The sequence below is a fragment of the Zea mays genome, chromosome 6 (assembly GCF_902167145.1).
Source record: "Zea mays cultivar B73 chromosome 6, Zm-B73-REFERENCE-NAM-5.0, whole genome shotgun sequence".
Classification (NCBI taxonomy): domain Eukaryota; kingdom Viridiplantae; phylum Streptophyta; class Magnoliopsida; order Poales; family Poaceae; genus Zea; species Zea mays.
Window position 1 is genome coordinate 49,492,124 of NC_050101.1, and position 72,089 is coordinate 49,564,212.

Sequence of the window (72,089 nt, forward strand, 5' to 3'; positions counted from 1 at the left end):
TGGTCCAATCGGCCTGACCTGACGCTGCTCATGAATGGGTGAGCGGGGTCGCTTTGCTGGCCGGTCACTGGGGCCGGCCTTCTTTTTTACGTATTTAGACAATAATTGATCAAAAGTTGGGCCGGCTTTACCAACCGACCAGCTGCTTTGAATGTATTTGTTTTCCACGTACCTATCTCTTGTCGTCGTGGTTTGAAAGTACGTGGACGTTGTGAATCCTGAGTATGGCCGGACCGTCCACCGGAGCTCTCCGGACCGTCCGGTGGGGTCCCGGACCGTCCGCGCCTACGTGCCGGACCGTCCGGGATACGCAGCACGGGCTCCTGCATCTGTCTCCCTGTCTGCGCTTGCCCCCCAGTACTGGAGGCTGTGATGGTCACCTTAAGGGTCTCCCCTCCATCGGGGGTCTTCTCGGCCACAACTTTCCTGCAAGAAACTTTACGATCCCCATCGGCCTCTTTAGCATTGCCGATGATTGTCTCTTTGCCTTTGTCTTTATCGGTTGTGTTTGGTCGAACTAGGACTTTCTTGCCCTCGAAGTCAATCATGTTCATCGGAAAGGGCTCTGTATCCACCTGCATTTCCTGAAATTTCAATCGTCCTTCGTTAATGGCCGATTGAATCTGTCGACGGAATACATTACAATCATTAGTGGCATGAGAAAATGAGTTATGCCACTTGCAATATGCACGACGTTTTAGCTCGTCGGCGGATGGAACAGTGTGATTTATTTTAATGTTGCCATTTTTAAGTAATTCATCAAATATTCTATCACACTTACCAACATTAAATGTAAACTTAACCTCCTCTTGCCGTTTCTTTTGAACCGGCTGTAAGGAGGCACAAGCCGAAGATTTGGCCTGCTTTGGCCAAACCATTTCAGCAGCATACACCTCTGCTGATTCGTCTTCTGAGCTACTTTGGTCGCATTCTACTACATGTACGTTGTGACGAGTTGTTTTAGTAGTTTCTTTGCTTCGGCTTTCACAAGCCAAAGCTCTCTGGTGTAATTGTGCTAGTGTAAAGAACTGGATGCCTTCTAATCTTTCTTTTAAATAATATCGCAGACCATTAAAGGCTAATCCTACTAGCTGTTTCTCTGCTAAATGAATTTGAAAGCATCGGTTTCTTGTATCTCGGAATCTCCGGATGTAATCATTAACCGATTCATCTTTTGTCTGTCGCAACGACACTAAATCTACCAAATCCAACTCATAGTCACCGGAGAAAAAATGATCATGAAATTTTTGTTCTAGATCCCCCCCATGATGAAATGGAATTAGGAGGTAAAGTGGCATACCATGCAAACGCGGTTCCTGTTAGCGATAATGAAAATAAACGTACGCGAAATGCCTCTGTGTCGGCCAATTCTCCCAATTGTGCTAAGAACTGGCCTATATGTTCGCGTGTGTTTTTCCCTTGATCACCCGAAAATTTTGCGAATTCGGGTATCCTGGTTCCCTGTGGGTATGGGTGGTGATCAAATCGGCTGTCATAAGGTTTCCAATATGATTGCCCCCCAGGGACCATGCTTACTCCGAGCTTATCTCGGAACGCCCCGGCTATTTCTTCCCTTACTATATCAATGGCAGCCGGTGCGAGACCACCGGCTCTCTAGTCAAACATAGGTGGGGTTGGCTGGATATTAGCATGTTGTCTTTCCCCCCATTGGTTTGAGTTACGTGATGCATTTTCATTTGCCCTATATGGGTCATAGGTTTGATCGTTTCTTTCCGGCCTCCTGGGTGGGGCCGGAAAGCTTTCCTGGGCTCTGGATCTTGAATTAATGAGTTGATGCATTGTATAGTGTGATGGGAAGTGTTGCTGGGACGGGCGAGGATTCATGTAATAATCATCCTCAAAAGACTCATGCGCGGACTGTCCGGATACGTACCCGGACCGTCCGTGGTTATATGCGGACCGTCCGTCGTTGTATGCGGACCGTCCGACTGGGTATTTTGGGTTCTGTGTCGTGTGTGGTGGCTCGGGCGCATATCTAGGTAACTCATTAAAAATAGGCCCGACTGTTGCTGGCCCGGACGGTCCGCGCTCACGTGCGGACGGTCCGGGCATGTGCAGATCGGCTGGTTTGCTGCCGATTTGCGGTTGCTTAGAGTATGTGTCCATCGGCATCCCATACAGGGGTTGTGACTGGTCGTGACAACCTGTAGCCGATGTGTTACACGCGTTATCTCCTAACTCAACCTCGTGCGAAGGAAAATTTGCGTTACTAGATTTATCAAATGCACGTACTAGTCTCTTAAGATCGCTTTGCATACCCCCTATGGTGTTCTGCATTTGTTCACGCTGATCTTCTACATAATTTCTAAGAGATTGCAGATCGTTGGTATTACTTACATTGGGGATATCTGGCGTGGGTTGGAGCGAAGCCGGATCCGTCGCCCGATGTCGGACGACCTTGTTGTTCCTGTCCACTTTGAAGTTGGCCAAGAACTTTGCTTTCGCCTCCTGGATCATCCGCTCCTTGTGCTCCTCAAACTGGAGCTGCTCGTCAGCCGGCAAGGTTTCCCAAGTCGGCTCTATGATGTTGCTTGAAGAAATATCAGAGCTATCCCTTGAACCGGCCATTGAGGGCCGATTTGATAAGCTTAGATATGTCTTCCCCAGCGGAGTCGCCAAAAAGTATGTTGACGCTTTTTCGGAGCGCCAAACACTCAACAAGAACCGTGGCGGTGCCCTCTGCACAGGGGCGGACGGTCCGCGCGCAGGGGCCGGACGGTCCGCGGCCTGGTGCGAGGCGCGGTGGTGCTCTCTGCGCAAGGGCGGACTGTCCGCGGCCTGGGGCCGGACGGTCCGCGGCCTAGTGCGCGGCTGGGACTTCTGCCTGACGGCCGGACGGTCCGCGCCCTGGGGCCGAACGGTCCGCACGTACGCAGGGACGGTGGAAGATCGCCGACGGCACCTGGATCTCGCTCCCGGGAGGGACCCCGTCGGGGAGTAGAGATCCTAGGTGGTGTCTAGGCTCGGGCAGGCCGACCTAGACTCCTCTAATCGACGTAGAGTCGAGGAGAGGCGGAGAATTTGGGGATTGGGAGGCTAAACCTAAACTAGACTAGAACTACTCCTAGGATAAAATGCGAATAAAAGTTGTATTGATTCGATTGTTGATGATACAAATCGGCCGTAGACCTCTCTATTTATAGAGGAGGGGGGCTGGACCCTTTACACAACTGATTCCGAGCTAATTCCGCGAATATAGCTAACAACCGTAGCACAAAACTCGGAACCCTAATCTGTTCTGCGCACGCGCGGACCGTCCGGCCCACAGGCGCGGACTGTCCGGACCGCGGACCGTCCGGCCTCAGGGCCGGACCGTCCGCCGCTCTTTTTTGGTTCGAACACTTAGTATTGCAGGGCTTCAGACTGGCATTGCAAAAAGAAAGTCACTTCTGCACTGAGAAAATCTTATATTGTAAAGATGATTCAGGGCTTCAGACTGGCATTGCGGACTTTGCCAGTCTAATAACAACAGAAAAAGGACACTAGAGTAACACCGTGTGGATACAATCAGGCAAGAAGACCTTCTGCTCATCAAGGCATCTGTATATACAGAGCAATCAATTTTAGTTTAATGAAAGACAAAGCTGCATCTAGAAGAAAATAATACAGTGAGTAAAACTCAACAATAGAAATTTGTGTATGAACTAACTTCAGATAGTTAATGAATCCTAAACAACAGTCAAGAAGGTAGCCGCCAAAAAATAGAAAAACGGAACCTTCCATTGCCCGATCAATTCAGATGTATCACTTGCTGAGCAGGCAGAAGCGACACCTAATGTTCGTTATGATTTATATCTAATTTTTTCTGTGGTCTCAGTTGGAAAAAGTAATACTTTTCAGTTAAACACTTGGACAAAAAGATATTGCAAAGTAGCCACTAGGATGAATAAAACATTCGGTAAATGAAATAAAAGTTGTATGTCCTAACACATCAATTCTTGTGTCACTTTTCTTGGTCACATCAATTCTTTTCAAAGATTCAGCTTGCACGTCGATTTATTCCTTCTGTTGTAATGTTTAATAGATAGAATGAACTCTGTAATATCATATGATATGTCCCTTTCCACGTTGATTTGTTCCTTCTAGGCCAGACCCTAACGAAAAAAAGCAGAGAAGAATCTGGTTCAATAATGGTCAAATTCAAAAGGACACAATAACATTACAATCCGCCATGACACGGTACATTAACAACAGAAGCTCCAGTTGCAAACATCTTCCTAAGCTTCTTTCAAGCATCAATCACCTTTACACGTAAAGGTTCAAGATAAGACATATAATCAAAATCATTGTACAAAAACAAATGTTATCCAAAACTTCAAGGAGGGTTCAATTCGATATAAAAAAGAGGCTTATTCTAGTGCTCTAAGCCATTTCACTCATAAAAAATTCTTTTCAAAAAGCAATTAATTCTTGTGCCTTGAGAATCAACGCAAAATAAGTTAGGAATGTGGACCTTCGTCTTGAGATTAACATCTCTTTAGAGCGTTAATACGGAGAGTGAAAGTCTTTAGGTAGAAATATAAACAGAAATGATGTGTAATGGAATAACACAACATTATGGTGTATAGGAACCCATCTTCTTCCACTTAGCATTTTTATTTCATCTTCCATTACACTAGATAAATTTACATGCTTTGGTCGAAGGTTAGCTTCATTCGCTAGTGGAAATGTTTTTAAAATACACTTACCGAAGCAACATAATAAAGAGTAATCTTCGCCACAGAAGGTCCCAAACAACCACGTTAACGAAATTCATTATATTATAAATAATGAACAGGGGATTGAAATCTCGTGCGATTGCAACTAGTTCATAGACCTCTCCTGCTCGTCCGTCCTCCCTCCTCCAGCACAAAGGGATCTGATCTCCTGATGAGGAAGATGAGACGTTGACCTTGGCGCGTTCTCCAGGGGCTACCACAAGGTGCTCGATGCATCCAGTTCGTCCTCGTGCTCCAGTTCATCGATGCATCCAGTTCGTCCGCCAAGTCGCGCAGATGGGAGAGGAGGCAGGGGCCGGATTGTACCAACTGCTGGGCCAACCCTAATTAGATATATAGGCCTAAATTTTTTTTAGCAACCGACTATCGAATGTCCAGCTGTATTTACAGCGACCCACTATAAATCATTACAGTTATATAGCTTTTAGCGACTAATAGACCGTGACTATAAACGTCTTTAACGACCAACCTTCAGTACCTAATATTTAACAACCAACATTTCGTACTTAACAAGGGTTGCTAGAACTCAACTGTCGCGTAGTGAAAACATGCTAGTGAAATTAGCTAGCTAACAAATAGCTATATACTATAATCATGTTTGGAAGCGACCTAGTTTTTTAGAAAACTAGTTTTTATCTTTTAGTTAGGAGAGATTAGCTTCTTGATTTTTAAGAAATTGACAATCCAATTTTTATAAACTAAGATATAAATTAGTATATTTGGAATCATCTTAATTTTTATAAACTGGTTTCTTAAAAATAAGGTGCTTCCAAATATACCCTAATTTGTTAATAGTAGCTAATTACTAAACTATTTGCTATATTATTTAAATATCTTCAATTAATTTTAGTAATTAACTATTAACTCTAGTACATTCAGATATCTAATTCTCACGCTGGCCATCGAAACGTCTCCCTTTCATCGTAATGTTGTAGCAACGTCCATCGAATCGAAGTGTCTCTCTCAACCAATATGCTCTTTTGAAAATAGCCTGAATAAAAACCTTGTTTTTTTCTCTCAAAAAACAATGTCATTACGAGTACATCAAAATCTGCTTTTTATCCTCCCTCCCTCCCAATGCCCGTGAGCCAGCCTCGAAGCATGTGATCAGGTCGGGTTAACCCAAAAGCAATATGAATAATGTTCCGAATAGTTTTAGCATGGCAACAATAAAAAATACTTTATTGTTTCATTACGATCAAAAAACAACACTTTTGGCTACTGCTAGGGTTTCTCTTAGCTAAATTTTCTTTTGTTAGAGCATATCTAAGATACTAGTCAAATGACTCATCAAATCAAATTTTAACTACTAAACAACAAAATAACTCTTAAACAGATTAGCTATCCGACTATTCAAATTGGCTCCCTCACTAGCTAAGCTGGCCACCTCACTAGCCAAACTAGATAGACAGTCTGTTGGATTATGATTCTACATATAGAGTGTAATATTTATAAAATCAAAATGGAGAGTTAAATAGAGAGCTAAAAATAAAAATTCTCTTGAGATAAGACCTATTTATAGGTACCGAAGGAAGATTTTTTATCTTGAAAGGAACCTTCAACTTCAAAATAAATTTAGCAGTGAGAAGGCTATTCAGATTTATCATGTATGCATACATTGACCATATAGAAAATTGACCATGATTATATAGGCCCCAGTTAAAAACATCCATCAACATTAGCTATTTTAGCTACCACTTCCTTCGTTCTTTTTTATTTATCGTATTGTCGGCGTTCCGAGACCGGGGGTCCCTTGGGCCGACGAGTGAGTGTCGCCGCGTGCCCCAGCCCAGATGGGTCGAGCGCGAGGGCGAGCGCGAAGGGGGGAGAAGCGAGGCAGCCGGAGACCGGCGTGAGAGAGGTGGGAATCCCGCGGCCTTCGTGTTCGTCCTGCGCCCAGGTCGGGTGCGCTTGCAATAGGGGGTTACAAGCGTCCACGCGGGAGAGGGAAGCGAGCGGCCCCAAGAGAGCGCCTGTCTCGTCCTCGTCCCCGCGCGGCCAACCCTCCCTAAGAGGGCCCTGGTCCTTCCTTTTATAGGCGTAAGGAGAGGATCCAGGTGTACAATGGGGGGTGTAGCAGAGTGCTACGTGTCTAGCGGGGGAGAGCTAGCGCCCTAAGTACATGTCGATGTGGCAGCCGGAGAGGTTTTGGCACCCAGCTGGTGTGATGTCGTGGCCGTCGGAGGAGCGATGGAGCCTGGCGGAGGGACAGCTGTCGGAGCGGTTGGGTCCTTGCTGACGTCCTCTTGCTTCCGTAAGGGGGCTGAGAGCCGCCGTCGTCACAGAGCATGCGGGGCGCCATCATTGCCTATCTGGCGGAGCTAGCCAGATGGGACACCGGTCTTGTTCCCTGCGGCCCGAGTCAGCTCGGGGTAGGGTGATGATGGCGCTTCCTGTTGACGTGGCTGGCCTGCGCCCTAGGTTGGGCGATGCGGAGGCTCCTCCGAAGCTGAGGTCGAGTCTGTCTTCCATGGCCGAGGCCGAGGCCGAGCCCCTCGGTCGGGCGAGGCGGAGGTCGTCGGCAAAGGCCAGGGCGGAGTCCGAGCCCTGGGGTCGGGCGAAGCGGAGTTCGTCGTCTTCTGGGGCTGAGCCCGAGTCCGGGCCCGGGGTCGGGCGGAGCGGAGTTCGTCGTCTTCCGGGGCTTAGCCCGAGTCCGAGCCCTGGGTCGGGCGGAGCGGAGTTCGCCGTCTTCCGGGACTTTGCCCGAGTCCGAGCCCTGGGTCGGGCGGAGCGGAGTTCGCCGTCTTCCGGGACTTAGCCCGAGTCCGAGCCCTGGGTCGGGCGGAGCGGAGTTCGTCGTCTTCCGGGACTTAGCCCGAGTCCGAGCCCTGGGTCGGGCGGAGCGGAGTTCGCCGTCTTCCGGGACTTAGCCCGAGTCCGAGCCCTGGGTCGGGCGGAGCGGAGTTCGCCGTCTTCTGGGACTTAGCCCGAGTCCGAGCCCTAGGTCGGGCGAAGCAGAGCTTCCTATGGTGCCTTTGGCAGGGCCTGACTGCGTGTCAGTCTCACTCTGTCAAGTGGTACTGCAGTCGGAGTGGCGCAGGCGGCGCTGTCCTTCTGTCAGGCCGGTCAGTGGAGCGGCGAAGTGACGGCGGTCACTTCGGCTCTGCCGGGGGGCGCGCGTCAGGATAAAGGTGTCAGGCCACCTTTGCATTAAATGCTCCTGCGATTTGGTCGGTCGGTGCGGCGATTTAGTCAGGGTTGCTTCTTAGCGAAGGCAGGGCCTCGGGCGAGCCGGAAACATGTTCGCCGTCGGAGGGGGGGCCTCGGGCGAGATGGAAATCCTCCGGGGTCGGCTGCCCTTGTCCGAGGCTAGGCTCGGGCGAGGCTTGATCGAGTCGCTCGAATGGACTGATCCCTGACTTAATCGCACCCATCAGGCCTTTGCAGCTTTATGCTGATGGGGGTTACCAGCTGAGAATTAGGAGTCTCGAGGGTACCCCTAATTATGGTCCCCGACAGTAGCCCCCGAGCCTCGAAGGGAGTGTTAGCACTCGCTTGGAGGCTTTCGTCGCACTTTTTTGCAAGGGGACCAGCCTTTCTCGGTTGCATTTTGTTCCGGTGGGTGCGCGCGAACGCACCCGCCGGGTGTAGCCCTCGAGGCCTCGGAGGAGTGGTTTCACTCCTTCGAGGTCTTAATGCCTCGCGTAATGCTTCGGCTGGTCTGGTTGTTCCCTCATGCGAGCTGGTCGTAGCCCGGGTGTACGGTCGGGTCCCAAGTTCTCGGGCTGGTATGTTGACGCTGTCAACGGTTCGGCCGGAGCCGGGTTTGCGAGAGCTGCCCCCGAGCCTCTGCACAGGGCGAGAGGGCGATCAGGGACAGACTCGGCTTTTTTACATACGCCCATGCGTCGCCTTTCCGCAAGGAGGAGGGGGGAGAGCGCCATGTTGCCCTCGATGGGCGCCGAACATGGTGTCTCCGGTGAGCTGCAAGCGGGTAATCCGAGTGGACGTCCGTGCCCCGTTCGTTAGGGGTCGGCCAGGGGCCCAGAGGCACGCCCAAAAGTACCTACGGGTGATCTGCCGGACCCGGTCCCCTGGCGACGGGGTCCGAGGGATCGATGCCTCCCTCTGATGGGATTCCGTTACAAGATCGCTCCCGCTGGTCTCGGAAATGTCCTAGGGTACCTCGGGAGCGCAGCCCGAGCCTTGGTTATGTATCGAACGTACCCATGGTCATCCCTCGCTCGGCGTCTGAGGCGGCTGTGAACCCTTCGGGGGCCAGCCTTCGAACCCCTGATCGGTAATGGGCGCGGAGCCCGAGTAGCCTGAGGCGGCCGTGGAACCCTTCGGGGGGCCGGCCTTCGAACCTCTGACCAGTAGTGGGTGTAGGGCCCACGCGATCTGAGGCGGCTGTCGAACCCTTCGGGGGGGTAGCCTTCGAACCTCTGATCAGTAGGGAGGCTCGGAGCCTGGTTCCTTCACGGGGAAGGATCCTTTTCGGGGTATCCCCCTTTCCCGGTCCCTGTTGCAAGAGAGAGAAAGAGGAAAAAAGGAAAAGGATACGAAATCGAACGACGCGGCGTACCTTTTTTGGCGCGGTTATTACGGCGAAGGCGAAGCGTCGCCCGCTTCTCCTGCCAGAGGCGCCGCCTGTCCCGCCGCAGAGTTAATGCGACGGGGCGAGTGGTTAGCGGGGCGGCCGTTGCGCGTGCGCGAGCTGTTCGAGGAACGGATCACGGGCGCGTTGTCTTCACGCCGTGAGAGGGGGTTCTCTTGCTGCCCCCGGATGGGACGTGAGCTTGGCTGACGACGTGACCGCTGCTCCCGCCCGCCTGCCACCGTCATTACTGCCGGCCCACTTTTGGCCGCATTGACCGCCGCGCCAGGCTGGCGCTGCCTGGTCGTGCGCTGGGTCGCCTCGAGTCGCAGTATTAGTTCCGCAATCGAGGAGGCGCGGTGGTGGCGCAAGTGGCGGTGCAGTTGCTTGCGTGAAGCATCCGGCTCTCCGGTTGTGTGACGCGTGGGCCTGGGCCTCCATGCTGGGCGTGTCGGGAGTCGGAGAAGCGCGTCCACTTGGCACGGTTGCATGCCTCCTGCATGGCTGCCCGCCCCTTTCGCCCGTTGGTCTGGGCAAAAGTGGAGGGTCACTTGTAACCGCTGGGCGGTCGTGTGCACCGCGCGCGGCGGTTTGGCTTCTTCTGCTCTGAGCCGGCTTGCATGACATGCGGGACCCAGCCCCCGCGCCGCAGGGAAGGGCCTTGGAGCGTGTTGGAGAAGACTTAGCTCGTGACGGCTGGGGACGCAAGTAGGGATAGTCGCCTTTAAAAGGAGGGTGACCCCCTTGGAAGTAGACCATTTCTTCGCGCTCCCTCATGCATCGTGTCTTTCCACCTTCCAAGCCCCCGGATGGGGGATACCCGCCGTCTTTCCGCCTCATCGTTGGAGGAACGCAACTCCGTGGGAGTTGGTACCTTTCAGCCATCGTTCGGCTTCAAGGATTTTCATCATGCAGCCCGGCTGCACCCCTCCGCCGGCGGTCATCCAAGATGGTGACCTCCAGCTTGATGGTGGGGGAAAGCGAGCCGGGCTGCGGCCTCTGCCCCTCCCTCAGCCTCAAGGATTTTCATCACCAGGGCTGGGGAGGGGAGTGTGCCGAGTTGGGGTCGGCCCCTGCGTGGGCGGTGGCCCGCTCCTTCACTCAGTTATCAGAGGGAAGGGCGGTCGTCGTCCGTGGCGCCGGCAGCTGCACCGTGCCTGGCTCTCGGACGCGAGTGGCTTCGGAGCCGCTCGCGGCGCCGGCGTCTGCCACGGCAGCTGGAAGAGGTTATTCCGCCGACGAGATAGCCAGGGCTGCCCACGGACCGACCTCCAACTCTACGGCCTTCTACCCGTCCTTGCCTCACAAGTTTGGGCACGGACGGGGGCCTCCTGGCAGCAGCACCCACCCTGAGGTCAGTGCTGCCGCTGTTCGGCCCCCCGGAGCAGAAGTCGTCGTCGTTGCTGCTGCTGGAGCAGGCCACGGCGCGCCGTTCGTCGGTCTTCTGTTGCTCCGCAGGCCCTCCCCCATGGAGTGGGGTTGTTCGTACCTGCGGAGGGGGAACCGGAGTTCCGTTTGTAATGGCACTTTGAATGCCAGTGTTTTTTGTTCATTATGGCTGTCGAGGCCTGAACATGTATGTAATTTTGGCACGGAGCCGTGTTTTTTCCTCATTTTCGAGCACTAAGACTCGCCTGTTGGTTGCCTGAACCGCTTCACCAAGCGTGAGTCGCCCCGTGTCTAGGTGACGAGTGAGGCATCCGTATCCCGGAGGCGTAGGAGTCCCTCGGCTCGGTCGGCCTTGTTGTCTGAGGCTTCTCTAGCTTAGTTAAAGGGACCCCTCGGCCGCTCTTCGATGAGCCGAGGCCAGGGGTAGCGATATCAGCATGAACAGGGGCAGAGTTGGCTCGAAAATGAAACCTGGTTGGTCGGAGCCTAGCCGGGTCGTCCGTTGGCGGGACCGATGCTGGAGTTGACCAGCCGAAGCCTCGGGTCGGGCTGGCGCCCTCTGAGGACGGCTGGCCGAGGCCCTGGGGCGACCGGCTGAGCCGCCTGCTCGGGCCGGATTCCTGGAGAAGACCCTGACAGCGATTGCCCGGGCGTGGCGATGACGTCGTCCTTTAGAGCAGAGATCCTCGGACCGCGTCGCCGTCCGAGGCTAGGTCGGACCTCGCCGAAGGTGTCGTCGATGCCGAGGGTGTTACTGCCCCCTTCCACCGTCGAGACCCAAGTCTGCAGGATCAGAGTGTCTTGTAGTGTGTGCCTTCTGCGGCCGCCGAGGCCAGAACACACACCCTCGCTGTGTTGTAAAGCTGCGTCTCTTTTCCTCTTGTTTCGAGTATCTGGACTTTTTTGTCGGTAACAGGGATGTTTGTGCGAGCGAGAGTTGCTTCTCGCGGAAGGTGATGAGTGAGGTATCTGTATCCCGGAGGCGTGGGAGTCCCTCGGCTCGGTCGGCCTTGCCGCTTACGCGCACTTTCACCCGTCCATGAGGCTCTGTCACCGACTCAGTCGAGAAGGCTCGAAGGATCGCTTCGGCAGAAGAGCTTCCGAACGTGAAGACTTGTTCGGTCCGCGGAATCACTTTATCCGAACGCGAGTTACTTATCGCAGAAGGTGATGAGTGAGGTATCCGTATCCCGGAGGCGTAGGAGTCCCTCGGCTCGGTCAGCCTTGGCTGCTTACGTGTACTCCGTCGTTTTCATGATCCACTTTTCGAAGTAGTCAAAAAGCACGAAAGATATTCTGGCAGAAGAGATCTTTTTTCGAGGAAAATTTCAACGCAGAGGGGGTTCCCCCCCCCCTTTTAGCCCCCGAGGGAGGGTCGGGCTTTGCCGAGGCGAGGCCGACCCTTCCTTGATGACTAAACTTTGCGTGTATGCGAGGTATATGAACAACTTGAAAACATCTTAAGGGTAGAAGCGACGTAGCTGTTGGATGTTCCAAGCGTTGCCGTAGACCTCGCCTTGACTGTTGGCCAGCTTGTACGTTCCGGGCTTCAGAACCTTGGCGATGACGAACGGTCCCTCCCAGGGGGGCGTGAGCTTGTGCCTCCCTCGGGCGTCTTGTCGCAGCTGAAGCACCAGGTCGCCCACCTGGAGGTCTCGGGGCCGGACCCCTCGGGCGTGGTAGCGTCGCAGGGACTGCTGGTACCGCGCCGAGTGTAGTAAGGCCTTGTCCCGAGCCTCTTCCAGCTGGTCCAGCGAGTCTTCTCGGCTAGCTTGGTTGCTTTGATCGCTGTAGGCCCTCGTCCTCGGGGAGCCGTATTCCAGGTCTGTGGGCAAGACGGCCTCGGCCCCGTAGACTAGGAAGAACGGCATGAAGCCCGTGGCTCGGCTCGGTGTTGTCCTCAGGCTCCAGACCACCGAGGGGAGTTCCTTCATCCATCGCTTGCCGAACTTGTTGAGGTCGTTGTAAATCCGAGGCTTGAGCCCTTGTAGAATCATGTCGTTGGCACGCTCTACTTGCCCATTTGACATGGGATGAGCCACGGCGGCCCAGTCCACCCGGATGTGGTGATCCTCGCAGAAGTCCAAGAACTTTCTGCCGGTGAACTGGGTGCCGTTGTCGGTGATGATGGAGTTCGGGACCCCGAAGCGATGGATGATGTTGGTGAAGAACGCCACCGCCTGCTCGGACCTGATGCTATTCAGAGGTCGGACCTCGATCCACTTGGAGAATTTGTCGATGGCGACCAGCAGGTGCGTGTAGCCCCCGGGCGCCTTCTGCAAGGGGCCGACGAGGTCCAGACCCCACACAGCAAAGGGCCAGGTGATGGGTATCGTCTGCAGAGCCTGAGCGGGCAGGTGGGTCTGCTTCGCATAGAATTGACACCCTTCGCAGGTGCGGACAATTCTAGTGGCGTCAGCCACCGCCGTTGGCCAGTAGAAGCCTTGTCGGAAAGCATTCCCGACAAGGGCTCGAGGCGCTGCGTGATGGCCGCAAGCCCCCGAGTGTATCTCTCGCAGGAGTTCCTGACCTTTGGTGACGGAGATGCACCGCTGGAGGATGCCTGAGGGGCTGCAGTGGTAGAGCTCCTTCTCATCGCCCAGCAAGACGAACGACTTGGCGCGTCGCGCCACCCGCCGAGCCTCGGCTCGGTCGAGGGGTAGCTCTCCTTGGTGGAGATATTGCAGGTACGGGGTCTGCCAGTTTCGACCAGGCGTGGCCCCGCTTCGCTCCTCCTCGATGCGCAGTGCCTCATCCTCGGAGGCCGAGGGTACCTCGGGCTGAACCGAGGGCGCCTCCGGCCGAGCTGAGGGTGCCTCGGGCTGCGCCGAGGGTACCTCGGGCTAGGCCGAGGGTACCTCGGACTGGGCCGAGGGCGCCCCAGGCTCAGGCGTGTCGTCGATCTTGATGGAGGGTTGATGCAGATCCCGGGAGAAGACGTCCGGGGGAACCGTTGTTCGCCCCGAGGCTATTTTAGCCAGCTCGTCCGCAGTCTCGTTGTAGCGCCGAGCGATGTGGTTAAGCTCGAGCCCGTAGAACTTGTCTTCCAGGCGCCGAACCTCATCGCAGTAGGCCTCCATCTTCGGGTCGCGGCAGTGGGAGTTCTTCATGACTTGGTCGATGACGAGCTGCGAGTAACCGCGGGCGTCGAGGCGCCGGACCCCTAGCTCGATGGCGATCCGCAACCCGTTGACCAGAGCCTCATACTCAGCCACATTGTTGGACGCCGGGAAATGGAGGCGTAGCACATAGCGTAGGTGTTTCCTGAGGGGCGAGATGAAGAGTAGGCCCACACCGGCTCCCGTCTTCATCAGCGACCCGTCGAAAAACATGGTCCAGAGCTCCGGTTGGATCGGAGCCGTCGGTAGCTGGGTGTCGACCCATTCGGCTACGAAGTCCGCCAAGACCTGGGACTTGATGGCCTTCCGAGGGGCAAATGAGATTGTCTCGCCCATGATTTCCACCGCCCACTTTGCGATCCTACCCGAGGCCTCTCGGCACTGGATGATCTCCCCCAGGGGGAAGGATGACACCACAGTTACCGGATGAGACTCGAAGTAGTGTCGCAGCTTCCGCCGCGTCAGGATCACTGTGATGAGGACATCACTATGAGTACGACTACACCAGCAGCACCTCCACATCAAGCGCCACTTCCTTCATTAGCTGGGCCAATCACTCGGGCCTGTGCCAGAGATCTTAACTTCGTCATGCTACTGAAGAATGAGGGCCCAGAAGAATAGACGACCAGCCCAACTGCGGCCCATAGTGGACGACCTAGGGTTGGCCGCCCTAGGGGCTGCGCCCCCTCTATTTATGCAGGAGCTGCGCCTCCTTTATTTTCGAGTTTTGTTTTACGTTAGCTTTAGCTACTCTCGAACACGCGCAAATCTGCACTGTCTTCGTGTATTCAGAACTCCACCCTCGAGTAATAGATTAGATTGCTCGCATCTTTTTCTTGTTCGTTCTTCGATTGCGCACAGGAAACGATCTTCGTGATCAGGCTGATCTCGCATCAGCAAGGTCGGTAACCACAGGGAGTTGGTTCAGCGATTGCATTGGCGCCTCGGGCTTGCTCGTCGTAGTCGGATCGCAAGGGTCATCTTCCGCCAAATCGGAATTATCTCTACTCGCCGAAAGATCGGGCACCTCAGCTACATCAATTGGTATCAGATTTCCAGGTTGATCGGTGAGTTTATCGAGCGTTTTTTTTCCTACAGTCCACAAAACCACATAAAAATTCAGGTTAGATCTTATCCCAGCACCCTTTTGAGCCTCGCACTTTCTTTCAATAATCTGCATTGTTGAATTTGTGTGCTTTCGCGTTTCCTTGTTGCTGGTTGCATTGTGTTCTTCCACCATTCAAACCCTAGCGCCGCCACCATCTCCCGTTTGATCACGCCACAAACTGAGTCAACATCGTCTCCTTGTTTTTCTCCTTCGGTTACGTCAAAAAGAAAACAGAAAAAAACAAACCGAGTCAACGGCCGTTTCCTTGTTTTTCTCCTTCGGTTACGAAAAAAAAACAGAAAAAAAACAAACCGAGTCAACAACCGCTTCCTTGTTTTTCTCCTTCGGTTACTCAAAAAAAAACAGAAACAAAAAAAAGAAAACGAAGGAGAAAGGATACGGTTGTTTCATCCCGGTCGTTTTTAACACATAACTTGAGGTACCTTCCGTAAAACGGGCATAACTTTTCGCTCGGGTGTCCAAAAAATCTGAAATTTTTACAGGAGCTTGTCGACACCATTCTGAGTCCGGCCAAACACACCTACGGTCTGTTTGGGGTTCGACAAAATTGTCAAAAAAATTCAGGAAAATAAAGAAAAAAATTTGTCAAAGTTCTCGCACGCTTTTCAGAGAACTTCCTGATTTTCTATAGACCACATCTGATTTCTGTTTTAGGTGAAACTTCGTGTAGCTCCTATTTTGTTGCTTCTTGTGCTGAGAAAAATATCAAAAAAATCATACAAAAAAGAAAAACAAAATCACTTGTGATTCCTACTAGTGCCTTTTTGGCATCACTAGTACAATATTTACGGTACTGCCATTCTGCTAGTTCCATCCGTCCTTTACACTTGTGGCCAGCAATATAGTTTTGTGTTTTGCACTATAATTCAACTTTGCATTATTGTTTGATCGTGCTAATCCTTGACTTGAGTGCAGCCTACCCAAAACTCCACATATTTCTACGACGAGAAGGTTTCTGTTTCTCCAGGCAATCACTCATCCAATCTTTCACCGGTTCCACCTGTTGGTTGCAGTTCACCACTGTGGCTTGGTAAGAACGGATAAGAACTTGATAACAGCACTAGTGTGAGCGCCTTGTGAGCAGTACACCCCTGTTTTTGTCGTTGGTTTTTTCTCCTTTTGGTGTTTTGGTGTTTGCGCTAACTATGGCAGGAGCACACGACATGGTGGATGCCCAGTTGCAGGAAGTACGGGGACAAGTTGATGGACTTGCTGCTGACATTAGGACGATGCATGAACGGCTTGATTCAACGATCACTTCGACGACCGAGCGTTTCAACCAACTTGACCTTGCTCAAACGGCGACTCGCACCACACTCGACACCATCCTGGCACGCCTTGATGCATTGACCACAAAGATGGAGCAGGAATACGACAGTGACACTGAGCTGGACGATGGAGATCGCCGTGGTCGTGCACGTCGTGTGGTTCGACATCCCCCTAATGACTTATTTTCTAAGATTAAATTTAAAATTCCATCTTTTAATGGTAAATATGATCCTGCTGCATATCTTGATTGGGAATTGGAGGTAGAACAGAAATTTTCATGCCATGATATTCCTGCTAATAGCCAAGTGAAGGCTGCCATTAGTGAATTTACTGATTTTGCTTTAATTTGGTGGCGTGAGTATAAACAAAAACTTCCCATTAACAGTGTCATTACTTGGACCCAGTTAAAAACTCCCATGCGCCACAGATTTGTTCCTTCCTATTATGCTCGTGATTTGCTTAACAAAATGCAGCGTTTTCAACAAGGTTCACTATCTGTTGAGGAATATTACCAGGAGTTACAAAAGGGTATGCTTCGTTGTGGTTTGGTTGAGTCAGATGACGCTGCTATGGCGCGTTTTCGTGGTGGTTTGAACAGGGAAATTCAGGATATACTTGATTATAAGGATTATTTTGATATAACCACATTGTTTGAATATGCTTGCAAAGCTGAACGTGAAGTGCAGGGACGACGATCAAAGACATATACTAAATCTTTTGCAGGCCGGGGTCCAACACACAGCTCAACTCCTTCCAGCCCTGCACCTTCTATGCCTAGCACTACATCGCGCACAGGGACGACCAAGCCAGTGGCGCCCCCTGCCAAAGGCGCCGCTTCTTCCACAGGACGTACACGGGATATTCAGTGCCATCGTTGCAGAGGGTTTGGGCACATGATTCGGGACTGCCCAAACAAGCGTACCTTGCTTATACGTGACAATGGTGAGTACTCTTCAGCCAGTGATTCTGAGGAAACTGGTCATGCTATGATTGCCACTAACCATGCAGAAAATGAGGAAGTCCACGTTGATCCCATCGACGCCGATAGGTATGAGAGTCTTGTTGTGCAGCGTGTTCTCAGCACACAGGTTGCCCAGGCCGAAAAAAATCAGCGACACACTCTATTCCATACCAAGGGCGTCGTGCACGAACGGTCGATTCGCATCATCATCGATAGTGGCAGCTGCAACAATTTGGCAAGTACAGCGTTGGTAGAGAAATTATCCTTGCCCACTCGCACACATCCACATCAGTATCACATTCAATGGCTTAATGATGGTGGTAAAATAAAGGTAACACGTTCGGTACGTGTCCCCTTTTCGCTGGGTTCTTATTCTGATTATGCTGATTGCGATGTTATTCCTATGGAAGCATGCTCTTTGTTATTGGGTCGACCTTGGCAATATGATACTGATAGTTTACATCATGGTCGTTCAAATCATTATTCTTTCATGTTTAAAGGCCAGAAAATAATTATACATCCAATGACCCCTGACCAAATTTTGAAAGATGATCTTACTAGGGCTGCTAAAACTGCACAACAAGTCAAATCGACATCAGCCGCACCTATTAAATCTGAAATCAAGTTGCACTCTCCTGTTTACTTGCTACACGTGCTGATTTTGATGATCTCCATGAAGCTCATATGCCCTGTTATGCACTTGTATGCTCGCGCATGCTTGTTCTGCTTGATGATGCACCGTCTTTGGATATACCCCCTGCTGTTGTTAACCTTTTGCAGGAGTATGCTGATGTTTATCCTACGGACTTACCACCGGGTCTTCCTCCCCTCCGTGGCATTGAGCATCAGATCGATCTCATCCCCAGCGTTTCTCTTCCGAACCGCGCCCCGTACCGTACAAATCCAGAGGAGACGAAGGAGATCCAGCGCCAGGTGCAGACGCTGCTTGATAAGGGTTACATTCGTGAGTCTCTTAGCCCTTGCTCGGTTCCTGTTTTACTCGTTCCAAAGAAAGATGGGTCATGGCGAATGTGCATAGATTGTCGTGCTATTAATAACATCACAGTTCGTTATCGATATCCTATTCCACGCCTTGATGATATGTTAGATGAGCTTAGTGGTACCGTTATTTTCTCTAAGGTTGATTTGCGTAGCGGTTACCATCAGATTAGAATGAAACTCGGTGATGAATGGAAAACGGCTTTTAAAACGAAATTTGGTTTATATGAATGGTTGGTTATGCCATTTGGATTGACTAATGCTCCCAGCACCTTTATGCGTTTAATGAACGAAGTTCTACGGGCCTTCATAGGTTTGTTTGTTGTTGTTTATTTCGATGATATCCTTATTTACAGCAAGTCTATAGAGGAGCATTTAGAACATTTGCGTGCTGTTTTTGATGCTTTGCGTGCTGCTCGCTTGTTTGGTAACATGGAAAAGTGCACATTTTGCACGCAACGTGTCTCGTTTCTTGGTTATGTGGTTACTCCACAGGGCATTGAGGTGGATAGCAGCAAGATTGCTGCCATTCGGGAGTGGCCTACACCAATGACGGTCACACAAATTCGGAGCTTTCTTGGACTTGCCGGTTTGTACCGCAGATTTGTTCGTGATTTTAGCTCCATTGCAGCGCCTCTACATGAGCTTACAAAGAAAGATGTGTCGTTTGCTTGGAGTGATTCGCAGGAGGTAGCGTTCAGCACTTTGAAAGATAAGTTAACCCAAGCTCCCCTATTGCAATTGCCTGATTTTAATAAAGTTTTTGAGCTTGAATGCGATGCTAGCGGTATTGGGCTAGGTGCTGTTTTGTTACAAGAAGGAAAACCAGTTGCTTATTTTAGTGAAAAATTAAGCGGTGCTAGTCTGAAATATTCTACTTATGATAAGGAGCTTTACGCTTTAGTGCACACTTTGCATACATGGCAGCACTATCTTTGGCATCGTGAGTTCATAATTCATTCTGATCATGAGGCTTTAAAACATATTCGTACCCAAACAAATCTGAACCGTCGTCATGCTAAATGGGTCGAATTCATTGAGTCCTTTCCTTACATTATTAAACACAAGAACGGGAAGGACAATGTTATTGCTGATGCTTTGTCTCGTCGCTATACCATGCTGTCACAATTAGATTTTAAAATCTTTGGTTTGGACACTGTGAAGGATCAATATGTTGACGATGCTGATTTTAAAGATGCTTTCGGCCATTGTATTAATGGGATACCATGGGGCAAATTTCACATACAGGATGGGTTCCTGTTTCGCGCTAACAAGCTGTGTGTTCCAGCTAGTTCGGTTCGTCTTTTGTTGTTACAGGAGGCGCATGGAGGCGGTCTCATGGGGCATTTTGGCGTCTACAAAACGCATGAGGTGTTGGCTGCCCACTTCTTTTGGCCTCGGATGCGCGCTGATGTTGAGCGCCTTGTTGCACGCTGCACTACTTGTCAGAAAGCTAAGTCACGGTTGAACAACCATGGTTTGTATATGCCTTTGCCTGTCCCTTCTTCTCCTTGGCTTGATATCTCTATGGACTTTGTTTTGGGCTTGCCTAGAACTAAGAAGGGAAGGGATAGTATTTTTGTGGTTGTTGATAGATTCTCTAAAATGGCTCACTTTATACCTTGTCATAAAACTGATGATGCTAGCATTGTTGCTGAATTGTTCTTTAGAGAAATTATTCGTTTACTTGGTATTCCAAAAACAATAGTCTCTGATCGCGATGCTAAGTTTCTAAGCCATTTTTGGAGATCTCTTTGGAATAAATTGGGAACTAAATTGTTGTTTAGCACTACTTGTCACCCTCAGACTGATGGACAAACTGAGGTAGTAAATAGAACTTTATCTACCATGCTTAGGGCTGTTTTAGACAAGAATTTGAGATGTTGGGAGGATTGCTTGCCTCATGTTGAATTTGCTTACAATCATGCCACACATTCTTCTACAAAGATGTGCCCTTTCCAGATTGTTTATGGTTACATCCCTAGGGCACCTATTGATTTGATTTCACTTAATGCTGCGAACGCCCCACATATAGATGTTGTTGCACATGTTGAACAAATGATTACCATACATGAACAAACGAAACAGAACATTGCTGCTACTAATGCAAAAAATCAGGTTGCTGGTAGTAAAGGAAGAAAACATGTTACTTTTGAGCCAGGTGATATGGTTTGGTTGCACTTGAGAAAGGATCGGTTTCCTACTTTGCGCCGTTCTAAATTAATGCCTCGTGCTGCTGGTCCTTTTAAGGTGCTAACAAAGATTAATGATAATGCTTATATCCTTGACCTGCCTGTGGAATTTGGTGTTTCCACTAGTTTTAATGTTGCAGATTTGAAACCATATATGGCCGAGGATGAGGAGTTGTCGTCGAGGACGACTTCACTTCAAGAAGGCGAGGATGATGAGGACATCACTATGAGTACGACTACACCAGCAGCACCTCCACATCAAGCGCCACTTCCTTCATTAGCTGGGCCAATCACTCGGGCCCGTGCCAGAGATCTTAACTTCGTCATGCTACTGAAGAATGAGGGCCCAGAAGAATAGACGACCAGCCCAACTGCGGCCCATAGTGGATGACCTAGGGTTGGCCGCCCTAGGGGCTGCGCCCCCTCTATTTATGCAGGAGCTGCGCCTCCTTTATTTTCGAGTTTTGTTTTACGTTAGCTTTAGCTACTCTCGAACACGCGCAAATCTGCGCTGTCTTCGTGTATTCAGAACTCCACCCTCGAGTAATAGATTAGATTGCTTGCATATTTTTCTTGTTCGTTCTTCGATTGCGCACAGGAAACGATCTTCGTGATCAGGCCGATCTCGCATCAGCAAGGTCGGTAACCACAAGGAGTTGGTTCAGCGATTGCATTGGCGCCTCGGGCTTGCTCGTCGTAGTCGGACCGCAAGGGTCATCTTCCGCCAAATCGGAATTATCTCTACTCGCCGAAAGATCGGGCACCTCAGCTACATCACACTGCGTACAACAGCTTCTGAACTTGTGGGTTGCGGATCTTGGTTTCGGACAGTACTTCGCTGACGAAGTAAACTGGCCTCTGAACGGGCAATGCATGCCCCTCTTCTTGCCTCTCGACCACAATCGCGGCGCTAACCACCTGAGTGGTCGCGGCGACGTAGACCAAGAGGGCTTCTCCGGCAGCTGGAGGCACCAAGATAGGCGCCTTTGTGAGGAGCGCCTTCAGGTTCCCGAGAGCTTCCTCGGCCTCAGGGGTCCAAGTGAAGCACTCGGCCTTCCTTAAGAGGCGGTACAGAGGCAGACCTCTTTCGCCGAGGCGTGAGATGAAGCGGCTCAGAGCCGCGAGACATCCCATGACCCTCTGTACGCCTTTTAAGTCCTTGATGGGCCCCATGCTGGTGATGGCTGCGATCTTCTCTGGGTTGGCTTCGATGCCCCGCTCGGAGACGATGAACCCCAAGAGCATGCCTCGGGGCACCCCGAAGACACACTTCTCGGGATTGAGCTTGACGCCTTTCGCCTTGAGGCATCGGAATGTCACTTCAAGGTCGGAAAGGAGGTCGGAAGCCTTCCTCGTCTTGACTACGATGTCATCGACGTAGGCCTCGACCGTGCGGCCAATGTGTTCGCCGAACACATGGTTCATGCACCGCTGGTACGTCGCACCCGCATTCCTCAAGCCAAACGGCATGGTGACATAGCAGTACATGCCGAAGGGCGTGATGAAAGAAGTCGCGAGCTGGTCGGACTCTTTCATCCTGATTTGATGATACCCTGAGTAGGCATCGAGGAAAGACAGGGTTTCGCACCCAGCAGTGGAATCCACGATTTGATCGATGCGAGGCAGAGGGTAGGGAACCTTCGGACATGCTTTGTTGAGACCAGTGTAGTCTACACACATCTGCCATTTCCCCCCTTTCTTTCTCACAAGCACGGGGTTGGCAAGCCATTCGGGATGGAATACCTCTCTGATGAACCCTGCTGCCATTAGCTTGTGGATCTCCTCGCCTATCACTCTGCGCTTCTCCTCGTCGAATCGGCGCAGAGGCTGCTTGACGGGTCGGGCTCCGGCCCGAATATCCAGCGAGTGCTCGGCGACATCCCTTGGTATGCCGGGCATGTCTGAGGGACTCCACGCGAAGACGTCGGCGTTCGCGCGGAGAAAGTCGACGAGCACTGCTTCCTATTTGGGGTCGAGCCCGGAGCCGATCTGGATCTGCTTGGAGGCGTCGCCGCTGGGGTCGAGGGGGACGGCCTTGACCGTCTCCACTGGCTCGAAGTTGCCGGCATGGCGCTTCACGTCTGGCACCTCTTTGGAGAGGCTTTCCAGGTCGGCGATGAGGGCCTCGGCGTACTCCATGCACTCCACGTCGCATTCGAACGCGTGCTTGTACGTGGGGCCGACGGTGATGACCCCGTTGGGGCCCGGCATCTTGAGCTTCAGGTAGGTGTAGTTGGGGACGGCCATGAACTTCGCGTAGCATGGCCTTCCCAGTACCACGTGGTAGGTTCCTCGGAACCCGACCACCTCGAACGTCAGGGTCTCCCTTTGGAAGTTGGAGGGCGTTCCGAAGCAGACGGGAAGGTCGAGTCGTCCGAGGGGCTGGACGCGCTTCCCGGGAATGATCCCGTGGAAGGGCGCAGCGCCTGCTCGGACGGAGGACAGATCGACGCGCAGGAGCCCGAGGGTCTCGGCATAGATGATGTTGAGGCTGCTGCCTCCGTCCATAAGGACTTTGGTGAGCCTGACGTCGCCGATGACGGGGTCGACGACGAGCGGGTATTTCCCCGGGCTCGGCACGTGGTTGGGATGGTCGGATCGGTTGAAGGTGATGGGCTTGTCGGACCAGTCTAGGTAGACTGGCACCGCCACCTTCACCGAGCAGACCTCCCGGCGCTCTTGCTTGCGATGCCGAGCCGAGGCATTCGCCGCATGCCCAAGGTAGCTCATGAAGCAGTCGCGGACCTCGGGGAACTCTCCTGCTTGGTGATCTTCCTTCTTGTCGTCGTCGCGGGCCCTGCCACCCTCCGCGGGTGGCCCGGCCCTGTGGAAGTGGCGCCGAAGCATGACGCACTCCTCAAGGGTGTGCTTGACGGGCCCCTGATGATAGGGGCACGGCTCCTTGAGCATCTTGTCGAAGAGGTTGGCACCTCCGGGGGGTTTCCGAGGGTTCTTGTACTCGGCGGCGGCGACAAGGTCCGTGTCGGCGGCGTCGCGTTTCGCTTGCGACTTCTTCTTGCCTTTCTTCTTGGCACCGGCTGAGTTGACGCCTCGGGAGCATCTTCCGATGGGGCGGCCCTGGGGCTGCTTGTCCTTTCGGAAGATAGCCTCGACCGCCTCCTGGCCGGAGGCGAACTTGGTGGCGATGTCCATCAGCTCGCTCGCCCTGGTGGGGGTCTTGCGACCCAACTTGCTCACCAGGTCGCAGCAGGTGGTGCCGGCGAGGAACGCGCCGATGACATCCGAGTCGGTGATGTTGGGCAGCTCGGTGCGCTGCTTCGAGAATCACCGGATGTAGTCCCGGAGGGACTCTCCCGGCTGCTGTCGGCAGCTTCGGAGGTCCCAGGAATTCCCGGGGCGCACGTATGTGCCCTGGAAATTGCCGGCGAAGGCTTGGACTAGGTCGTCCCAGTTGGAGATCTGCCCCGGAGGCAGGTGCTCCAACCAGGCGCGAGCGGTGTCGGAGAGGAACAGGGGGAGGTTGCGGATGATGAGGTTGTCGTCGTCCGTTCCACCTAGTTGGCAGGCTAGACGGTAGTCCGCGAGCCACAGTTCCGGTCTCGTCTCCCCCGAGTACTTTGCGATAGTAGTCGGGGGTCGGAACCGGGTCGGGAACGGTGCCCATCGGATGGCCCGGCTGAAGGCCTGCAGACCGGGCGGTTCGGGCGAGGGACTCCGATCCTCCCCGCTGTCGTAGCGTCCCCCACGCCTAGGGTGGTAGCCTCGGCGCACCCTCTCGTCGAGGTGGGCCCGACGGTCGCGGTGATGGTGCTCGTTGCCGAGGCGACCCGGCGCCGTAGGCGCGGTGTTGCGCGTGCGCCCGGTGTAGACCGAGGCTTCCCGCATGAATCGGGAAGTCGCGGCATGAGGTTCCGAGGGGTATCCCTGCCTTCGGGAGGCAGAGCTCTCGGCCCGTCGGACCGTGGTGCCTTCCAGAAGATTCTTGAGCTCCCCCTGGATTCGCCGACCCTCGGTGGTGGATGGCTCCGGCATCGCGCGGAGGAGCATCGCTACTGCAGCCAGGTTCTGGCCGACCCCACTAGATGCGGGTGGTGGCCTGACCCTGGCGTCGTCGGCGACGCGGTGCTGGAAACCCTGGGGCAGATGACATATTTCTCCGGCCGGGGGTTGGCCCGCCCATGCCTGCCCGACGTCCCGGCGGATCGGCTCAAGCGCTCCTGTTCCCTCATCGAGCCTGGCCTGCACCCCGCGGATCTGCTCGAGCTGTGGGTCATGGCCCCCCGCCTGAACGGGGACCACAGCTAGCTCCCGTGGGATGTCAACGCGGGGCACCGGCCTAGGGAGATCACCGTCCTCCGGCATGCCGAGATGATTGCCTTCGGAGGGACCCCCTAGATCGACGTGGAAACATTCGCGGCTTGGGCCGCAGTCCTCGTCATCGAGGCTGCGGCTACCGTCGGAACAGTCGGAGAGGCAGTAGTCACATGCGGTCATGAAGCCCCGCATGGCACTGGGGTTGCCAAGTCTAGAGAAATCCCAACAGATGCTGGGCTCGTCGTCTTCCTCGGACCCAGAGGGCCCGTAGGTCGAGACGTCCGTCAGCCGGTCCCAAGGCGACCGCATGCAAAACCCCAGAGGGTTTGAACTCGCCTCTACGAGAGCGTCCGCCAGAGCGAGGTCGCTAGGCGGGTTGAGGCTGAATCCAAATGACGTAGGATGGGAATCGGTCGGTACCTCTTGGTCGACGAGCGGTGATGAAGTCACGTCGGGGACTGACTGCACCGTCGTCTCAGGTACGAGGGTGACGTCCAGCAAGCTCTCCACGAGCGCGCTGGCGTCGTCCGCTTGTTCGGGATTGGCGTGTCGCGGGGAGACGACGCTCGTCTTCGTCTCAGGCGCGAAGTCGATACCCGGTGTGCCCCTCGTTGGGGTGCCGGCGCTGTCGACTCGCTCGACAGCCAACGAGGCGCCGCCTCCTGCTTGGCCTTGGTTGCCCTGCCTTCCCCTCCGTCGGCGGGGAAGAAGGCGGGACGAGCTCGAATGTTGTTCTTCCACCACGCGGGGAAGACGTCATCGATTCCGCCGCCGGCGGGCGGGCTGTCGGCCGCCATTGTCGTTGTCGCGCGGCGGTGGAAGGAGTATCATGTCGTAGCTGCAGTCGAAGGACATGAACTCAAGACTCCCGAAATGGAGCACCGTCCCGGGTCGGAGAGGTTGCTGGAGACTGCCCATCTGGAGCTTGACGGGAAGCTGTTCGTCAACACGCAACAGGCCCCTACCTGGCGCGCCAACTGTCGGCGTTCCGAGACCGGGGGGTCCCTTGGGCCGACGAGTGAGTGTCGCTGCGTGCCCCAGCCCAGATGTGTCGAGCGCGAGGGCGAGCGCGAAGGGGGGAGAAGCGAGGCGGCCGGAGACCAGCGTGAGAGAGGTGGGAATCCCGCGGCCTTCGTGTTCGTCCCGCGCCCAGGTCGGGTGCGCTTGCAGTAGGGGGTTACAAGCATCCATGCGGGAGAGGGAAGCGAGCGGCCCCAAGAGAGCGCCTGTCTCGTCCTCGTCCCCGCGCGGCCAACCCTCCCTAAGAGGGCCCTGGTCCTTCCTTTTATAGGCGTAAGGAGAGGATCCAGGTGTACAATGGGGGGTGTAGCAGAGTGCTACGTGTCTAGCGGGGGAGAGCTAGCGCCCTAAGTACATGCCGATGTGGCAACCGGAGAGGTTTTGGCACCCAGCTGGTGTGATGTCGTGGCCGTCAGAGGAGCGATGGAGCCTGGCGGAGGGACAGCTGTCGGAGCGGTTGGGTCCTTGCTAACGTCCTCTTGCTTCCGTAAGGGGGCTGAGAGCCGCCATCGTCACAGAGCATGCGGGGCGCCATCATTGCCTATCTGGCGGAGCTAGCCAGATGGGACACCGGTCTTGTTCCCTGCGGCCCGAGTCAGCTCGGGGTAGGGTGATGATGGCGCTTCCTGTTGACGTGGCTGGCCTGCGCCCTAGGTTGGGCGATGCGGAGGCTCCTCCGAAGCCGAGGTCGTGTCTGTCTTCCATGGCCGAGGCCCTCGGTCGGGCGAGGCGGAGGTCGTCGGCAGAGGCCAGGGCAGAGTCCGAGCCCTGGGGTCAGGCGAAGCGGAGTTCGTCGTCTTCTGGGGCTGAGCCCGAGTCCGGGCCCTGGGTCGGGCGGAGCGGAGTTCGCCGTCTTCCGGGACTTAGCCTGAGTCCGAGCCCTGGGTCGGGCGAAGCGAAGCTTCCTATGGTGCCTTTGGCAGGGCCTGACTGCGTGTCAGTCTCACTCTATCAAGTGGTACTGCAGTCGGAGTGGCGCAGGCGGCGCTGTCCTTCTGTCAGGCCGGTCAGTGGAGCGGCGAAGTGACGACGGTCACTTCGGCTCTGCCGGGGGGCGCGCGTCAGGATAAAGGTGTCAGGCCACCTTTGCATTAAATGCTCCTGCGATTTGGTCGGTCGGTGCGGCGATTTAGTCAGGGTTGCTTCTTAGCGAAGGCAGGGCCTCGGGCGAGCCGGAAACATGTTCGCCGTCGGAGGGGGGGCCTCGGGCGAGACGGAAATCCTCCGGGGTCGGCTGCCCTTGTCCGAGGCTAGGCTTGGGCGAGGCGTGATCGAGTCGCTCGAATGGACTGATCCCTGACTTAATCGCACCCATCAGGCCTTTGCAGCTTTATGCTGACGGGGGTTACCAGCTGAGAATTAGGAGTCTCGAGGGTACCCCTAATTATGGTCCCCGACACGTATTTTAGTTAAAAAATAACTAGCGGACGATAAATATTCAAGAACGTATGTAGTACTAGCTTAAGCCAAACGTTAATTTATCCTCTGTTAATGCTACTCTGTTAATGCTCTGTGAAGAAAGACATTTTTAGTACACTAAAGGACGAAGTGATCTCTTACAGCTTACGCTTCGGATTAAAGCCGGTTGTTTGGACTGCTGCAGCTATAATCTATAAAGATAAAAACACTGTAGAAACAATATGCATCATCAAGCGCTTTTACCATCCACCAAGTTGGAGTGTATGGAAATGGTATCCTAACTAAGCTTTCTCCTCTAGTTAGTTTTACCATTTACAATACATTGTTGTTCAGTGCAAAGTCAACATTATACTCCCTCTATCCCAAATTAAGTTCGTTTTATTTTTCTAATGGATTTGTGCGATATTTAGTATGTGTTCTATATATATGTCTAGATTCATCATTATCCAGTTGAATATATACAACTTGCGTGCACTAAATAAACATCAGTTTCACTAAGAATGAGAAATTTGCATACATTCCATGCTGAAGTGTATTTTTTACCACCAAGTTAGTAAATGGCATGTTGTGGGGGTATGGTCCCACATGTCATGTGACTCATATTGAGAGGTGGTACGAAGATATCCCATCAAAATGCATCTTACATGGGTAATGCACATTGGGATCCGGGAATGTGGCTGTGTGTAGTGTAGTACTACTAAACCTTAATTATTTGATTAGATTAGATGTCATGTCATTACATTACTTGTGTTGCAATTAGTACAGAACTACTTCACTGTCATATCATCATTCAACTAATTGTGTCAATATGCACTCAATATGTCGGCACCACCATCAACTCTAAATGACCAATTATGATAGCATTCTATCAAGCAACTGTTCAATGGATGGGAGTAGTTTGTGCACTGGGCAGCAGAAAACAAATCATGCCAATGTTTATATTAATTATGTGAAAAAACCTGAAAAAAGGCTAACATAAGAAATATTTCCTTGTTGCCTAGTTTATGCTTGCAAACATTCGCCTTTTTTATGCAGGGAGACAAAATGCATCATGAGTAAGATTCATTGCAAGCTCCAGTAAGGAGAAGTTATTTGATATCCACTGTTGAGATCACGAGATGTTCTGTTGTGGTATACTATGCAGACATGCTTCTATGTCAAGTTTGGCAAGGAGTACTATACACTCCAGTTGGTGAAAGTTTCTTGCTCTGCATTTCCAACCTAGAATCCTGTAATCTGTTAACCTGTCTCCCAACTTGATCTTCTCAAAAGCAGCACCACCTCGTCAGATAGCTAATTAAGCATTTGTTAATCCTTCTATGTTTCAACAAAATTATCCAATCACTAACTCCTGCTGCTAGCTAGTAGTACATGGCACTACCATTTCTTCTTTTCCCTTTCCAAATTCACATACTAAGAAGAGGCCGCTAGATCTTAGAGCATATCCCAGAGTTTTTCGAAAGCTCACTCTAAATTATTATATAGAGAATTATTTGTATAAAAATCATTTTCTATATATTTGAACTCTCTAAGAGTTTTTCGATATCTTATTTATAATCTACGTAGTCTAGTCGTTATTGTTTTCTATCCATTCTATCTTTGGCTAGCAAAAAATCAAGATTGTTATATTTAGATAACTAATTAAAAAATATATTTTATGATATTTTTTAATTAAAATCTCTATTTGTAGGCGATTAGATGGGATTCAGAGAGTCTCTTGGAGTTGATATTATCATTATTAGACTGACATCATGCCAAATACTAACAGTACAAATATGCAACAGTTTTCCAGAAGAAAGAAGCATATGTGTCTGCCTGTCACTCTGTCAGCGAGCGAGGAAGACCATCCATCCAGATCTGAGCAACAGTAATCAAACCCATGACCTAGTGCCCGTCGCAGGAATAAAATTCCATTTACAGGAGGAGCAAGTCGATCATAGCAACACCATAAAAAACGAATTGTTCCCCAAGACTAGCTGGCTACTTGTAAGAAGTCACAAGCCAGGCCAGCAGATACGGTCAAGCAAGCACTTAGAAAACAAGTTAAAGCCCAGTGAAGAGTCCAAAGCATGAGCACAAACAAGATGGGCGTGGGCATGGCCATGTGGGGAGATGAGTACAGACATCACCGCCGGGTGAGCCGGAGTGCCCGAAAAGAGAAAGAAAGCAGCAGGAACAGGGTGCCCTGTTCCAATCTCGCGAGATAAACTTTAACAGCTATTTTTTAGCTACTTTTAGCCATTTATAATCTAAACATGAGAGCTAATGGTGATAATTGAAACTAAACTTTAGCACTTCAATTCATATAGCTAAAGTTTAGCACGAAGCTAAAGTTTAGCTCATGAGATTGAAACGGGGCCTAATGGAAGAGGGGCCGTAGAGAGAGAGAGAGAGAGAGAGAGAGACGAGACGAGAGGGAAAGAACAAACAGGGGGAGCCCATCCGCCGTGATCAACAGCACAGAAGGTGAGAAAGCGAGAGAGGGAAGAGCCGAGCTGGCAAGCCCATTGATTCCATCCATCCTCGGTGCACGCCAGCCGGCGGCCTCCCAGTTTCCGGCGGCGCTCCGGCCGGCGGCGCTCCGGCCGGAGGCCGGGTGGATCCCATCTTGTAGGGAGTGCGGAAGCCGTCAGGGGCAGGAGAGCTCTTCCTGCCTTCGGCGCGTGGAGAGCTGACGCTTGGTCTCCACCAGGAGCTTGTGGTACGCGAATCTTTCTTGTTCCTGCGCAAAGTTTGGTTCTTTTCGCTGTTTTTCTGCGCATCCTACTAGTCAGTTGGTGCCGGCAGGCTCCTCGCATTTCTGGAAGAATCTACTTAGTAAATTTTCCGGATTTCTAGTCCCGGCGGTTCTGGTGTTGACGTTCCTTGGCAATTTGAGTAGGAAAGTTGCATATTGCAGCCACGCTGATACCGATTTGGTTTGCAACGTTGGGACGAAAGTTGCCTGAATTAAGTTCGGGTCTGCATTTCTCGGTCTTCACGACTGATTTTAGCTGTGATGGTACGCGAACCTTTCTCGTTCATGCGCAAAGTTTGGTTCTTTTTGGTGTTTTCTGCGCATCCTAGTCAGTTGGTGCTGGTAGGCTCCTTCTCGCATTTCTGGAAGAATCTAGTTTGTAGTTTTTCCGGATTTCTAGTCCCTGCGGTTTTGGTGTTGATGTTTCTTGGCAATTTGAGTAGGAAAGTTGCATACTGCAGCCACCCCTGATACCGATTTTGTTTGGTAACATTGGGACGAAAGTTGCCTGAATGCAGTTCGGGTCTGCATTTCTCGGTCTTCACCACTGATTTTAGCTGTGATGGTAATGTGCTGCTAAGCTACTTGGCTGAGGAATGTTTTCTCTGTTTGCAACATCTTGTTTTCTAGCTTGCACCAGGTGGTGTGAATTTACATGTCAATAGACGATGCCATCAGAAGTGCTCACACAGATAACCAGTGTGAAGCTGACGGTTGGCATGTTGCTACTCGCCCACACCCTCATGATTTTATTAGGCTGTCGTTGGTGTGTAGATTATGGTTCTCCTGGGGGTAATAAAAGGATGTAGTGGAGTATTTCAAGTTGCCAGCATAAATTCATCTGTTGGCATACGTTGTATGGTCATCTAAATTTTTATATACAAAAATGTGAAGAAGGAAAAAAAACTTGTCTGATGCCCATCAAGTCTGCTTACAAGGAGTGACTTCATTTAAATATCAGAGAAGCTATTTTCATCACGGTATAGGTGAAAAATTTAGCAGACTTATCCCTTTTACAAAAATCTTGTCCGCTTGTAGTTATGGTTTCTGTCCAGTAACTAGTGGTAATAGTTATACTTTCGGTGTTTTTTATTTGGCCAGTTTCGATGGAGTCATAGGCACTACCAGATTTATCTAATCAAAATGTAGAATTTAAATGTGGTCTGTTCATAATATGTTCTGGTATTGAATGGTGTGAGCCTGATCAACTCCTATCCAGAAGACCAGAATAATTGTTAATTGATTCTAAATCGATCTTTCAGTTTATATTTGATAATGGTTTTGGATTTCCCCCCTAAATATTGCTGGGAAAACTTGTTATCCTTATTTACACCCAATATAGTGCTGTAATCATCAAGTGCACATACCTTTCTGCCCTTTTTCTCTTGCATAAAGTTTTACCTGTTCTCTAATTTGCTCTTCTGCAGTGTTTTTATGCATATCTGTTAAATATGTGTATGTATTTGTCATGTCCACTTTGTTCTAGCACCTTTATCATCAACTCGGCATTGTTGCACTACATCACTGGCAGTTGTGATTCTGTTTCCACATTGGTACTATTCTCCTAACTTTATGGTTGCATTGTGATCAGATGCAACAATATGCTCATGAAGGGGCCATCTTCAGATGTTCTCAGAGCAAGCATTTCTAGCGCCCCAAGTACATCTAGCCATGGTTCTGCACAAGATGAATGTGATTCATTAGGGGATGTGTATGTATGGGGTGAGGTTGTCTGCGATACTTCAGTACGAACTGGTTCTGATACTGTTATTAGTTCAACTGGCAGGATTGACATTCTCCTCCCGAAGCCATTGGAGTCCAATTTAGTTCTTGATGTGTATCATGTAGATTGTGGGGTTAAGCATGCTGCATTGGTCATGAAAAATGGTGAGGTTTTTACATGGGGTGAAGATTCTGGAGGCCGCCTTGGCCATGGAACACGAGAAGATTGTGTTCGTCCACGTCTGGTTGAGTCTTTGACAGTTTCCAATGTAGATTTTGTTGCCTGTGGTGAATTTCATACATGTGCTGTTACAACAACGGGTGAGCTTTATACATGGGGAGATGGAACTTACAATGTTGGCCTTCTCGGACATGGCAATGATGTAGGACACTGGATACCTAAGAGGATTTCTGGAGCACTGGAAGGTCTTCAAGTTGCTTATGTTTCATGTGGGACCTGGCATACAGCCTTGATAACATCCATGGGCCAGTTATTTACCTTTGGGGACGGTTCATTTGGTGTATTAGGTCACGGAGATCTGAAAAGTGTTTCTTACCCAAGGGAGGTAGAGTCACTATCAGGGTTGAAAACAATTGCTGTGGCATGTGGTGTGTGGCACACTGCAGCTATAGTGGAGGTTATTGTCACTCGGTCCAGTTCAAGTGTAAAGCTATCTGCTGGAAAGCTGTTCACATGGGGAGATGGTGACAAGCATCGACTTGGTCATGGTGACAAAGAAACTCGACTTAAGCCGACTTGCGTGGCTACACTTATTGATCATGATTTTTATAGGGTGGCATGTGGGCACAGCCTTACTGTAGCCTTGACAACTTCTGGACAAGTATTGAGCATGGGTAATGCTGTTTATGGTCAGCTTGGAAATCCTCATTCAGATGGAAGGATACCATGTTTAGTTGAAGACAAGATTGTGGGTGAACAAGTTCTCCAAATTGCCTGTGGATCCTACCACGTCGCAGTTTTGACAAATAGGAGTGAAGTTTTTACATGGGGGAAGGGAGCTAATGGAAGATTGGGCCATGGAGATACAGAGGATCGGAAGGTGCCTACACTGGTTGAAGCCTTGAAAGATAGAGCTGTTAGGTACATAGCCTGTGGTGCAAACTTCACTGCTGCTATTTGTCAATATAAATGGGTTTCTGGAGCTGACCAATCACAGTGCTCCTCATGTCGACAACCATTTGGGTTTACACGAAAGAGGCGCAACTGCTATAATTGTGGACTTGTCCATTGTAATTCCTGCACCTCGCGGAAGGCTTTGAGAGCATCACTGGCTCCTAGTCCTGGGAAACCCTACCGTGTTTGTGATTCATGTTTCTTGAAGTTGAATAATGCCTCAGATCCTAATGCAGCTAACCGGAGGAAAGATCCTGTTCCCTATCAACCTGTTGAAAGCAATGGCGATGCTAAAGTAGGAAAGGCTAGTTTGCCTAGCAATATGGAAATGATTCGAAATTTGGATATCAAAGCAGCATGGCAAGGGAAGAAAACTGATGGGCTATCGTTTCTCCGGAATCCTCAAGTTAGTTCGCTCCTGCAGCTGAGTGATATTGCTTTATCTGGTGGCTTGGGCATGAACAGATCAGCTCCGAGAGCGGTACACATATCTGCAGCTCGCTCGGTTACTACTTCAAGAGCTGTTTCCCCTTTCTCTCGCAAGCCCAGTCCACCGCGTTCTACTACACCAGTTCCAACAGCCCATGGTCTTTCTTTCTCAAAAAGTGCTACTGATAATATTGTGAAAGCAAATGAGCTCTTAAATCAGGAAGTTGAAAGACTGCGTGCACAGGTGTTTATTCCTTGTTATTAAGCAGAACCTTTACTTTTTTATGTTTATCATGTAGCAACAATTAGTATTTTTATCCATTTATTAGGTTGATAACCTGAGAAATCGCTGTGAGCTTCAAGAACTTGAGCTTCAAAAATCAGCAAAAAAAGTACTAGAGGCCATGACACTGGTTGCCGAAGAATCTGCAAAATCCAAAGCTGCAAAAGAAGTTATAAAATCTTTAACCGCTCAGGTAAAATCTAACATTTTGCTAGTTTCTCATGGTCTGTGATGTTTTACTGACTCAAGTAACGACATACTCGACTTGTAAAGTTTTTCAATGTTTGAAAATCGCTTTCTAGATAACACATTGTCTTGTTAAATTCCTGTTTTCCTTTCTGGGAAGAACAGTGCCGGGTGTGTGTTATTTCTGTATGCTGTTACAAACTTTATTTGCTACAGCCTACAAAGAACCTGCTAAATATTAACTGGAGTCGCTTGTATATTTAAGATAACTAAATACATGAGAAGGTATGTTGTTTTAACAAATGTTTAAATCCTTATTGCCGTGTGCCTTTTTCTGACTCGTGTAGCTCAAGGATATGGCTGAGAGATTACCACCAGACCACGGGGCCTATAATGTCAATGAGACAAAGCAATCACATAATCCGAATGGCATTGACTCACATGCTGCTAGCTACTCTAGCATGAATGGAATTCACCAGACACGGAATGAGTTGCTCAATGCTTCAATTGCACATAGTCTGAACTCTGGACGACCATCGTCGCATTGCAATGGAATCTCAGGACAACATAAATTACTGGGCAATGTGAGTGAACACAGTGACTGCAGCACTCACAGCCTAAGAATTACCGCTCCTCACGATTCAGAGCTTCCTAGTCGAAGAGCACGCAGCAGCAGTGATGAGATGCTGACAGCAGGCAGTAGAGTGGATGACAATCTGAACGTTGATGCTGTGTCCCTTCAAAGCGGCGAGGATGGCTACAAGCCTCGAGGCACAATACCATTGCCAAGCAACCAAGTTCAGGCTGAATGGATCGAACAATACGAACCTGGCGTATACATAACACTCACAACCCTTCGTGATGGGACCCGGGATCTGAAGAGGGTTCGCTTCAGGTGATCTAGCTATAATTTTTATTTCTGTTTCCTGGACTAATCCCCTTTCCAGTTGCATTTTCCATATACAGCTTACAGATCTTGACAATTGTGTTGTTTTAGGTGCTTTATTGTTTATTGGCACTCTTGACATCACTTCACCTTTCCTGACACTATACAGTAACTGGGTAACTGGGCACTTCAGAGCATGCAGCCAAACAAGAATTAAAAATGTGTTTGTCTTTAAATTCTTGAACACACAAAATGTTTCAAACTTCACATTCTTTTTTAGAGAAATAAAGGCTGCATTATTATTCTCTTAGCAGGCACCTTTTCCATTACATGTAGCAGCAAATATTGTATTGACTGACGTTGACAAGCCATTATCTCTTCGCGAAGTCTAATTTATCTGAGTTCTCGCCTTTCTTAAAATTCGCCCTTTGCAGCCGAAGACGTTTTGGCGAACATCAGGCGGAAAATTGGTGGAATGAGAACCGGGAAAAAGTGTATGAGCGATACAACGTGAAGAGCTCTGAGCGTGTGTCGTCGGCAGCCTCAACCCGGTCTGCGTATTAACTTGAGGAGACCTGTGTCATCTTGGAACTTGTAGAAAAACTGCAAAGGCTGCAGCATCACTACTCAACAGCAGCAAACTATTCAGGTCATACATACTGGGAGATGACAAAAGGCCAGCGGCCATTATTATTTTGTTGGCACTACACAATGCTGGATACAATGCTAGGCTATGTATGTTATCGGTCTGTTTTGGTGTAATGCACATAGTCACATAGACGATGATACACGAGAAGTGAAACCATGTTTTAGGTCAGCAAACATCACTAGGCAAGGTAGGTTAGGTTCTTTGACTGCCTATTTTTCCTCTTTCCTTTCCACGGATATGCTTACTTATGTATGTTGACATTTATATATGGTAAAAGTTATCATGCAGCAATGTAATTGTTATGCTTTTGTGGTTTGTGCTATGGAAGCCGAAATATAGGGTCTGTGGTTAGGGAGTCAACGGGAATGAAGTGGCTTCATATCAGCTTTTGATAATAGAGCCATTTTTATCAGTTTTTGATAGAGCCATTTTTTCTGTATTTGGCAAACAGAATGATATATTCCATTCTGTGTTTAGCAAGCAGAATGGAGCCGATTTTACTTAGTTGAATAGTAGAATAGAGCGGTGTTGGGGCGAAGGCGAACACACCACCCTTCGCTCTACGACTTCGTCCCCGCCTTGCGAACACACCACCCTTCGCTCTACGACTTCGTCCCCGCCTTGCACAGACGAAGGCCGAGTCTACAGAACCCGCCAGAGCAGGCCGAGGGCGTCAATCAGATGGGAGGTCTGTTTTACCCCCTTCGTCCACACGAGACAAGACGAAGGCCCTGCCGAAGTCTGCGGAACTCCCGCTCCCTCACCACCGGGGGAGGCCCCATGTGTGATTCGGCCCACAAAGTTGGGCCCTGGGTGGACATGAGTAATAAGGGCCATGTATGTAATAAAGTTTACCGTAATGACTGTCTGTAATCTCCCCTCGTGGGAATATTCTGGAGATAAACCAGATACTCGAGGGTAGGAATGTCTTTGACAGGGACGGACGGCCCCTCGAGTATCTATAAATACCCCCGTACAGTGCCTAGGCAGGGGGAGATTAACGAAGCTTTTGGCATTCCGTGCTAAACTTTGCAAATACTACTACTTTTTCGTTGGATCAACTTGCCCAGGAGAGCAGGTTCCAACATTTGGCGTCCACCGTCCGTGCTACGAAAAAACAACCCGCGATGGCCCCCAAGAGAGAAAATTCGAAGGCTGCCCCATCCATTGACGATGTGGCAAAGACAGCACTGCTGGTGGAAAAGAAAGGCAAGGCCCTCACAGACACCACCCCCAAGAGGCTTTCGAAGATGACGCTGTCAACAGCAAGAGACAGCGCCAGGACCACCCCACCCCCGACGGCACTGTACGCACCTGCAGTTCTGAGGGCGCACCACAAGCACCACCACCAGGGGGCGAAGACACCATAGAGGAAGGCGAAGTCATCGGCATCTCAGCCGAAGACCAGCTAAAGCTGCGAGCTCTGCGCATAAAAAACAACCACCTGTAGAAGCAGAAAGAAATCCTCGAAGCCAAGCGCCAACGAGTCACCATGCAAGCCAAGGTGCGTCAGATGATACAAGATGAGGAGCAGAAAGCTTGAGAGCTAGAGCAAGAGATCACACTCATGCAAGGCGAAGGCCAATTCAACCTGCAGCGCGGACCCCTCGCGCCACAACCGCCTCACCATCAATACATTCAAGCCGAAGACCCATTCCAACTCCAACGCGGTCCCTTCATTCCCTCAGCCGCCGCTTTCCAGGGGGATCAACTATCTCGATGAGCGAAGCCCTCTGTCTCTGCAGCTCTGTTGGGGGCCTTCGGCTTCCGAAGGTCCTCAAAAACATGATTTGACAATGTTTTCCAAGTGAAATATGTGAACATGTATCTTCGGAATCAGGTTACGGGTATACAAGTGTCTGGTCAAGACGAAGCTTGAGCGGGACGAAAGGCGATCATGACGAAGGATAAGATGATCACGAAGCTATGTGCAGAAAAGCTTCGGTATGGCGGCAGAAAAGAGGAACCGACTTAAAGATGAAAAGCCAAATTAGACCTCGAAGAATTATTATAGAGTTATTGATAAATGTAAAGGGCATTAATGTAATTCTACACGGGCTGCGTCCCGCGCCTATAAATAGATGAACAGACGCTGACTTGGCATTCGTTTTTTGCATCACGCCTGTACCTTTACTTTTCATCAATGCAAAGGTACATTTACAATTCATTGTTACGAATTTGATAATAAAAATAAGTTGATGATAATATTTGTATTATTATTCGTATTTCATATATGTGTTTTTCTTCATCATCTATCGAAATTACGAAGGTCTTTTCCTTTGTAACCTTCGTCCAGAATTCATTATATCCGAAGGGACATAATGTTTTTAAGGACGAAGGACTTTAACATTTAACACTTTTTATGTTGCCTTGATCTTAACTCGAAGCATTTGAGAACAAGAAGCCAACATTGGCGCCCACCTCCGGTGAACTCACGTCCATTTTTTGAGCTTTGAACACCATCGGCAAGCATCACCTTCATCATGCCGCCGAAGAAAGCTTCAGCCACAGGGGCTGCCACTCTGCAGCCGCTGGATCCCAATCAGGATGTCCTTTCTCTTAGGGAGGCCCGAAGCCAGAAGAGGAAGGCCACCAGTCCGACGCCTCCGGAGGATGATTTGGATCAAGAAATCCAAAACTTGGAGATGCTCCATCAACAGGTTCAACGAAAGAAGGAAAAGATGGCTCGTCTAGCTGACCTACAGAGGCAGATAGATGAAGCTTCGGAAGAAGTTCGTCATCTTGCTCAAGATGACCAGAACCGAAGGCCTCCGCGCAGAGAGCTTCATCAGGAAGGCTTCTACAACGAGGATGACTGGTATGAAGATTTCCATCATGGAAATTTTGCTTTTGATGATGCTTCTACTCTCTCAACAGAACTGTAGGCTACACCATGGCCCCAGTCTTACAAGCCCCCCAGCTCCCCATGTACGACGGTCATTCAGACCCGAAGCAATTCTTGATGAGCTATGAAGCAACCATATCTTCGTATGGTGGCAATACTGCAGTCATGGCAAAGTCCTTCGTCATGGCCGTCAAGAGTGTTGCACAAACCTGGTACTCTTCTCTTCGGCCAGGAACAATCACTTCATGGCAGAAGCTGAAGGACATGTTGATAACCAGCTTCCAAGGGTTTCAGACGAAGCCGGTCACTGCTCAAGCCTTATTCCAGTGCACCCAGGACCACGAGGAATACCTTCAGGCGTATGTCCGAAGGTTCCTGCGTCTGAGGGCACAGGCACCAACAGTGCCCAATGAAATTGTCATTGAAGCCATGATTAAGGGACTTTGGCTGGGACCTTCAGCTTAATACTTTGCCAGGAAGCCTCCCCAAACTTTGGAGAAGCTGCTCCAGAAGATGGACGAGTATATTCGAGCTGACAATGACTTTCGCCAAAGAAGGGAGGAAGCATTCAGGTTCTCTGAAATGACCAGGGGCTTCGGAGGAAGATTCCATCCGAGGCACGTCAGGTCAATTCACAATTCTACTCAAACTGATGATAGAGGGAGTCAACAACAAAGGCCACAATACTCCTCGCAAGCTTCGGGGCAGCAGCAAAGCTCTTTCCGGCCGCCAGCGCCAAGGGGCAGAGGCGCCAGAGGCTTCGGGGGAAGATTTGGGGATCAGCCAAGAAAAATTTACTGCCTATTCTGTGGTGAAGACAAGGGCCATACCACCAGGATGTGCCATGTTACCATCCAGAAGCAAAAGGAGATAGCAGAAGCTGCAGCACAACAGAGTCAGCCGAAGCAGGTCATGCATACTGCTTCGTACCATTCGCCTTACATTCCAGAATATGTAGGCAATCACCCTGCAGCTTCTGTTGCTTCGGCAAGCCAACCCCAAGCATCTTGGCAACAACCTCCACCGCCACCACCAACACAACGAGGTCAGCAGCCAGAAGGGAGTCAGCATACTCACCTCCAGCGGGACTTCAGAGAGGAGTCCGAAGCTCGCACAGTCAACAGCACTGTGCCAGAGTCGAAGCACATTTACTGACAAATATCCTACCTCGACAGCAGCTTTTTCATTTTTGCATTCAGTATTACTTTCTTTTTAGTAAGAAACAATTATGGGAAGTTTAAGTGTCTTTTATCGTTTTTCAATCTCTTGTAACAGTTTCGCTTTTTACCATAATAAAAATATATCTTCTCCATAGGCTTGAGCTACCGAAGCATAAGAATTTATGGTGGCACGGAGGACCTTCGAATTATCAAAAATTTGTTCTAAGGAACGCAGTGCAATTTCTTCGAAACAGTAAAAAGTCGTTCCTAAGGGAGCGCAGTGTAAGTTTTCTGCTCAAAAGTCGTTCCGAAGGGAATGCAGAGCTTACAACGAAAAATAAACGCTGATTCCGCTGAAAGTAAAAGGCGAAGAAGCTCCTAAGGGAGGCTTACAGCGAAAAATAAACGCTGATTCCACTGAAAGTAAAAGGCGAAGAAGCTCCTAAGGGAGGCTTACAGCGAAAAATAAACGCTGATTCCGCTGAAGTAAAAGGCGAAGAAGCTCATAAGGGAGGCTTACAGTGAAAAATAGATATCGACCTTCGGCAAATATCATTTTTGCATAACATCACATCATTACATCATCTGCATAGCATAACATCATACATCATAGTGCATCAACAACGCAAAGAAGGGGGGTCTCAAAATTGTTATCCGAAGATCGTTTTGAAGAAATAGTGACACGACACAAACAATAGCCATTGGAGAGTTATATCTTCGTCAACACTCTGAAATGGAAAGATCTATTGATTATTGATTTTACGAGGATTGGTTACTGATTTTATGAGAGAACGGATATTATTTACGAAGCATGAAAAGAAGGGAAGGTGTTTTTTCGCCAAAGGCTCAAAAACGGTATGTTTCTAATGTTTCATGCATTGTAAAGAATAGAATTATAAACAACTAATATATATTACATCCAAAGTTGCACAATATTACACATGATTCTCAACAAGCATTACAATCTAAATGTTTTTACAGCGGCATCTAATCTTCCCTTAAGACTACTTCTGCAGCTTCGTTTAGAAGCTGATCAACAACTTTATCCATTATGGCTTCAGCCATTTGTCTAATTTCGTCATCCCCCTTCGTGTGGGGGCCCAGAGATAGCTCAGCAGGTTCTGAGGGAGGAGAAGATACGGATATATTACTATTACAAACCATTAACAAGTTCGAAATCAAAAAATTACAACAAAGAGTCAAAAACCACTAATTAATACCTATTTGCTCTTCGGGCTCTACGCTTTTCTCAGCAGCCTCTGCTACTTTTCTAGCATCATGAATGCCTTTTTCGCTTTTTTGAATAATTTCTTGGGCCATTTCCCGGCCGCCATTGTCCCAGATGTCGGTGAAAAATTTTCCACCGACCAGGCTTGCTTCGGCCGAGGGGTCTTTTATATCTTCGGAGGATAAGGCAGTTTCGGATTGTGCTAAAGATTTCACATGCTCACAGCCTTTCCTCTCCAAAATAGTAGCAATCCCTCTGGCACCCGAAAAGGCACATATGTCTCCGCGGCTATTCAAAATTTCCTCAAAAGCTTCAACTTCGTGACTAATCCATTCAATCGGGCCTTCGGGGTTACCCCTTGTGAAGTTTTCCTCGCTCGAGAATGCGCCAACGCTGGCGAAGCTAGTTTTTATTTTCTTAGCGCATTCTATAGATTTATCATAGCACCTTTTCTTGGATGCTCGAAGCTCTTCAACGTTTCCTTCTAAATGATTTGCCCACTGATCGCTGAGTTCTCGTTTCGTCTCTTCAAGTATGCGCTCTTCTTTAGCTCTGGCTAACTGTTTCCGAAGATCTTCAATTTCGCGCTTCTGAGCCTCAGCTTGAGCTTTAGAAGCAGCTTCGTCTTCCTTTATCTTATCCACCAATGTAAGCAGAATTTTATATTTTTCCAAAGCTTTGTTTCTTAGCTTAATAACCTCTGTTCATAGGTTGTTAAAAGCAATGTTATAGCTCTCGTCTTCAGCATTCTTTTGCGCTCTCAAAGCGTTGCTAAGTATTAAACCCTATATGAAAAGAATTAGTATAAGAATAAAAGAATAATTCAAAAATTATAAATTTCCAAATATACAATTTTCATACCTTCAGACTATTATATGCAAGGCTATCTGCAAGATCGTCCTTTGTCATAGCGCAGAGGCCACCTTCAAGCTTCGGGAACCCCATACTTCTAGCCATTTCCCGGTAGACAGATAATTCTTTGTTGTCTGGGAGGCAGTATAAGAAGTCATCTTCGTCTGTGCCATTGAATACTAAGGCCCCCTTTGGATACTTCAATTCTCGGGCATAGTGATTAGCCTCTAAAATCTCTTCTTCAGATAATCTTTTTCCCGAAGCATGTCGTACAATATAATCGAGGGCTTTGGAGGATGCTTCGGGGGCAGGAGTGTCAGTTTCTTCAACCAAAGTTGGCTCTGCCATTTTTGTTTCTTCAGCTTCCAAGGGTTTTACCTTGGTGGGCTCTGAAGGCCCAGCTTCGGTTTCAGATCGTTGCTTTGAAGCTTCGGCAACAAGGGCTTCAGTATGCACTTCAGAAGTTTCAACAGTTTTCTTCGGAGTTGTGCTTGAAGACTTAATTGTCTCCAAAACATCCAGCACATTAACCATCCTTTTTCTTTTCAGGGTCACTGCTGGACCCTTTTGGCTTTTTACTACCTCGATTTTTGCTGGAGGACTTAAGACTTCTGATGTTTTTGTTTCTTCAGTCCTCGGTTCTTCTATCTTTTCTGTTGCTGGCACTTCGGCCAGCTCTTCGATTTTTGGCAGCGGAGTTGGTTCTTTAGCTTCGGTGGCCGAAGAGGTCTCACCGGCAAACTCAGGCACTGTGGCCGGTTCAATATAACGTGTCCGATGTGTGAGAACCTTTACCCTTTTCCTCTTCGGCGCTGGCTCGCTAGGAGCGGCTGAAGCAGTTTCCTTCGCAGAAGATGTATTCTTTCTTTTTTGACCCCGCGCTGGATAACGGTAGTCGGTGTAGACAAACCCAATTGCGTCAAATACTCGGTTGAGCCTCTTCTTCTTTCGGCCTCCGAAGGCCACTGATAATGCAGTATCTTTGGCCTTTGAGTATACCCGAAGCAATTCATCACTTACGGTCTCAATGCTTTTTAGCCAGTCATCATCTGGCTCAACGAACTTATCTCCGTACTTGAATGTGTATTTTAGCCTGACTAGTCCACTTTCGTCAGGTTCCTTAACGGTTTCCTTCGGCATTTCCCAGTTATCTACAAGTGGCCATACTCTGAAGGCAATGTGTTCTTGCATTAAATCCCTTGTCCCAATAAAAGAGCACACTGCGCCGAAGGCTCTTTGGCATTCTTCGGCTGTTTCATCCATCTCCACCTTCGGCCTCCGAAGGCCGAAGCGTTGCCAAATAGGGCGCATAATGATACCTTTAATATCTTCCCGAGTTTTTAAATCATTCTTCACATAAAACCATTCTGTCATCCAGTTGCCGGGCCATCTTTTCCGAAAGGTTGGCACGGGACAACTTGACCCAGATCGAGCACCGAAGCTATAGCAGCCAAAATTGTTGTGATACTGCTCTTTACCCCAAGGTTTCGTCTTGTACAATAACTCATGTATATTACAGAAACTTTTTGCATTTGGTTCTAAACCTTGGCTCCTCACGGCCCAGACGAAGATGCCCATCCTTATGATTGATTCGTGAGTAAGTTGGTGAAGGTAGACTTCAAATACCTTCAGTACTTCCACAACAAAGTTGCTCAAGGGAAATCGCAGTCCAGCCTTCAAGAAGCTTCGGAAGATTACGACTTCATTCTCTTCGGGAGTAGGCACAATTTTCTCCCCATCATCTGCCCTCACAATAGACATGTCTCGAAAATACCTTCCCTTCATGGTATCAAGATGACTCTGCTTAATGCTCGATTTACCGAAGACTGTGTGACTTGGTCGCCACGGTCGATCTTCGGAGTCTTCACCCCCACTTTCTACATCATAACTGTCACTGTCACCAGTATCTTCAGATAAACCCTCCAAGGTCTCCCTAGTGATCTTCTCCGTATTGGTCTTTGCTATTGACTGAAGAAAGCCAAGATGCATCTCCTCAGAAAGGCTCAGCTTCGATTCAACAACAGTTTTCTTATCTTCAGACATCTTCGCAAACGCTGAGAAAATGCTCTCGAAACCGAAGCTTAAAAATTTAAAAAGCCAAGCAAGTGTTGTTGCGCACAGGCTAAAAGTTGGTTGAGCAAGAGCAGATGGCAAGAGAGCGTGCCAAATAAAATCGTGTTGAGCTCTTATTTATACACCCAGTGCGTCGAAAACTGGAGGGTCCCGCTTGTCAATGACTGTTGCTATTCTAGCAAAGGGAAGGTGTTTTTTCGGACCTTCGACTTAAAGCCTTCGTCCATGTCGCAATATGAATTTATCATTACAGCAAATTAATATTGCGAGGGGCTACTGTTGGGGGCCTTCGTCTTCCGAAGGTCCTCAAAAACATGATTTGACAATGTTTTCCATGTGAAATATGTGAACAGGTATCTTCGGAATCAGGTTACGGGTATACAAGTGTCTGGTCAAGACGAAGCTTGAGCGGGACGAAAGGCGATCATGACGAAGGATAAGATGATCACGAAGCTATGTGCAGAAAAGCTTCGGTATGACGGCAGAAAAGAGGAACCGACTTAAAGATGAAAAGCCAAATTAGACCTCGAAGAATTATTATAGAGTTATTGATAAATGTAAAGGGCATTAATGTAATTCTACACGGGCTGCGTCCCGCGCCTATAAATAGATGAACAGTACTCCCGTACTGTTCACGCTGACTTGGCATTCGCTTTTTGCATCACGCCTGTACCTTTACTTTTCATCAATCCGAAGGTACATTTACAATTCATTGTTACGAATTTGATAATAAAGATAAGTTGATGATAATATTTGTATTATTATTCGTATTTCATATATGTGTTTTTCTTCTTCATCTATCAAATTTACGAAGGTCTTTTCCTTTGTAACCTTCGTCCAGAATTCATTATATCCGAAGGGACATAATGTTTTTAAGGACGAAGGACTTTAACATTTAACACTTCTTATGTTGCCTTGTTCTTAACTCGAAGCATTTGAGAACAAGAAGCCAACAAGCTCCAAGCATCACCCTGGCCCACCAACTTCAGGGCCGACACCTACCCCAAGTACAACGGCCCAGTACATCATGAGTTACCAGGTCACCGTCGCATCATCCGGAGGGGACGACGCCACCATGACCAAGTCCTTCATCATCGCACTCGAAGGCCTAGCCTTGACTTGGTACACCAGATTACCGCCATTGTCCATCGAGTCCTGGAAAGGGCTTCGCGACAAGTTCCTGCTCAACTTCCAAGGGTACCACCCGATATAGACGCCCTCGCCGAGCTATCCCTCTGCAAGCAGCAGGAAAAGGAAACTCTTCACGAATATTACAGAAAATTCCTGACGCTCAAATCACAACTGCCATCAGTTGACGATCACATTGCGATCCACTACGCCATCAGTGGTCTTCGGGCAGGTGTCTTGTACAGTCATTGCATCCAGGACCCACCCAAGAACCTGTAGGAGCTATACCAGCTATTTGAGAAGTATGCCAGGTCTGAGGAGCTCCATCAACGCAAGGTTGAATCTCAGAGGAAGCCCAAGGACCCTCCGCAGTCCAGCAGAACCTGGACCAGGCCGGCGCAGGCATACTCCGGCCGGGACAATTGCAATCATTAGCCGGTGCACAACATAACCAATTAGCACCCAGCTGGAGAGGCCACCCGTCACCAGGAATACCCCCCAAGGGCGCGACAATGACGCAAGAGGAAGAGGTCGCGGACGGGCACAACAGCCGCACAGATTCTATTGCTTGTTTCACGGCGAAGACTGCACGCACCCAACAAGGGACTTTCCGGAGACCAATGCCACTAGGGACAGAATGTATAGAGCTCAACCAGCCGACAACCAGAGGGTTGTCGCACACACTTACCATCATCAACAACCATACCACAACGAACAAATCCAGCATCCACCCAACCATGCTTACCAGCAGCATCAAGAGGTGTAGGTTCTACCGCAACCGCCTCCGCATAACCCAAACCCTCCACACCACATCCACCCACCACAAGCACCCAAAAAAGAAGACTTCGCAGAGCCACCATATCACGGAGTCATCCACATGATCACTAGGGGATCAAGCATGGACTTCGACACAAAGCGGCAGAAAAGGGAGCACTACCGAAGTGTGAACCATGTCGCTCTTACCGGCCCAGTGGTGCAAACAAAGTGGTCCCACGTACCGCTCACTTTCGACGCCAGGGATGTTGAATTGCGCAGTGCTCCACACGCAGACGCCATGGTGATCAACTGCATGGTAGTAGGATGGGATCTACACAAAGTGCTGGTTGACAACAACAGCCAAGCTGATATCATTTTTCTACATGTCTTCGATCGCATGGGAATAATCCATAGCCTCCTCAAGCCTGCGGATAATCCCCTCTACAGTTTCAGCGGCAAGGGAACTTTCCCCATTGGCAAGATAGAGCTCCCCCTGTCATTTGGCGTGGCACCCAATGCGCGAAGTGAGCAGGTCACCTTCGACATTGTCGACATGGTCTACCCATACAATGCCATAATGGGGCAGGGCTCGCTCAACAAATTTGAGGCGGCCATTCATGGACTCTACCTCTGTATGAAAATCCCAGGCCCGCAGGGCGTGATCACCGTCTACGGCGACCAGCAGATAGCGCACAACATTGAAAGGGATTTCGTTCCAGGGCAATGAAACGTACACTGCCTCACAACAGAGAGCGAAGGCTTCAAAAGCAATCGCCCAGTCGAAAACAAAAAAGTCAAAGCGCAGCTCCAAAGCAACAATGGGACGAAGGCGGTACCCCTCGACCCAGCAACCGTCGAAGGAAACGGTAATAATAAGCGAAGACCTGACCTCGCGAGACGAGGAAAAACTCCTTTCTTGTCTCTCCCAAAACAAGGATGTCTTCGCTTAGTCTGCCCTCGATCTGGTCGGGGTCAGCCGCTCCATCATCGAGCACAACCTGAGCATGGACCCCTCGGTGCGCCCAAAAAAACAGCGACTGCGAAAAATGTCCGATGAGAAAACTGAAGCAGCCAAGGCCGAGGTGCATCGCCTATTGGAAGCTAGATTCATCGAGCCAATCGTTTATCCTACATGGCTCACCAACGTAGTCATGGTGCAGAAGAAGAGTGGCAAGTGGCGCATGTGCATAGACTTCACAAGCCTCAATAAGGCTTGTCCCAAGGACAATTTCCCCTTGCCACGAATCGACAAAATCGTCAACAGCGTAGCAGGCTGCGAGGTCATGTCCCTCCTTGATTGCTTCTCGGGGTACCACCAGATTTACATGAAAGAGGAGGACAAGGTAAGCACAAGCTTCATTACACCCTTCGGCACGTACTGTTTCGTACGAATGCCAGAGGAACTCAAGAACGCCGGATCAACCTTTTCTTGCCTCACCAAGAAGGTCCTTGAAAGCCAAGTTGGCTGCAACATTTTCACTTACGTAGACGACATTGTCATCGCAAGCAAAAACAAAGAGGATCACCTGGCCGACCTCGTAGAAACATTCGCCAACATGCGTGACACATGACTCCTGCTCAACCCTGAGAAGTGTCTTCGGAGTTTGCGAGGGGAAAATACTTGGTTACCTAGTATCGCAACGAGGGATTGAGGCCAACCCAACTAAGATCCAAGCGATCATCAACATGGCACCTCCGCAGTCCACCAGGGACGTCCAAGCGACCGATAGGCAGATTGGCGGCCCTGAACAGATTCATCTCTAAGTCCGCTGAGCGAAGCCTACCCTTCCTCAAAACATTGCATGGTGCAAAAGACTTCGCTTGGGGCCTAGAGCAGGCGGCGACCTTCGAGTCACTCAAACAACACCTGTCTGACCTAGCAACGCTAACAAGTCCCGACCCTTCGCTGCCGCTGCTTCTCTACATTGCGGCTTCACCATGCACAGTCAGCGCAACATTGGTCCAAGAGTAGGACAGAGATGGCAAAAGTCAGCAGTGCCTAGTGTACTACGTCTTTGAAGTCTTAACGGCTTCCAAGTGCAACATAACCGAACTCGAGAAAATTTCATACACAGTGGTCATGGATTCGCGCAAGCTACGACACTATCTCGAGGCATTCAAAGTACGTGTCACTTCAGACAGGGGTCTAGGAGAATTGTTCAGGAACCCGGAGGCATCCTCCAGAATTGCCAAATGGGCAGCTGAACTATCCGGGTACCACATCACCTTTGAACCTAGAACAACAATCAAGTCACAAGTCTTGGCGGACTTCATCGTCGACTGGACAGGACCCGCGGGGCCACAGCAAGAACCCTCGGAAATAGTCTTGACCATCCACTTCGATGGCGCATGGTGCCATGCGGGGGCAGGCGCCGCTGCGCTTATCACATCACCCGCCGGCGTCAAGTACAGATACGCCACACACCTCAGTTTTGCTTTAGAGTCCGACAGGTGCACTAACAACATACCAGAATACGAAGCCGTCATCCTGGGACTTCACAAATTACGAGCCCTCGGCGTTACCACATGCATCATCAGGACAGACTCCAAGCTCATCGCTGGCCAGATCGAAAAGGAGTACTCAGCAAAGGAGCCCATGCTAATGCAATACCTCACCGCCATCCGCAGCCTCGAGAAACAATTCAAGGGTTTCACCCTGTAGCATGTCGATCGTAACAAGAACGAAGAGGCCGACACATTGGCCAAAGCAGCAGCCAAGGGCGAGGCCCTGCCCTCTGACGTGTTATACCACGTCATCGGCACGCCAGCCGTCCGCAACCCCGAAGGCTTGCAAATAACTCAAGACGCCGAAGGCCACCGAATCGTCAACCTCATCATGGCCGAAGACTGGCGGGCCCCAATAACAATATACCTACAGGGCCACTACCATCCTACCATCGCAACGAGGCCAAACGCCTTAAACACAGGAGCAGGGACTTCACAATAGTTGAGGGTCAGCTGTAAAAAAGGGCACCGGCTAGCCTATGCTTAAATGCATAACCAAAACTGAAGGCCTAGCAATCCTCTGCGAAGTCCACAGTGGAACCTGCGGCTCACACTCAGGACCTAGGGCCCTCGCAACCAAGGTGATTCGTCAAGGATTTTACTAGCCCGCGATAATTTGCACGGGCAACCGAGTCACTAGGTCATGCGAGGCGTGCCAAAAATTCTCCCCTCGCTCAGACAACCCTTCGCAATTCACCAAGCTCATCACCCACACATGGCCACTTCAACGTTGGGGGCTGGACATCGTCGGGCCATTGCCAACGGCTCAAGGGAACCTAAAGTTCACCTTCATTGCCGTCGAATATTTCAAAAAGTGGATTGAGGCCAGGGCAGTCTCCACGATAACAGCGAAGACCGCCTAAAAATTCTTCTGGCAAAACATTGTCTGCCGCTTCGGAGTCCCGTCCGAACTAACGATCAACAACGGCAAATAGTTCGATAGCCAAGACTTCAGGGAATTCTGTAGATCCATCGGCACAAAGCCTGTCTTCGCCTCTATATACCACCCACAATCCAACGGTGTCGTCGAACGCGCCAATGGCAAAATCTTTAGCACCATCAAGAAAAGGCTCCTTGACGACAAGAAGGGCAAATGGACAGACCAACTACCCGAAGTCATATGGGTGCTGAATACGACAGAGTGCCGAGCAACCGGGTTCACACTTCCGCTTGATGTATGGATCCGAAGCAATGACGCCGCAAGAGTTAAAGCACGGGTCCCCTCGAACAAACAAATCAGCCGTCCCCGACGTCGACGAGCCAACCTCCAAAGATCTCATCGACGGAGACCGTGTCCTCGCCCTACAGGCCCTCAACAAGTATCAGGTCTAGACCAAAGCATGGAGCGACAACACCCTCGTCCCAAGAGAATTCAACGAAGGGGACCTAGTACTTGTAAGGACCACCCAGACAGATATGCACAACAAGTGCGCGATACGAAGTCTCTACTAAAAGACATCCGAGCAAAAGCCGCCTAAGGGTGCAACCGGATATGCACAACAAGTGCTCAACACAAAGTCTTTACTATAAGACAAATCCGAGCAAAAGCCACCTAAGGGTGCAGCCGGACATGCACAACAAGTGCGCGATACAAAGTCTCTACTACAAGACATCCGAGCAAAAGTCGCCTAAGGGTGCAGCCAGAAATGCACGAATACATGACATCACCCTAATGGCACAAATGTCAAGTACTATCACCTTCAAGGTGCGAAGTCTATGTTGTCTGACATGATCAAACTAAAGCAACCTATGATGCAACCAAGTACGCGTCATAAACGTCCAACATCACCACGGAAAGTGAGGTCCCCATCCCGTTTCACAACATGTCTTCATAGTGTACATACACACAGCGAAGGGCCGCCGACCATACTGCACAAATAATACAAATAACATCTTGATGCCCTCCCTCTCTATTGCGAGCTAGGGGAGGGCAGCGTTTTCTCTCACTACCGCAACACGAGAGCGAGGGCAGCAAACTTGCTACATTGGCTCAGCCTTCGGAATAAGGCCTGCCACACAAAAATTAAACAACATCAACTTCAACTCTTCGCCCTCAAAAAGATTCCGCAGATCTTCCTCCCCAATACACGTCTCGGACGTCGATGACAGCAAATCCCGCTGGCCACCCCGATCTAGCCGAAGACGGGACCGTTCCATCCCCATCTGTCGATGCCTCCCACTTCGCGACATCTCGCCAACATTGTGCTTCAACACCACCCTTCGTCGGTGGTGCTCTTCGGGCATCACCCCAGCCGAGGGAACAGACACTTCGCGTGCTTCAGGCTACAGCAAGGACTCCGCCGTGAAATCCTCATCCGAAGACTCCTCAACCCACGAAAACGAGCTCCCAAACTCACCCCCATCTGATGACCAAGACTCAGTTTCAGAACCAGACAAATTTCCACTATCAGGCACTGTATTCGCAGACGCCACAAAATTAATATCATCAGTAGGGGTTGCTTGCGTAGGCTCGGACGTCGGAACCTGCGCAGCAACCAACTTTCAGTATCACACAAATAAAGCCCTAAAACCCAACGCCCCTAACACGACCCCGCCACCTGCGAAGGAGCAGCCGATGCTGCAGGGTCTTCGCCAGCCGGTGCAGCCGCCGCTGGAGGGTCTTCGCCTTCCGGTGCAGCCGCCACTGGAGGGTCTTCGCCAGGGCCGGTTTGTGTCGCCGGTTGCTCAACCCCCGTCCTAGCATCTTCTGCCCGGGTCACCGAGGTTTCCAGGCCATCGAAGTCGTCGACTTCTTCATCATTCGCCATCTACAGCACTAGCAAAAAACATAAGGAAAAAAACAATCACACACCTGCTCCAGCGGCCGGTCAGACCTCTCCCGGACAGTATCGCGACCGTGAGGGCCCCACATCCTGTCATAAAGCGCCCCAGCGGACCGCTTTAGTACCTCATCTTCGACCTGGAAGATTCCACGGTCGAAGTCCTCGTTTGCCCGGTCAAAGACCTCGAAATGCCTGCATCCCTCACGGGACAAAGCATTCGCAGCCCCCTCACAGGTAATGAGCGAGGCAAAGGACATGAGACCCGTCATGATGGATGGGACTAACTCCAGCTCTTCCTGCAGCCACCCGAGGAAGCAGAGGCCCACCTCTTTGCCGGATGTGTCGAAGGGGGCGGTACGCGCACCAAGCTGACGGTACACATCCACGAGCAATGCGTGTGCTCGGTCGACCCCAGTGCGGGTGGTGGCCTTCGCTCTGTCCACATAGCCACGCAGACTCCTCTTCCCCGACTCCGCGTCAGTGGCGCGCTTGAGGGCGAGGTTGGCCTCAGCACGGGCAGCCTGGGCCTCTGCGCGAGCTTTTTCTGCATCTTCCTTCTCCACCGCAAGCCGGTGGCTGAGGTCCTCTTTTTCAGCCTCCGCCACCGATAGCTTTTCCAGCAGGTTGTGGCTCCTATTTTCCGCCGCCGACTTGTCTCGCACTGCCTCCATATGCTGCGTTCGGAGGCGCTCAATCCTCCCCTCGAGTCGCTGCCTTTTGGCAGAAAACTCCGAGGTCAACGCCCCCGACGCAATGTGGTCAGCGAAGACGGCCGCCTAGCGCAAAAACCATCAAATTCGGAGCCATGGAAGAGAAATAAACTCCAGAAGCACTGTTTACTCATGTGTCTCAGCTGCTGCGAAACTGAGGCGGCCACGTCCTTCGCGACAGCGGACGAGGCAACTTCGCCGCTGGCGCAGAACTGGACCACGGGTTCTGCGAAGACCCCTTCGCCACGCTTGCCATGGTCGCCGGACCAGCTGTTGTCGGCGCCGGGACAACAGCCAGTTGCCCGGACTCCGTTCCTACATCATGGTCACGTCAGAAACGCGTAATTTAAAAAAAAACTCACCAGTAGGACCCCGCCCTATGTGGGCGTCGAATATTGCGACACCGCCCACAAGGTAGTCATCCACGGAAATATCCATGGAGACATCGGCGCCACCCATCGCCGCCTCATCAGCGTGCGGCGGCGAGGGAGGCCTTCTCTCATGGGTGGGCGCGGCTGGAAGCGGCACGCTGGCGCCGGGCGCGCCAGGCGGAGGCATGCTGGCGCCAGGGGCGGCATGCTTCACGCTCGCCTGCGCCATTTTGACTTTGCGCCTCGGATCCCCTACCGTAGCGAACGCCCGACGTTTCCACGACGCGTCTTGACGATCCTTCTCCATCACTGCCGATACAACAACACGAACATTCCATCCGTAAGGGAAAAATTTTCATCTCACGAGCTAATCAAGATGTAAACATTTCCTCGCCGACAGCCTAGAGAATCGATCATTCTTAGGCCAGCGACCCCCGATAACCTTCAGCATTCGCGCAGAAGATTCCCGAAGCTCGGGCGAAGACATCGTCTCCCCGGGAACCGTGCAGGTCTTCAACAAATCCACAGCAAAACGATTAGACGCCCTCGACCCCTCAGCTGTTGTACCTAATTTCCTATTTTTGGCGGTCGTGCTCGGCGATGTTCCCCGCGAAGGGCCCTCGTCGGCCGTTGTCATCACCTTCTTCCCCCGGCGGACAACAGCATCGACATCGTCGTCTCCCGGGTAGCCGGCATATGGCAGACGGATCAACTCAAAAACACGGTTCAACCTAACATTTGAACCGCGGATATCCCAGCTCCTCAGAGTCTCCGTCTTCGACACATACTTTCCTACAATCTTTGTGGCCTCGGCCTCCACTTCACGCACAAACACGGCCAGGTTTCAACCACGTAAATCCACCACAAAAGTAGGACTTCGCACCAATCGGTCGCCCAGGGTCGGTATATGATGGGGGCACACTTCGCCCAGTAACCAGCCATGTGCCAAGGGCCACACTCCATAGGCGATAAATTCCTCAACCAAGTCGCGCCCGCTACTCAAGCGGGCAGCATATTGAAGGGCCCCTTCGTCCTCGTCTTCCTCTGCCACCTCGAATTGAGGAAACGCCACATAGAAGTGTGAGCACAGAATGGCCGGAGGGAAGCTGGGCAGGTCTTCGACGTCACTAGGGGCCACATAAAACCAAAAATCCCACCAGTTGCCCCACTTGTTCCTAGCACAAGGGGCTATCTCCACGACTTCAGCCGAGGTCTTCCCAGTCCTCGGCGTAAAGGTGCACGATCCGAATTGTGCTATTTTATTTCCTATCTTCCTCTTCTGCCAATGCAGGCAATAATTTTTAGCAAAGACCTCCACAGACGGCTGCCCACCGAAGTAACTGCCCAGACATACTTCGCCAGTGCAACCACGGCGTTGGGCGTCAGCTGGTGGACCTACACTTCGAACCATCACAACACCTCCACCACGAATCGATGTGTCGGGAGGCAAAGACCGGACACAAAAAAGGCCTCAAAAACCACTAACTCGCCTTTTGGCTCGGGGACCTCCTCCGCACCCAGTGCATGCCCGACACCGTCGCCAAAGTAACCAAGCCACTGCATCTCCAGCATGTGGACCGAGGAAATCCTCGAAGTACCAAACTCCATGGTATGGCCAGGCTGCAACTCCATAACCGCCAAATCACTCAAGGTCTCCTCGGACGACGTCACGGCCGGCGACGCGCTCGTAGCAGACGAGGAAGAAGACATTGCAACGTACCGTCGGCGGCGGCGCGCGGTCTTCTTGATGCGGGCCAGATTTCCGAAGCGGGAGAGCAAGGAGGGCAGGCGAGCGGTTTACAAAAGCTAGGGTTTCTACTGCGCCAATGCAAGCCGGAAACAGGCTCGGCCGCAGTCGGCTTTTTATAGGCGCGACGCGATGCCTCGGGAAACATGCAGTCCAACAGTAACACGTCCATCAACGGTCACATTTCAAAAACCCCCATGGGACCACTTCGAGCGAGGGCAGCGTCTTCACCATCTTACAGTGATCTTTGGCACCTGCTGACTTAGTTGAACTGGTCCCTCGAAGGGCAAATGTTGGGGCGAAGGCGAACACGCCACCCTTCACTCTACGACTTCGTCCCTGCCTTGCACAGATGAAGGCTGAGTCTACAGAACCCACCAGAGCAGGCCGAGGGCGTCAATCGGATGGAGGCCTGTTCGACCCCCTTCGTCCGCACAAGACAAGACGAAGGCCCTGCCGAAGTCTGCGGACCTCCCGCTCCCTCACCAGCGGGGGAGGCCCATGTGTGATTCGGCCCCCGGGTGGATAGGAGTAATAAGGGCCATGTCTGTAATAAAGTTTACCGTAATGACTATCTGTAACCTCCCCTTGTGGGAATATTCTAGGGATAAACCAGGTACTCGAGGGTAGGAATGTCTTTGATAGGGACGGGCGCCCCCTCGAGTACCTATAAATACCCCCGTACAGTGCCTAGGCAGGGAGAGATCAATGAAGCTTTTGGCATTCCGTGCTAAACTTTGCAAATACTACTACATTTCCATTGGATCAACTTGCCCAGGAGAGCAGGTTCCAACAAGCAGAGCCACTCTGTTATTTGTTTGGTTGGAGAGCCATATGAGTGTGGAGGGGAGGGGGAAAGGTGAGTGCTTGCCTTTAATCGTTTTGGTAGAGCGGAGCATCTCAACTATTTATGGTATATTTTAATATGGAGACTCTAGGAGTCGCTCCATTCCTTTTTCATTGAAATCCAAACATCCAGAAAATAAGAATGGAGCTGTTCCATTCTTCTCCACTCAACCAAACACACACATAATGTTGGCCACAGTGTAAGAATGATGAGACATGATTATTATTACTATAATCATCGTTAATGATAATAATTACCAAGACACATCATGATTATTATCATAATCACTGTTAATGATAATAATTACCAAGACAAAGCCTGTTTCTCCAACATCAAGAGAAGCCACGTTTCTAGGGTCCCACTCTTTAAAAAATATAGCTCTGGCTTATTTGAACTCTTTGATGGAGTCGTTTTTAGATTATTGTGGGTGATCATCCGAAGGGCTATGGATGAGCCAACTTAGGGCTTGTTCATTTTGCTCTCAATCCATATGGATTGGGTGGGATTGGATAGGTTTCAATCCCAAATAAGTCAAAATCTTTCATAATTTTTTTCAATCCCATCCAATCCACAAGGGATAGGAATAACCGAACAAGCCCTTAATGGCATGTTTGGGAGAGCCCCGCTTCAACAATTATAGATTCAGTTTTCCATATTGACCATAAAACGATTTCATAAAATTGTTAAAGCAGGTTACAAGAGTGTTCGGCTTTTCTATGGACTTTAGCTTTTGTAATACAATTAATTTATGTGAGTTTCCTTTGTTACCCTTGATAATTAGTGGGCTTTGATGTCTTGGTGGACTCGTTGATCGTTGGTGTGTTGTTGGGATGCCAACTTTTGAAATACCATGAAAACAAATTAGTGTACCTGTTGTTTGTATATATTATTTCCTCTTTAGGGTAGGACATAAACACACAAATGTATAATACAATTGGAGGAACATGCTTCGGTTGTTGAGGAACACACACATGTATTATTTTACTGGTCGTTACATTTTCATGTAGCTTTTGTACAAACATGCCATACATATAGAGTACACAAATAATATGTTGTTGAGGAACATACATGTATTATTCTATTGGTCGTTACATTTTCATGTAGCTTTTGTACAAACATGCCATATATATAGAGTACACAAATAATATGACGACAACTTTCATAACATCAAGTATTCATTTATAATTTATAAAATGTATATGAGTGTATGTAAATTTTGGACATGGTACAAATTTAATTCCAAGTAAGAGGAAGTTGAGTGGTCAGCACATCACAGAACACATTCATAGTTGGTACATTAGGCATGGTCGTAAACCCATCGGAGCCTATCGCGAATTTGTTTTACCTTTTTGGGAATGATGTAACATAATCAAGAATTCAAGATCATGGTCAAACGGAACAAAGTCCAAGTCTTCAGTCCTATGCTCCTGTATGAAATTATGGAGGACCATTGTAGCAACAACAATCTTTTTCTGCTTGTACACGGAGTACTAAGGCATGTCGTATAGAATTTGCCACTTCATTTTTAGTACTCCGAATGATGTATCAATAACATTAAGGATTGATAAATGAACCCGATTGGTTTTTTCTTTGGGAGTTGTAGGTTCCATACCTCTATGTCATTTGGGCATGTGATATCTTTCACCTTTATATGGAGCTAAGTAACTAGGACGGTTAGGATATCCTTCATCGATGACACAATACTTTCGTACAAGTGAGAAGGAAACAAGTTATTGTACTTGTATATTGAAAGTGCAAATTATGGAAAATCATTTAAGACTCATTACCTCGAGGCAGATGTGGAAAGAAATTCTCATCAACTTTTATTGCACTGTATAGGACACTTGTGTCATGCATAGATCCTGGTTGCCCCGTCGACACGTAAGTAAAGCGCATGTCGGAGTCACATACAACCAAAATATTTTGCGTAGGTGTTCCAAATTTTCCAATATATCTTACCTGGTCATCTAGTGAAAGACATACCCGTATGCGTACTGTCAAGTGCACCAATACATTCCTTAAAGTGTGGGCAAGCTCTTCTGTCATCTCTTATTCTTCAAAATTTGGATTTGTTGGCCTTATGAAATCCTTTCCCATAGCCATATAGCATTTAGGACCACATCAAATTTTCTACTAATTGTTTCACCTGAACGCTTGAACCGATTTTGACTTCTTCTATTTGACTCGTTGCCACCACAAACGGATAAGAAAATAACTAGGCTATCATTTGTGCTCACATGCAATGAAGCTTGTAAGTTGTAGCTTGTCACCATAAATATCTCTTTGCTCATATGAAGCTATGAATGACACTCACCCGGAGTGTTTACCGTCTCATTCAACCATCCCATTCACTCAATGTCGACGTTCTAGCTGGATTCCTGTCAACACTGTGATCCTGCCAAATGAATACACATAAATACCTCGGTATCCTCATCACTATCACTAGAGTTGTCGTATTCATGTAAATGCCATTTCAAAAAAACAAGATTATTATACTCCAACATATCTCACACATATACACAAGTTGTAATTGTTGGAGCCGATCTGGGCGTCAAACACTGGAATGAACCACCTAGCGGTGCTCTCTGCGGAGGCGCGGACGATCCGCGACACAGGACCGGACGGTCCACGACCTAGGTGCAGGAGCGGATCCTCCTCTACACACTTCCGGACGGTCCGCGCCTGAGGCCGGACGGTCCATGATAGCGTAGAGGGTCTTCTTCTTCGTGAAGAACTCTAGAACTCACAACGGGAGAGATCCCATCGAGGGGAAGAGTTCCAAGGTGTTGCTCCGGGTCGGCAGGCCACCTGGTGTTCCTTTAATCGGCGTAGAGTTGAAGAAAGATTGTTATGGAAGACTAAATTAGATTTAAATCTAAGGCTAAACTACTCCTACTCATAGGAATTGGAAGAATGGTGCAAAAAGGTAAGATTGATAAGTAGATTTGATTGTATCGATTGTGGAGAGTTCAATCGGCCATAGCCCTTGATCTATATAAAGGGAGGAGGTTTGGACCCGTTACAAGTCGGTCCCCGAGTTAATCCTACAGGTTTAGCTAACAAATCCCGCAAGAAATCTAGAACCCTAACTGATTCTATGCTCGCGTGGATGGTCCGTGCCGCTATGGTGGACAGTCCGGACCGTGGACCGTCTGGCCTCAGGGCCAAACCGTCTGCCTGGACATTTCTGTGCTCAACATATGCCCCCCGCCTTTTGGTGGAGGTTGACGAACCAAAAGCATATGCACTAATTATAGGTACCGAGTTATATTCGGTACTAGGGTGGCCCGATCTTCACGGCAGTAGGTTGATAATATGATGGTTGGCTATAAAGGTGACAGAATAACAAGGTAAATTTGCTGAAGAACAACGGGTAATAGACTCTATACCTGATCAAGGTCGGAGGTGACCAAGCGACGGGGGAGAGAGACACTGAAACCGCGTAGACTTTGACTCGATCTCCAAACGACCGCAGAACCACAACCGGAGCTAATCCACACAATGCGAGGAGCCATACTAGAACTTGCAAGGCATGAACTAGTGGATCCTAGAGGAATCTATTCACAAGTCCAGGAAGAACAAGGGTAGAGTAAGCACTCAGCAGCTCGACTACACTAATCACTTGGATTATCAAATCGTCAAGGGTTATCAAAAGTTGTCTTACATCATAGACATATGTGGCTATTTATACTAGCAACAACTAGTGTTAGATATAGATAGGTATAAACACGGAAAGAAAATATTTTAACATGCTAATGTGAAGGGGTCTCTTTGGGAGATCTGCAGAGCTGATTCCGCGTGGCTGTTTGACTTCTGCACAACCTTCAGTATTTTGATAATAACTTCTCCTAGGAGTCTCCAAATGGTGTGGGGCTAGATGCATTGGAAAGCTGACTTGATAAGCTTTCTCAACATGTATAGCATGCCTAAAGAAACTTCATAGCATTTGGGAATCAAAAGATATGACTATTTCTTCTGGACGGTTCTGTCGCGCTGGATTGACTCGAACATAGCTCTTCTCTCTGATTCGCCCTTGATATGTTCTATCCTTTCTCTTAGGTGAACCTAAGCCATATTAACATACATGACTTAGGTAGCATAAAGTTCTCATTAGTATTTAATTGAAATTCATAAAGTAGTGTGTGCACATCTTGTTGTATCTTTTTCTCTCGACTCCAAGTGATAGGTCAAATAGGAATGGTCAGCAAGGTTGATGATGCTGGTGTTGGGGACTTGTTCTCAAATTCTAAGAGTTAAGAACAAGGCAACATAAAAAGTGTTAAGTGTTAGGGTCCTTCGTCCTTCGAAGCATTATATCCCTTCGGGAAATAATGAGTCTCGGACGAAGGTTAAGAGAGACATACCTTCGTAAACATAACAAGTAATGACGAAGGACTCACGTAAAGCACGAAATATAATATAAGCATCATCATAGAATCATTTCTATTTTATTAAAATGGAAAAACAGAAATGTTTTCAAATTACAAATGTACCTTCGGTCTTGAGAGAAAGGTGAAAAGTACGAGCGTGACGCAAAAGCGAATGCCAAGTCAGCGTGAACAGTACGGGAGTACTGTTCATCTATTTATAGACGCGGGACGCAGCCCACGTAAAATTACATCCATGTCCATTACATTTGTTAACGGTTTATGGAAATCTATTGAGGACCCCGAAGTCTTTTCATCTTTAAGTCGGTTCCCCCTTGTGCCATCGCGCCGAAGCTTCCCTGCGTACAGCTTCGGCTGCCCTCGACCTTCGTCTGGCTCAGCCTTCGTCCTGGTCGTGCTCCATGTCCATAATTCTGAATCCGAAAATACCTGTTCATATAATTCACTTGGAAAACATTGTCAAATCATGTTTTTGAGGACCTTCGGAGGACGAAGGCCCCCAACAGTAGCCCCTCGCAATATTAATTTGTAAATAATAAATTCAGATTGCGATATGGACGAAGGCCTTGAGCCGAAGGTCCGAAAAAACACCTTCCCTTTGCTAGAATAGCAACATTCACTGACAAGCGGGGCCTTTTAACTTTCAACGCCCTAGGCGTATAAATAAGAACACATCGTGAATTCATTTGGTACACACGCTTGCCTTTTGCTTCGGCCCACTAAAAATTTTTAGCTCTTGCTCATTGAGATTTGCTGGTCTTTTTGATTTCGAAGCTTCGGCCTCGGGAACAAATTTTTAGTGTTTCCGAAGATGTCTGAAGACAAGAAGATCCCTGCTGAGACGAAGCTGAGTCTCGAGGAGGAGAAGAATCTGGGGTTCCTGATAGCGATGGCAGAGACTAATACAGAGAAAATCACGAAGGAGATTCTCGAAGGTTTGTCCGAAGATACTGATGACAGCGACAGCTATGATGTGGAAAGTGATGGGGAAGAGGCCGAAGATCGACCGTGGCGACCAAGTCACTCAGTTTTTGGGAAAACAACCATCAAGCAGAGTCACATTGATAATATGAGGGGGCGATACTTCCGAGACATATCTATTGTGAGAGCTGATGCCGGGGAAAAGACTTCTCCCACCCCTGAAGAGGATGAAGTTGTGATTTTCCGAAGCCTCCTCAAGGCTGGGCTTCGATTCCCCCTGAGCAATTTTGTTGTTGAGGTACTGAAAACATTCCAAATCTACCTTCATCAACTCACTCCCGAAGCTATTATAAGAATGGGGATTTTTGTCTGGGCTGTGAGAAGCCAAGGTTTGGAACCAAACGCTAAAAGCTTCTGCAACATACACGAGTTATTGTACGAGACGAAGCCCTGGGGAAAGGAGCAATACCACAACAACTTTGGGTGCTACAGCTTCGGCGCCCGCTCCGGGTCAAGCTACCCTGTGCCAACCTTTCGGAAGAGGTGGCCCGGAGCCTGGATGTCTGAATGGTTTTATGTGAAAAATGATCTAACAGCGCAAAATAATGTCAAAAGTATCATTATGTACCCAATTTGGCAACGCTTCGGGCTTCGAAGGCCGAAGGTTGAAATGGATGAGGCAGCCGAAGAATGCCAAAGAGCCTTCGGCGCAGTCTGCTCCTTCATTGGGGCAAGGGACTTGGTCCAGGAGCACATTGCCTTCAGGGTATGGCCACTTGCAGAAAAGTGGGAAATGCCGAAAGAAACCATCAAAGAGTCCGACGAAGGCGGACTAGTCAGATTAAAATACACATTCAAATATGCAGATAAATTTATTGAACCTGATGATGACTGGCTGAAAAGCATTGAAACATTAAGTGATGAATTACTTGGGGCATTCTCGAAGGCTGAAAATACTGCACTATCAGCAGCCTTCGGAGGCCGAAAAAAGAAGAGACTGAACCGAGTGTTTGATGCAATCGGGTTCTTCTACCCTGATTATTGTTATCCCATCCGAAGGCAAAAAAAGGAAAAACATAACCTCTGAAAAAGAAGAAGCTGGAACCGCTCCTAACAAGCCAGAACCAAAAGGAAAAAGGTTGAAGGTCTTCACACACCGACCACGCCATATTGAACCAGCTTCGGTGCCTGAGTATACTGGAGGAACTCCTTCGGCCGCTGAAGCTGAACGACCACTCTTATTGCCAGAAATTGCAGAGATGGCCGAAGCACCATCGACAGAAAAAATGGAAGAAGCGAAAAATGTGACTAAGGAAAAAACCTCAGAAATTTTAAGTCCTGCAATAAATATTGAAGCAGCAAAAATCCAAAAGGCTCCAATGGTGACCCCAAAAAGGAAAAGAATGGTAAATGTACTAGATGTCTTGGAGACAATTAAGTCTTCAAGCACAACTCCAAAAAAGAGTGTTGAAATTGCTGAAGCTTCCTCTGAAGCTCCGACACAACAAACTGAAGCTGAAGCTGGGCCTTCAGAGCCCTTCAAGGAAGAAACTTTGGAAGCCGAAGCGATAAAAATACCAGAACCAATTTTAGTTGAAGAGACTGACACTGCCATCCCCGAAGCGCCTGCCAGCATGTGTGATTACATCATACGACATGCTTCGGGAAAAAAGCTATCTGATGGAGAAATTCATGAAGCTAATCATTATGCAAAGGAGCTGAAATATCCGAAGGAGGCAGTAATATTCAATGGAACAAATGAAGATGACTTCTTATACTGCCTGCCTGATAACAAAGAGCTATCCGTCTGCCGAGAGATGGCTAGAAGCATAGGCTTTCCGAAGCTTGAAGCTGGGTTAAGTGCCATGACGAAAGAGGATCTCGCAGACAGCCTTGCGTACAACAGCCTGAAGGTACGAGAATTAAACACTTGAGAAAAAACCCCCCCCTTTTTTTTTTTTTTTTTTTACGCAACTCATTCCTTTTTTCTTATATGAATTCTTTTTTCATACAGGGCCTGATCCTAAGCAACGCGTTAAGAGCGCAAAAGAGCGCCGAAGATGAAAGTTATGAAATTGCGTTTAATAATTTACGCTCCGAAGTTATCAAACTGAGAAACGAAGCTTTGGAAAAAGATAAGATTCTGCTTACACTGGTAGATAAAGTGAGAAAAAACGAAGCTGCTTCAAAGGCCCAGGCCGAAGCTCAAAAACTCGAAATAAAAGATCTTCAGAAACAGCTGGCCAGAGCCGAAGAGGATCGCGCTCTTGAGGAAACGAAACGAGAACTTAGTGATTTCATGGTCAGCAAATTGGAATCAAGAGTTAAGGAGCTTCGCACATCTCAGGGGAAATATTATGTGAAATCTGTAGAATGTGTTAATAAAATTAAATCCAGCTTCGCCAGCGTAGGCGCTTTTTCCAGCGAAGAGAATTTCTCTCGAGGCAATCCCGAAGGTCCGCTGGAATGGATTAGCCACGAAGCAGAGGCCTTCGAAGAGATTCTGAACAGTCGCGGCGACATATGTGCTTTTTCGGGCGCCAGAGGAATTGCTTCCGTCTTGGAGAAGAAAGGTTGCGAACATGTAAAATTTTTGGCTCAATCCGAAGCTACCTTATCTACCGAAGACATCAAGGACCCCTCGGCCGAAGCGAGCGCAGTTGGAGGCAAATTTTTTACTGATATCTGGAACGACGGCGGCCGAGGAATGGCACGAGAGATCATTGAAAGAAGCGAAAAAGGCATTCACGATGCTAGAAGAGTAGCAGACGCTGCCGAAAGGAGTAGGGAGCCCGAAAGACAGTTAGGTACCAACTAGTCGTTCTTGTTGCGCTGTAATTTTCATTTTAAACTTTGCTCGCGATTTGTAAAAGTACTGAAGAAGTGTTCTCTACGTTCAGAAGCTGTTGGACGATCTGCCGACCCCCACACAAAAGGGGATGAAGAAATTAATCAAATGGCCGAAACTATCATGGACAAGGTCGTTGACCAACTTCTGAATAAAGCCGCCGAAGCAGTATTGAGGGAAGATTAGGTGCTATTTGGAAAAAACATTTAAAGTGTAATCTATGCAACACTTTGTACATTTGAATGTAATATACAAGTCTCTTTTCATTATTGAATTCTTTACGATGCATGAAACTTTAAATACATACCACTTTTGAGCCTTCGGCGAAAAAAACACCTTCCCTTCTTTTCATGCGTCGTGAAGAAGATAGCCTTCGTCAAAATTATTCTGATGAATGACATCGATGCCTCGTGAAAACATTTTCCGAAGCTATTTTCCGAAGCTATGCAACTTTGATATTGATCTGATAAAGTTCGCCCATGTTTCGTGAAAATATTCCCCGAAACTGTATTCCGAAGCTATACAATTTCAAAGTTACTTTTTCAAAGCATCCCTTCGAAGGTTTAGAGTGTCCCCTTCTCTTGCCAAATGCGATATGATGTATGATGCTTATGCTATGCAAAATGATGTGATGATGTTATGTTATGCATGTGACATTTGTTCCGAAGATACACATAAAATATATTCGTAAGCTCTGCATTCCCTTAGGAACGTCTTTGGAGCTTCTTCGTCTTTTACTTAGACGGCATCAGCGTTGACTTTTCGCTGTAAGCCTCCCTTAGGAGCTTCTTCGTCTTTTACTTAGACGGTATCAGCGTTGACTTTTCGCTGTAAGCCTCCCTTAGGAGCTTCTTCGTCTTTTACTTAGACGGTATCAGCGTTGATTTTTCGCTGTAGGCTCTGCATTCCTTTAGGAACGACTTCTGAGCAGAAAACTTACGCTGCGCTCCCTTTGGAACGACTTTTTGTGACTTTATAAACTTACTCTGCGTTCCTTAGAACGACTTTTTGTTACTCCGAAGGATTTTTAGTCCGAAGGTCCTTCTTGGTAACGGAAGAAATTTTAGGCTTCGGCAACTTAGGCCTGTGAATCAAATAAATTTTTCTCGTGGAGACAACGAAATTATTACATGGAAACTATCAATGTTTTTTGCTTCACAGAAAATAAAACTGAATAGAAAAGACTGCTATCAGAGGTAGGATATTTCAATAAATGTGCTTCGACTCTGGCACAGTGCTGTTGACTGTGCGAGCTTCGGACTGTTCTCTGAAGTCCCTCTGCTGTGGAGCGTATTGACTCCCTTCTGGCTGTTGACCTTGCTGCAATGGAGGTGGAGGTGGAAGCTGCTGCCAGGAAGCTTGAGGTTGACTTGCCGAAGCTACAGAAGCCGCAGGGTGGTTATCTATGTATTGTGGGACATAAGGCGGATGAAACGAAGCAGTATGCATAACCTGCTTCGACTGAGCTTGTTGAGATGCAGCTTCGGCTAGTTCTTTTTGCTTCTGGATTGTAACATGGCACGACCTAGTGGTGTGGCCCTTGCCCTCTCCACAAAATAGGCAAAACAGTCTCCTTGGCTGATCTCCGAATCTTCCGCCGAAGCCCCTGGCGCCTCTGCCTCTTGGAGCTGGTGGCCGAAAGGAAGTTTGTTGTTGCCCCGAAGCCTGTGAGGAGCACTGTGGCCTGTTTTGCTGACTCCCCTTATCATCATTCTGAGTGCTGTGAATGGAACGGACATGCCTCGGGTAGTATCTTCCTCCAAAGCCCCTGGTCATCTCAGAAAATCTGAAGGCCTCCTCCCTTCTTTGGCGAAAGTCATTGTCGGCACGAATGTACTCATCCATCTTTTGGAGCAATTTCTCCAAGGTCTGAGGAGGCTTCCGAGCAAAGTATTGAGCTGCAGGTCCAGGACGAAGCCCCTTAATCATGGCTTCGATAACGATTTCATTGGGCACCGTTGGTGCCTGCGCCCTCAATCGTAAGAACCTTCGGACATACGCCTGAAGGTATTCTTCGTGATCCTGAATACACTGGAAGAGGGCTTGAGCTGTAACCGGCTTCGTTTGAAATCCTTGAAAGCTGGTCAGTAACATATCCTTCAGCTTCTGCCATGAAGTGATTGTTCCTGGCCGAAGGGAGGAATACCAGGTCTGAGCAACATTCCTGACGGCCATGACGAAAGACTTCGCCATGATTGCAGCGTTGCCCCCGCACGAAGACACTGTCGCTTCGTAGCTCATCAAGAATTGCTTCGGGTCGGAGTGGCCGTCAAACATGGGGAGCTGGGGTGGCTTATAGGATGGAGGCCAAGGAGTAGCCTGCAGCTCAGCAGATAGAGGAGAAGCATCATCAAAAACGAAATTTCCCTGATGGAAATTATCATACCAGTCGTCTTCGTTGACGAAGCCCTCCTGATGAAGGTCTTTCTGATGAGGCCTTCTGTTCTGCTCATCGTGAGTGAGATGACGAACTTCCTCAGAAGCTTCGTCAATTTGCCTTTGCAACTCAGCTAGGCGGGCCATCTTCTCCTTCTTCCTCTGCACTTGTTGATGTAGCATCTCCATCTCTCTGATTTCTTGGTCTAGCTCTTCTTCCTCAAGCGTCGGGCTAACAGCTTTTCTCTTCTGGCTTCTGGCCTCCCGAAGAGAGACGGTCTCCTGGTTGTGGTCCAGCGGTTGTAGTGCTGTAGCCCCAGCCGCTGAAGCTTTCTTCGGCGCCATGGCGAAGGTCTATAGCTTCCGAAGGTGTTCACGAAGACTCGAAGTGGAAGTGAGTTCACCGGAGGTGGGCGCCAATGTTGGGGACTTGTTCTCAAATTCTAAGAGTTAAGAACAAGGCAACATAAAAAGTGTTAAGTGTTAGGGTCCTTCGTCCTTCGAAGCATTATATCCCTTCGGGAAATAATGAGTCTCGGACGAAGGTTAAGAGAGACATACCTTCGTAAACATAACAAGTAATGACGAAGGACTCACGTAAAGCACGAAATATAATATAAGCATCATCATAGAATCATTTCTATTTTATTAAAATGGAAAAACAGAAATGTTTTCAAATTACAAATGTACCTTCGGTCTTGAGAGAAAGGTGAAAAGTACGAGCGTGACGCAAAAGCGAATGCCAAGTCAGCGTGAACAGTACGGGAGTACTGTTCATCTATTTATAGACGCGGGACGCAGCCCACGTAAAATTACATCCATGTCCATTACATTTGTTAACGGTTTATGGAAATCTATTGAGGACCCCGAAGTCTTTTCATCTTTAAGTCGGTTCCCCCTTGTGCCATCGCGCCGAAGCTTCCCTGCGTACAGCTTCGGCTGCCCTCGACCTTCGTCTGGCTCAGCCTTCGTCCTGGTCGTGCTCCATGTCCATAATTCTGAATCCGAAAATACCTGTTCATATAATTCACTTGGAAAACATTGTCAAATCATGTTTTTGAGGACCTTCGGAGGACGAAGGCCCCCAACAGTTGGTATGGTCACATCATCCTCCCCCTTGAAAAAGGGTCGTCCTTGACTCTTCCAATCCAAAGAAAAGAGAGAGGTCGACCACATTAAAACTGGAACTCACACCATAAGTATATGGCATCAATTTCATAAGCATTATCGTTGATCTTGCGAAGCACTAGTGGTGGAAACGGATCGAATATGTACGGATATGAATTCAATGTCACAGTTTACCATATTTTTGTCCGGATTCGGATACGAATTCGAATATCTTCGGATACGAATACATAACGGATAGTCGAATCCGAATTCTTATTCGGATATTTACTCAATTCAACTCAAACAACATACTCTAAAATTTAACATATGTATATGTGGATTTTTATTTAAGTATAAGTTTATAGATAGTCAATAGATAGTCAAAACAAACTTAAATTAAAATAGATTTCTCGTGATCCTCCATATCCAAGTCAACAAAACTATATAAATAATATTTTAAAACTATCGAATCATGTAACAAAAGGTAAACAACAACACGTGATATTTAATAATTGACATTTGTACAAATACAAGTAGATTAAAATTGATATAAAATAGTCAATGTACCAAGAAAAACAAATTTCCCGTTCTAAAATGAATGAATGTCCTATATAAATGTGTATACCAAAACTTAAATGAAAACATGGAGACATTTATCTATATGTTGTAAAGTGGAGAGTTATAGTTGTATGTTTATGGAACTTCGTTGAGATGTGTTCACTATATAGATAAAGTGGAGAGGTATAATTGTATGTTTATGAAACCTATTGAATTTTATTATTGAATATCACTAGAAATATAAGGTTGATATATTTATTTATTTATCATATAATTATTTTTTAATATTTTAAATGATATATATCATTTTTCTAGTATATTATTAAAGTTAAAATCATTTTTAATTAATAATTAGTGATAAAATTAAGTTTTAAATGGTTTCATGGAACATGTTTTTTCACGGATACATATAGTATCAGATGTTTCATGGTTTTTTTCAATACGAATATGGAATCGGATAGAGAAAAGTACTATAAATCGAATTCAGATACATCCATTTGGCATCCATATTGAAATCGAACACGGATACATATATCCATATTAGCAGGTTGTCACACCCGGGTTTTAGGGGTCCAAAGCCCGGGCGCGAACATAATCACCAGGTGTGCTAGGACCAAGTCTCACACATATGATGAATCATGGCACAGGATCGAATGTCACATCTTTACTATATAATAGGAGTTATGTACAAAATAAATAAATAATTATATTATAAGGAGACAACGGTCCAGCAACCCAAAGTTGACTGGGAGAAGACGACCTAGACCTCTCACGAACACATCGCAGCATCCTCCAAGCGCCTCATCCTGCGGTACCTGTTCTTGACCTGTGTGTGGGGGGGTGTGAGACAGCAAGAGTGAGCTCACATACGTTCATAGCTCAACAAGTTGTGGGAATAATGTGCATGAACTCGCCAAAGGTGGGAGCTCACAAAGTGTAAGGCTTACCAAAGAGGATGGTTGAAGCTGAGCATTGCTTTTAGAGTTGGTCAAAATTTTATTAGCAATTACTAAGTATAAGTAAATACCAACCCAATTAAGTAATAGAACAAAAGTAACAACATCACCTGCGATGCAATGCATATGATATATTGAATTTAATTCCATAAATTAATCATGTGAGGGTCCGAGCTGCTCATGACCATGAGCACGACTGATATACCAGTTTTACACTCTGCAGAGGTTGCACATCTTTACCCACAAGTCATGTTACCCATTTGCCACGGGGTTGTACGGGCCCCATACACCTCTACCAAGGAAGCGAGGCAGGGTAACACTACAAGGCCTTTACAAAGTTCCACTAGCTTCAGAAAACCCGCTACAGTTTATAGGAAGCTCCAATGTTGGGATCCCTCGCCTGACCGCCATCGCAGCAAAATCAACCAAGGACCTCCCCACACTGACCACTCCCCTACTGCCCTTGCCCCTTTCGGGTAAGGTAGTCTTCCACTAGCTTTCCCAATTAATCAACCAAGGGCGTCCCATTAAACCCTTGTGGTAGCACTGTTTTCCCGGGTGGTCGCTCCATGTTCCAATTAACATAATGATCTTATCATGAACTGTAAATAACAACTGATAACAAAAGTATAATCATGAATAATGTTTATCTCAATGCCCAAAACCACATATAGCACTAGCAAGTACTACCCAAAAAGTTCAGTGGTAAACAAGGCATAAAGATAGACAAACTAGGGTAACCTATTAGGTCCCATCAAAATTAACCTATGTAGATCATTATGATTAATTAGAACATGAGTGGGTAAAAGAAGTGATCAAGGGCACAACTTGCCTGGGACTTGAGATTCCAGGTACCATCTTGCACTTCGGATGATTCGTAACCTCGCGCTAGTCGTAGCAATACAAACAATTAGTGTATAGGCAAAATTAACATCATATCAAGCATAAGTACAAACTAAATAATAATAATCTATGCGTTGCTACGAGATCGTGGGAACAAGAATCCCTAAATTCGGAGTTACGGTTAAGAAGTTATGGTTTTCTGAGGTTATTAAGCACCTAGAATAGATTAATTCAAATGAACATTTTTAAGTCAAGTTTCATGGCTAAATAGAGGTACTAGGTGATAAAAAATATTAATACAAAATTATTGCAACTGGATTGACTCAATTTGGAGTTAAAATGAATTAACTATGATTTTCCCAAGTTTCTAGAATTATTTTTGAGCTAAAAATCATTTTCCTATATTAATTACATGATTTAATCAATCCCTGGGCTGCAGCCACAATTCCAGAGAAGTCCAGAGTCAAGATTGCAAAGTTCCAGGACCTGAGTTTAATGTTCTAACACTACGCACAGACTGCGGGTTGAATATGCCGAAGATTAGGGGCTCTTTAGCAAAAGATCCCGGCCGAAGGGGTATAGGTGAATGCGAACCACACAGATTAGATCCAACGGTGCAGAATGGATTTGGGCTCTTTATAAACTGGCGCACGCGATTAACCACACGATCTAGATCCTACGCATAGGATGAGACCGAGTGAAACGTTACCTCGGCCATGTGATCCGAGCCGATCGCAGGGAGATCAACGGCCACCAATCAAGTGGTATTCTAACCTAATCCGGACCTATCATCCTGAGATCAACGGTAACGACACGTTCTTCTTCCCATCGCCCACGCTAAGACCCGAGGCGGCGCCGCCCGATTACTCCAGCGAGCCTGCCGGGGCTGGGCACCATGTTGTCCAACCGAGACATTGAACCAGTGAAATTCCACGAGGAGGCTATGAAGAACACAATGGGTGGCTCCCTACCAGTCGCCGCGCAGCAGAGCAGGCTGCCCACGGTACAGGTGGCTCCGCGGTGGCGCCCAACACCCCGACGAGCAATCGACCGCGCACCAGTGCCCTTTCACCCAAGCCAATATGTTCTACGCGCAGCTGAACAGGAGGTGAACACGATAGTGACTACCATACCTTGATTTGAGATGGCTGTATCCGTCCACACGCCATAGCGGTCCCACGGCGGAGGATCCACTCCAACGGGAAATTTGTGGCGCTTGGTTGTTCTTACGGTCCCTCGGCGCCTCCCCCATGAATTTCATGCCCTGTCGAAGCTCCTCCACTGCCCACAACGGGAAATTCATGCCCTAAGCCATCCACCTCATATCCTACATAATTAAGTGGCTAGAAAAAACATAGTATACACATGTTTTTCCAATCAATTGATATCTAGTATTAAGAGACTTTAAGAGAAGTACTTCCAATTTTGGACTAATTATGAACAAAAGCTAAACTGCAAACCAAGAGCTTCTGTAGCCCTTCTTACTAATCTCGAGGACGAGATTATTTTTAAGGGGGGCAGGATTTGTAACACCCGAAATAAGATTTTTGGAACTTAGGGAATAAATTCTACAAAATACTTGAATTGAGGTATCTTTAAAAAACATTCTTTGAAAACGTTCTTCTTAGAATAGATAAATGGTGATATTGAACTTTGATGCTTTAAATCTAGATTTGATTTTGAAGTTGAAATTTATTTTTTTAGATATATATATAATAAAATTTATTTTGGTGCTTATTTCTTTCATGAATTTTATCTATGGAACACATAAATATAACAATAAATATTGCATACATGTTGTATCTTATTTGTTTGTGTAGTTAGATTGGCTTGAAGTTTGAACTCTATTTGAATATAATTTGAAATTTGAATTTTAAACTAATTGAAATAGGAAATTCGAAAACAAAAAAGAGGAATTTGGAAAATAGAAAATAGTAAAAAGAAAAGAAACCGGCCCATTCGGCTTGACCACCTAGCCATAGCCCATCCGACGTCCTCTTCATTTCTCTTGTTATTTTATTCCTCTTGCCGCGCTTACATCAGCATGATGCAAGCATTGCATCATCATGCTAATCACCTGAATACCCCTTCACGTCACTTGCACGCGAGCCTTTTCGCAGATATCGTGGGCACAGGTGCTTAGAAGCTTCTACCGTCTCCTTCGTAACAAACTGCTCCGCAAATCCCGAACAAGCTAGCTTCCATAACCTCCGCCGTATTTTTCTTTGACTCGGCCGGTGACGTGCGGCCTTGGATCCGCCTGCTGGGATATATAATAGGGTGTTTGGTTTGAGAAATCATTCCATCCATATTGAGGTGGTGCATCTTGAGTTCATTCCTCAAATTTGGTGGGATAACTCCATTCCCCATATTAGTACTAACTAACTAACTATAAGGAATGAGGTGGTGATGGATCAACTCATTCTATTCCACAAACCAAACAAAAATAGTGAGGAGTGAGAAGATGATAGACTAGCTCATTCCTCAATTCAAACACCTCATAAATCCCTGATCGCTTCCTTGCTTGATCCGCGCCACTGCACTAGGTGCCGGGCCACGGGTCTTCGTCGCCGAGCCATCGGGCATCTGGCAAAATACGCATTGTCGAGCCAAGTAAATAGATAGGGGAGAGAGAAGAGGACACCACCGTCGTGACAGAGAGATTCTATTCTGCCAGCCTGACCTACATGCTTTCAATGATGTACATCATTTTACCAAGTCCGACCTAACACAAAGCCACCCAACTAGAATTTGACATAACACGCTCAACTTATACTAATCTAGATCTTATTCAATCTAATGTGAGCTAATCTAATGTGGTCTACTTAATCAGACTAGTGATACTGGTAGAAGAGATTAGACCCTACTAGCCAGGTGTTAACTTAACTCAACACATTAGAACAACTCAATCATGAGCAGAAGAGCTAACCCAACCATTAGAGTTATGATGAATTGCATAATCTATCTATCCCCACCTAACATCAAACAAGATTTTGGATCTACATCATGCAGTCTATCTCATCCATATCTATCTTAACCATATCCCCCAACTCCGATAATATACACTAACCTCGAATCAATGAGACCAAGACTGGAGAAGAAAAGATCAACCTCATCAAGGAAGGAGGGAAGTCAAACTCAATCTTCAGATGCATTACCACTCAACACAAAATTCTTTCCCACTATAAACTTTCTCACCCTAGGCTATTCTTTCCCTAATCTATCTTTTACACTACACAATAAGGTGACTATACATATATATACCCATGCTTTCATAACCACTTTCTAAATAACATGAAACTTATTATTCTTAAACTAATTAGAAGTTAAAGGCTAAACTATAAATAAAGCTTTTTACATCCCTGTCCTTACAAATCTCGAGGACGAGATTTCTGTTAAGGGGGTAGGATTTGTAACACCCAAAATCCAGATTTTGGGATTAGTAAAATTTCTCAAAAAAAAAGAAACCAAAGTAAAATGTCTGTGATGAAGAATTATACTTTGGAATATAGCCTTTCTAGAATAAATAATAATATCAAAACTATGTTAGTTAAAAATAAGAATAAAAACAGTTTCAATTTATTAGAATAGATTATACCCTTCAAGAACTATATAAAACATTCTTTTCTGAGTTAAAGTAACTTTTCATAAATATTTTATATTAACTTCTCCTAATTTATATAAGTAATTAATATTCACATTTGGATGTACTTTAATTTGTATATATATTTAAGGATAATAATATTCTAAAATGAATACTGGGTGTCTATTTCACGTTTGGAGCATTTGAAGTAAATGAATGAATAAACTCATTTATATGTAGATAAATAAAATAAACCTTTCATCCCATGCTGAGATTTTATTTTGCTGCATGTTCATTTTGTGAATCAAAACCAGATTGAATTTGAATTGGAATTTCATCTTTGAAATAAGAAACAAAAGGGAAATAGAAAATAGAAAATGAAAAGGGAGAAAAGAGATGACGCTATTTCACTTAGCTTCTTGTTTGCTT

At 48.2% G+C, this 72,089-nt stretch overlaps 1 protein-coding gene across 1 annotated transcript; it reads left to right on the plus strand.

Moving 5' to 3' along the window:
• The first annotated feature begins 29,116 nt into the window (after positions 1-29,116).
• Positions 29,117-35,396, plus strand: LOC100381412 (uncharacterized). Its single transcript, NM_001361425.1, has 5 exons — positions 29,117-29,749; positions 31,377-33,315; positions 33,401-33,547; positions 33,888-34,435; positions 34,861-35,396. Exons 2-5 carry the CDS (start codon positions 31,387-31,389, stop codon positions 34,988-34,990), a joined length of 2,754 nt encoding a protein of 917 aa, NP_001348354.1. The 5' UTR covers positions 29,117-29,749; positions 31,377-31,386; the 3' UTR covers positions 34,991-35,396.
• Positions 35,397-72,089: the final 36,693 nt, after the last annotated feature.

What these genes read in the sequence shown, in the direction of transcription:
- LOC100381412 (NM_001361425.1), top strand. Translation starts at nt 31,387, where the DNA reads ATGCTCATGAAGGGGCCATCTTCAGATGTTCTCAGAGCAAGCATTTCT. An exon ending in TTGAAAGACTGCGTGCACAG is followed by an intron (nt 33,316 to 33,400) that starts GTGTTTATTCCT and finishes TCCATTTATTAG; the next exon opens with GTTGATAACCTGAGAAATCG. An exon ending in CTGAAGAGGGTTCGCTTCAG is followed by an intron (nt 34,436 to 34,860) that starts GTGATCTAGCTA and finishes CGCCCTTTGCAG; the next exon opens with CCGAAGACGTTTTGGCGAAC.